At 33.9% G+C, this 72089-nt stretch overlaps 2 protein-coding genes across 17 annotated transcripts; both read right to left on the minus strand.

The window, feature by feature from the left end:
• Window positions 1-40352: 40352 nt before the first annotated feature.
• Window positions 40353-42796, minus strand: LOC103501291 (protein LURP-one-related 7). The gene is made up of 3 exons (XM_008464831.3): window positions 42332-42796; window positions 41305-41514; window positions 40353-40517 (listed from the first exon to the last, which is right to left on the minus strand). The coding sequence occupies exons 1-3, from the start codon at window positions 42545-42547 to the stop codon at window positions 40386-40388; spliced, it is 558 nt and encodes a 185-aa protein (XP_008463053.2). The 5' UTR covers window positions 42548-42796; the 3' UTR covers window positions 40353-40385.
• A 2096-nt stretch (window positions 42797-44892) lies between these two features.
• LOC103501292 (RNA-directed DNA methylation 4) lies at window positions 44893-58674 on the minus strand. Of its 16 annotated transcripts, none has more exons than XR_007819395.1 (8): window positions 58270-58674; window positions 47519-47599; window positions 46881-46981; window positions 46239-46389; window positions 46028-46149; window positions 45601-45688; window positions 45444-45511; window positions 44893-45360 (listed from the first exon to the last, which is right to left on the minus strand). XR_007819395.1 is itself a non-coding variant. In XM_051081958.1 (8 exons), exons 5-8 carry the CDS (start codon window positions 46041-46043, stop codon window positions 45260-45262), a joined length of 273 nt encoding a protein of 90 aa, XP_050937915.1. In that variant the 5' UTR covers window positions 46044-46149; window positions 46239-46389; window positions 46741-46814; window positions 46893-46981; window positions 58270-58674; the 3' UTR covers window positions 44893-45259. The 16 variants fall into 16 exon arrangements, 14 of the variants coding, with proteins under 14 accessions (XP_050937915.1, XP_050937913.1, XP_050937912.1 ...); XR_007819394.1 differs by having other exon boundaries at window positions 46741-46981; XM_051081958.1 differs by lacking the exon at window positions 47519-47599 and adding an exon at window positions 46741-46814 and having other exon boundaries at window positions 46893-46981.
• Between the last annotated feature and the right edge of the window lie 13415 nt (window positions 58675-72089).

Genomic DNA, 72089 nt, shown 5'->3' on the forward strand with positions numbered 1-72089 from the left:
TGTCTAATCTGGCATTGGAAAACACCTTATGCATTGTGAAATTGATGGAACCTGTTAAATGCTTTGAAATTACTTCGCATAGCTGCAACTTGGCAAAAGAATGTGGTAAACGTTTGAGCTGAGGAAAAGGTACAAAGATGTAATTGAGCATGCTGAATGATTCTACAAGGTTATTATGCTGTACGCAAGCGACGTACGACAAAATACGAATTACGGTAAAGAAATTGAAAAAAACGATAACCATATGCATTATGATGAATGATAAAAGAAGTGATTCTTCCTAAAATTTATGAATTGTTGATAAAATTGAGATGTTCAAAAATGCTTAATGCGTTGAATGAGTGTTTTAAACTTAAACATATATTGATTGACTTACATATTATTTATACTACTTAGTTTGACAAAATGTCTATATGGCATTAAGGCAAAATGACTATGTGGCATTTTCGTCTAATTTTTCCAATGTTTTGTTTTATTTCCCCCCTCCCCTCTCTCCCAGGTAGTAAAGGTCATTTTGTGTTGAACAAACATCCTTGATCGCCTACTATGCCCTTTTTGAATGCATCATTTTGTTAATGGTCACTATCAACTTGCATAACATAAAGTAGTTAGGCAAGGAGAGTTTAAGTGTTGTTTTAAGTTGTGTTTAGTGGTTTTGTAAAGAATGTTGTATGATGTACTAAATGTGGCTTGTAATCTGATTTATCAATGAAGTTTTCAGCAATTCATCGAAGTCCACATTCTACCTTAAATTTATGTATGGTTGAATTTAATTCCGCTTACTAGGCATTCGACACGTTGCTTCATGGAGAATATCGTGTTGAATATCTAGGCGGTCACGTCTCCACTTCATCGCATAAAGTATTTGGAGCGGCGCGTGACAAAATTGGTTTTTAGCATGGGTTGGAATTCTTAAAAATCTCCCCAATTTGATATGAAACAAAATCATGTTTTAATTTAAATTGCCAAAGTGAGATAAAATTTTTGTATGAATAACTTTTTTTTTAAGTTCAAAATAAATTGTTGAATAAGAAATTTATGACCACAAGTTGCCATGTCATTTACCAAATTAATGATGAAAAAATACAAATAATTGAAGGGGCTCTTGCAAATATGACAATTATAGTATCATAAATTAGGCCCATAGCACATCACTTTTACATTTGCAAAAATAGCAAAATTGAAGCCCAACCTGCATTTTAAGAATACGAAATTACGAAGCTACCCTTCAGTCATTACTAATACCAATATATACGGTTGATACAGCAATATATACCGTTGATATACCTGATTTGTTTTGTTGATATACTCCTCGTACACTTTTGTTTTTTACTCTCTAATACTTCACTTATACATATTATTAGTTTAAAACACTTGATATGTTGTTGATACACTCAATCAATTAAATACACTTGAAGCACTAAGAATGATACACTTTATATATCGTTGATACACTTGTTATTGTTTCCTGATACGCTCGATAGATTTAATACACTTAATCACTTGCTAAACTTCATTGATACATACTATTAGTTTGATACACTTGATATGTTGTTGATACAGTTGTTGAACTGTTGATATACTCAATCAATTAAATACACTTTGATGTACTAAGAATGATACACTTTATATATCGTTGATATACGTTATATATCGTTGATACACTTGTTATTGTTTGTTGATACACTTGATAGATTTAATACACTTAATCACTTGCTAAACTTCGTTGATACATATTATTAGTTTGAAACACTTGATATGTTGTTGATACACTTGCTCAACTATTGATATACTCAGTCAATTAAATACACTTGATGCACTAAGAATTATACACTTTATATATCATTGATACACTTGTTTGTTTGCTAATACATTTGATAGATGTAATATACTTAATCACTTGCTAAACTTCATTGATACATATTATTAGTTTGAAACACTTGATATGTTGTTGATACACTTGCGAAACTGTCGATACACTCAATTAATTAAATACACCTAATGCACTAAGCATGATACACTTTATGTATTGTCGATACAGTTGTTATGGTATGTTTACAATTTTAATAACATGTTGAACATCATTATCGCCTATAGTCAACAAATTAAAACTGAAAGTTCAATACATGGCTTAAGCTAAATTTCAGTATGAATCAAGTTCACAAAAGAATCAAATGATGATATCACTCCATCAACCAAAACACAATTTGTTTTGTAATCCACGTAGTAATGTTGCTCATTCCATTGACCACTCTGTAAAACAATTACTGCAAATTTAACCATAACTACAATGAACCGCAACAATTTTGGGAAAATAAAAAACACATAGTAAGTATATCAGTCAACTAATACATATAATATAAGTATATCATACCGCTGATATAAAAAACTGATACAAATTAAAAAAAACAGAACCGAACGTAACTAAATAAAACCAAATTGATCTACGAAATTCCTTTCGATAAAATATATTAGGAAAAAATAAAAGAACAAATAAAAAGAGATGAGGAAGAACAAATCGTAGCCCGAATTTTAATAAATAATATGAGCAATTCACATAAATAATATTAGAGCTTCAAAAAATGAAAAAAAATACATACATAGTTCTTGTTTTCCCTAAAGAAAAAATGATGAGAATAGGAGAAAAAGACGAGGAGAAGATGATAAAAAAAAAAAGTCGAGGAAGAGGGAGAAATCTAAAAGAACGAAACTGAAGAGAGAAGAGAAGGACGGTGGAAAAGAGGCAGAAGAAGACAAGGAGAAGAGAAGTAGGTGAATAGGAGAAATGGTGAAGAAGAACGATAGAGAAGAGAAGAAAACGAAAAATGAAGGAGAACAATAAAGAAAAACGAAAGAGGAAGAGAAAACAGTAGAGAAGAGCAATTTTGGAATAATGAAAAAAATAAAATAAGAAATAACAACCAAAATTAAAAAGTTGCTATATTTGCAAAATTGAAAAGGTTAGTGCTAATATTGCTAAATTAGATTTTTATTGTGCCACCTAATACAATTTCCCATAATTGAATTTGGGACTAATTAAAAGTTGGCATGTCTCCCAAATTGAAATTGAAGACATAAATTGGTTAATTCTAATGATGCCACATATTTTCATTATAACCATAGAATTAAGTTAATTATTTTGGTCCAATTAAATATTATTTACTTGGGCTAAAGTTGAATTGAGTAAAAAAAATCAGATTAATTTGGACCAAATACTAAATATAACCAAAATCCATGTGGTTAAGCTCTTAACACATGGAAGATTGAAGTTCCTTTGAAGATATAAGCTTTCTTCCAAGGCTCCAACTTCAAGAACATCACGTGCTCCACTTCCTCAAATCAAGCATAGGCATTCAACCAAGAGAGAATTAAAGGATAAAATATTATAGATTCAACCATATAGCATCAAATTAACACAAACACAACATCAACAAAAGTTCAACTCCACGAATTAAATTTCTCCAAAAATCTCATGTGAACAAATTTGTACGTCCAGTAGGACATCTCTGCCTCTTATCTCTCTCGAAACTAAAATCAACAAGCCAACTAATGGCACTAAGGAAAGTTGCATCCACAACTACTGTCACACATGACACTTACACTAGACTTGTCACCCAGAGTCACTGAAAGAGGAGCATGCAATAATAAAAACAAAATTTTGTCCTCACAAAAAAAAGTTGGGAACAACTGATGGACTCTCCTAAAGGTAGGATCATCATTAGAAAGAATAATTTGTTCAACAACTCCATACCTACTTCTGATCTATCAAAGAAGGAACCATACCTTGAAGTAGTGTTTGTCATGATGGTTGATGTAACAGTCAAGGACGCCATGGCGAAGATGGAGAGGAAAATAAACTTCCACATGAAAGTCGTCGAAGAGCGACATCATGAAGTCGCTGCCTTGAAAGATCAAATGAAAACTTGTGAAACTGTTGAGTTGAGTAAAACTCTTGTTGTAAAAGCTGACAATAAAGGAAAAGTTGTGTTGTAGAAAAACCAAACACAACAAGTCCATCTCCTTCACCTCTCTGTCAGTTCAACAACTGTAGGATATGATCACAAGCTCCATAAGAACTTAGTATGAAGGATGACCACAAATTTCTTTTATGTACTCCAAGCCATACACCAAAAGAATCAATGACTTGCGAATGCCTTTTGGGTACCAACCTCCAAAGATTCAACAATTTGATGGAAAGGAAAATCCAAAGCAATACATTGTTCACTTTGTTGAAACATGCAAGAATGCAGGATCAAGAGGAGATTAAATTGTCAAGTAGTTCATTCAAAGCATGAAAAGAAATGCTTTCGACTAGTATACCGATCTAGAGCCAAAAGTCATTAACAACTAGGAATAACAAAAAAGAGAGTTTCTAAACTACTTCTAGATGCATTGATAAGTTGTAGAAATACAAGTTATTGTGGCCTCTTTTATAGAATAACGGGGCTAAAATGTAGAAGAAATGTATCAAAACGACATAATTATCTTAAAAAAGCACAAGTATTTATAATTACACTTTACATAAGCATCCATGTCTGTTTTACCGTGTTTTAGTGTCTTAACGCAAGAATAAAAGCAAAAAGAAGAGATTAGTAAATTGTAGAGGATATCACACAAGAGCTATGCGAGAAGAGCCCATCTAGCGAGAACAGTTTCTAGGCGAGGATCTTCATCACTACGCAAAGACGATTCACTAAAAGACGAGAATGGTAATTGGAGTTGATGTGCCTTGACAAATGTTGCATTGGACACTAATAAGATCAAAAGAACAGAAGTTTCCCGTCGAATGTCGCTTATATAAAGAACTCATTCCCTACCAAGCAAAGTGTGGCCAACTGTATGAAAAGTCATATGCTTATGTCCAACCAAAGGTCTGAATGGGCCCAAAAAGGCATAAATGGGCTAAACTCTAGAGAAGGGAAGAAAGGAGTAGTCTTTCCGCTATCTGTAAAAGTAATCTTCTTCCTCTCCAGTCAACCTATGTGTGAGAGCTTGGAGTTTGAAGGAAAGGAAGTTCATTACCCCTTCCCCTAACTTATAACTACTTTCCATCATCTCTTCCTTCCATTTTTGTATTCTTTGTAATATATCTTGTTCATATTGTACAATGGCCAAACGTCTACACTCTTTAATATATTGTATGTTCATACCTTTTATATCCACCATTTTTAAACTATTCATCTATCAATGTGTTATTTGTAGTTTACTTTTGTGATAAGTTCTTGATAAGACGTTGAACTTATAATTCTTATCACGTTAGTTGAGCTATAATCATCACTTAGTCAGTGTTTATCACCAACTATCTGAGAGGGAAAGTAGCAAAGACGTAGCTAATGTAAGGAGTAGTTTGGAGACAAAATCCACCTTGGCGGGATAACTTCGACCATTTGTATCCTAAAAGGAGAACAAGTATGGGTATTAGGCGTCAAGAGACTGTCACCCTTAAAAGAGAAGTGTTATAAGCCTTATAAGTGAAACCTTCTAGATGTATCTCGGTTAATTAAGTTTAGTCATTTTCATCCCGAGAGGTGAGCAATGTTGGAATTTATGTCCTAAAACTCGTAGTTTGTAATTTAAATTACATTCTATTCAATAAAGTGGTTATCAAGGACTTATTAGTGAAAATAGAATACTATAAATTTAAATCCAATAAACTAAAGTCCTGAGGCTATCTAGTATAGACTTGAACTTTATGTAAAGATATAAACGTGGATCAAGTTCGAGTATATAACCTAAACAGTCTTTAATGTATGAATAAGGTTAGGCGCCTTATTCTGGGAACACTATGGATGTGGCCTACTTTAAAGTTAGCATAAACGATGTGATTCTAAATCGTTCATGTAGAGATATGGAAGTGTAGGCATCCTATGTAAAGAGTTTACATAAGACTAGAACCAAGAAATAAACACTTTTAAGTTATAACACCATTGACTTTATAAAATTGACTATTTTGATTTTTGATGACCCTAGTAACTTAATGTTAATCCTGAGCTAACTATGAACTTCTGTCCACACGAAATTATTCTTAGGTCAGCATTGGTGAGGGCATCTAAATGACGGTGGCCCAACAAGCCTCCCATTTCAAGGGTAACGCAGGGTGGATGGCTAGGGACATAGAGTGCAAGACTGAATTCGCCCCTACCCGTTTTAGAGTTAGTAGATAGTTTCTCCTCTTAAGGACTGGACCCAAGTCTTGAACAAGGGGCTCCACCCTCGCATTGGCCTGAGAGAGATTTGGTTTATAGGTTAGATCTTAAACCAATTGTTCAATAGTGGATCTGTGGTACTTAAGGAGCAAGATGTAATCTCGGGGGTAAAACAATATTTCGATCCAGCCAAGATTATGAACAATATGCGAAGGATTAACTTACTAATCATGGTTATATTAGATGGACAGAAAATATATCTATAGTGAGGGGAGTGAAACTATGGGATTTTAGTGGAATGACTCGTTAATTAGTTATTGAATATTGATTAGCTCGGTCTAAAAGGATTTAGCTAGTTAATTTTGAATCATTGGAATCCATGATCTATAGGTCCATTATGTTCCCCCTATTAGCTCATATGGAATTAACTTAGAACAATATATTGGAATAATTTGAATCGTTCGAATTAGGTAAAGAGAGAGAAACCGACAAGTATATGTGATATAGTTGTTGGTTATAGCTTTAAGATAGAGCTTTATGTTTAAATATGATTTAAATATTAAAAATATGAATACCGATTCATATTCGGAAGCTTAGAATTGATGGAAATTGTCAATGTTATAAAAGGTTAAAATGTTGACTTTATAGTTCGAAAAGTCAAACTTTGATCAGCTTTATATTAAAATGTGATTTAAATTTAAAAAAAATGAATGTGGATTCATGCTCGAGAGCTCAGAATTAGTGAAGATGGACAAAATGGTAAAAAGTCAAAATGTTGACTTTTGACTTGAAAAAATCAAAGTTTTACTTTGATTTTAAAGTTGAAATGACCATATTGCCCTTGGACTAAGTTAGTGGAAAAACCCAATATTTTGTTGAATAATCCCACTAACACTTAGTAGGGTACGATGCTAAATGAGATGTAAACACCTAGCACACTAAGTTCGACTAACTGTTAGTGGATTCATAGGTGTTGAATTTTTATGAACAAATTACATACATTTTTACTGTATTTTGCTTATAAATAGACCCTTTTTCAATTTAAAAAAACTTTTTGGCTATTTTTGATATTTTGACTTATTAAAAAATCTCTCTTAAAAAATATCTCAACCCTAAATTTTCACCTCTAATTTCCATATATCTCTCTTATTTCTTCACTTAACGGGTCCCACTCTGGAGAATAGCAGATCAACATTAGTAGTGGTCTTCGGTTCGAGTTTGTAAGGAGAGATCAAGGAATCAGAAGGCTTCGAGAGTAAGTTTTTCTTCAACCCTAATTTAGTTTAATTAGGGTTCTTAATGCATGTTAATCATTAAATATAGTTTAGTTGCAATTAGGATAAAATTCAATTCTGATTCTGCTTCGCATGTTTCATATTCCATTAAGCAAGTGTGACGTTTAAGACACTGAGAGGTGCTCGCCTTAATCATAAACTAGTTATTTAAAATACATTGCATTAAAGCTTTCACATGGTTTAAACGCCTAGTAATGCAGACAATTCCTTCACTTTCTATTATACAAGTTCATTTGCAATTCCATCTTGCTTCCATATCTATCACCTTTTGCAGATCCTATAGTGTACATAAGTAGTTACAATTCTGCTCATGCTTGTTTATCCATTATTCATTATTTATCCTTCTTTATTCTTTCACACCGCTTGAATGATAAAAAAATCCTAGAACTAACATTTGATATCAATTCCTTATCTTCAACTCTAGATCATCTAGATAAAACCTATTATTTCACTTATACTTGAGCAAGTAATAGGAAAACTTGTAGTCAAGGAAAACTTAACTCTTATAGGATAAAGAGATACATAGTGAGTACTTTGCATACAAGGATCATGGCCAATGACTTATTGCATAAGATTAATTACACATATAACCAACCTTGAGTCCGAGCATAATATTACTCTTCATACATCGTAAGCATGATGGAGCTTACAAACACAAAACAATAAAAACGAGAGTCAGTGATTGACTAGATCGATGACATCAACTGATGAAGAGCTCTAAGTCTTGATTGTAGGGATCGACTCACCGAACTTTTGGTTGTAGAAATGTACACCCAAGGCATGCACGAGGAGCTTCCTTACATTTTGCAGGGAATAAACCCCTGTACACTTGAAGAATTAGCGACTTGCGCCCATAACATGGAGTCAAGCATCGCTAATAGGGGAACTAAAGATTTCCTAATCTATAAAGTCAAAAGGGGAAGAAATAAATTAAAGGCACTGAAGAGATTGAAGAAAGTGCATAACAAAATCTATGATATATGGTCCATACGATCCCACATAAGTTTTCTTCCAAAGAAAATAAGACTAAAGCTAAGAAGAGAGAGGACAAAGAGAAGCATCATCGAACTCTCAAAGAAGACAAGAAAAAGTTCATCCATTTTCTGACTTTGATGTTGCATACATGCTAGAGCAGCTGCTAGAAAAACAACTAATTCAGCTGCAACAATGCAAACGACTAGAACAAGCAAGAAAAGTACATGATCTTAACTATTGTAAGTACCATTAGGTCGTTAGTCACCCTGTTTAAAAGCATTTCGTGTTAAAAGAGTTGTTCTAAATTTGGCTCGTGAAAAGAAGATCGAGCTGGATATTGATGAAATAGCTCAGACGAATCATTTTGCAATTCAAATGACTTCAAGTGTTCTAGTATCAACATAACTTTATGATCAAAGGAAAAGCTTGATTCAGTTTGAGATTATTCAACCTATAATTGTCTGATTCCAACCAAAGATCGTGACGACTAACTTCCAAAACAAAGAAGAGTCTATTGAAGATGATGGCGAAGGATGGATAGTTACGGCTCGTCGAAAAGGGAGACAACCAAATTTTATTCAAAAGAAGTCGCACTTCCATCAAAAGCATGGAAAAGGAAGCAGATCTCCTAAAAAGAAGGGAAAAAGTAACAAGAAGATGTGGAAGCCTAAGCCTATCAAAGGAAAAGACGAGAACTTCCTTCGATCTCGACTGTTGATATGATAACTTTGACAAAATTCCCCTTAAAAAACTTCCTTAATGATCATCCAGATCAAGTATTAGAAGTTACTAAATATCATGTTGTCAGCAGAGCAGAAGTCGACAACAATTATACATCATTTGAAGAAGTAGACAATTTAAATAAAATTAAGCAAAGGACTTATGTCTTTAAACGTATCAAGCTTTCAACTACTCAATCTTCAGTCTTTCAAAGGTTGACTATCGCCATGAAAACATAAAAAACAAATGTGACTGGTTTACTTCCGCTCGAACTTCAGCTTTAAAAAGGCTAAGTATCTCCTCATCAAAGAAAGATCAACCTTCAACACCTACGTTTGATTGTCTAAAGATGACAAGCGATCAACATGAAAGAGAGATGAAAACTTTGATTGAAAAATCATTTCACAAAGAAAATAACGATGATAAGATTAACAGTCGTGTCTCATCACACATAAAGAGGAAGTTATCTGTTGACATAAATATAAAAGATTCCTTAACGGCGAAGTTAAGACTTAGTATATTCACCAATTTTATAAATCAATGGGTTGAACAAATCCTTGATGAAAATATGAGTGGCTAAATATGCAAAGCTCCTACAAATGTCTTAAATCTCAAAACACCCTACAAATGTCCAGGTGTACATTCCTAACTCAAAACCAACTTCAAAATCTCTTAAAATGGTCTAAGTGGCACTTTAACTCTCAAAACAAGTTAAAACTACTCAAGTGTAACTATGAAACTAAAGTCCAACTAATTAAAATGTGCTAAAAAGTGTCTTAACCCTCAAAGACGACCTAGAAAACAAGTTTCAAATGCCTAAGTGTGATCACAAAATAGAAAACCAACAACAATTTTTCTAATTGAACATAAACCAAATAAAATTTTTCTTCCACAAATTAGAACAATATCGTAAGAGCAGAATCTTGGCAATGAATTGAGATAAACTATACTATTTCCAATGATCTCTTAAAAAACTAATATCTGAATCAAAACTCTAACATAAATATATGCTGATTTAACATAAATTACCCACAATTTTTCATCCACCCTTCGAGTAAAAAATATCATCCATGGATGCTAAAGAAAGATAACAAAGTTCCCAAGGGGAAAATAGGAAAAAAAATCTACTTCAAGCAATTGTCATTCAAGACTAATCGAAAGTTGACCTTGAATAGATGATTGTCACTAAGCATATAGATAGCAAGTTGTTCATCTCCAAAGGAGTTGACACATATAGTTTCTCCAGATGAAGTCGCCCTGACTTTGAGGAAATGGTCCTTAAAGCTTCTCCCATGCACGTCAGCAATCTAATCAATCCTTAATTAGGGGTTTCTTTTGTGAGAAACTATTTCTACAATCACAAACAACTTTTTCTTTTCAAATAAGCGTTATCACAAACAACTTGGTGCTAATATTACATAAACACATTCACCAGACGATCACCAATGTCACATCAGTTTTGAGGGAAATGCTCTTTGGCCTTGATGCCACCTTCACTAATGATTTGGTAATTTCTTATTGACTCCCAAAATAGCGAACTCGCTTTCAGACCCTATAATTCAATTTGATCACATACCATCCATCATCATCAAACTTCAGCTACCCATTTCAAAAATCTTAAAAAATAGAGAGATGGTCTTGGTTTGTACATAACTTGGTGGCAAAAGGAGGAGACATAAAAGCAGTTAAAAGGTGAGAAGAAAGATTGGGGAGAAAAGCCCCACGAGCACAACAAGCAATTCCAATTAAATAGTTTATCAACGAGAAGTTTTAGATACCATTAGAAATTATTGTTACATTAAAAAGAATGAAACTATTAAGCTAAAATTGTTGCTTTTCATCTAAGAGATTAGAAATACAAAACAAATGAACTTCAACCTTAAGTTGTTCGACGCGGATGGGAGACGAGGAGAATAAGCAGTGTGTAGAGGTTTACCTGTGTTTTTAGTTTGGTGCAATGAAGGGATGAGGGAGAACCAAGCGTGCGAAGGGGTTTTTTTAAAAAAAAGGGGAAATGTGGGTTTTTAGAAAATGTAGGTTTTTTAGAAAGTGTGGAAAAAGAAACGAAGAATATAGTTTTTGAAAAGGCAAATTTTTGCCACGTAAGTTGCGTCGGCAAATATATAAAATATCTACCCACACACGATACGTAGAAAGAAACTAAATTAATTATCAGTAGAAATCCAACTTAAAAATTTTTCTTAACACCATACAACTTTTTTCCAACTATATATTTTTGTCGAAAAAACGATGATGTGCCCACGCAATGAAATTACGTCGGCACATTACATCATTGTCCACGTTTTTTTAATGTTGTCAGAAAAAAACTCTTAGTTAAAACAAAAACTCTTGTGGTGAATTAGGATTTTATAACGATTTTTAAAGACAAGCTTAACCATGGTTAGGGTTGGGTTACGAAGGCGGTTCGTGTCATTCATTTTAATGATGACATGATTTTCTGACAAAGACAACAGTGTAATCATTGCTTTTGATTTGAAATTTGAATTTGAATTTGAAGTTTGATGTTCTCGAAACCCTAAACGTTCCATGGACTTTTCCTCTACTTGATAAGCTTCGCGAGGATAATATAATGCCTAGCACATTTTGAGTCAAGACCAACTCGCACAATGGTCTTATCGCGTAGAGCCCTACATGTATCACCTAATTCTTATGCGAAAGAATTCATAGCCTTCCTAACTTGTCAAAAATTCTACTCTAAAAAGAAAATAAAAGATATACAAAAGAAAGTTATACATAAAGTAATATAAAAAAAATTGTTGATGCATTTTGTAATAAAGATAGAGAGAGATATACGTTACAAAAGCATTTATGCGCCCAGATTCTAGGGCGAAGGTGATTGTGATATCATAGCATAGTGCTCCACATGGCTATCCTAAATGTGTCATCTCTTTCTGAACGTCTTTGATCATTTGTTGCATGACTCTCTACTACATGATCACTCATCGAAATAAGTCTCTGCTCCCAAACGTTCATCAATACAATGTTCAAATGATCCTTTTTAGTCCTTCCATTGTGTAGTTAATTAAAACAAGATGTCTTACTGAACTTATCATGTAGACCTTTAAATTCTTCGCCTTAAGATAGATCCTCCGCAAAAAGGGATTACTCAATTTTGGCTCTGTGCGTTTGAGTTACTTGACTTAATTTGCTTTTAATCGCATCAACTAAGGTCCGTCTTGTCTTTGTCGAAAGATGCATTAAATCTTTGGCGTTAGTCAATGCATCCTTAGATTACTCTTGTACCACAGACCTCTTCACGTGATCTTTGACTGAACTCGTGATTCACCAAACTTTAGTGTTTTGCCCAAAATTGAAGTCAAACTTTATCTCTAATTTTGAAAAATCAACTACCGTGCAACAGCACCAGAAACTTGCTTATTGGGATTTTAGATTCAGTTCAAGGATTCAGTGTTAGTTCTATTTATAGTCTTATTGTATGAGTTTTCGTGACTAGGATATATGAGCTAATTCATATCGCAACCTCTTTACTCGGTGAGTCATGGTCATTGCATGCGAGATGCTCAATATGCCTCTAATTCTCGCGTAGTTACTAAATCCTTGTTAAGTACAAGTTTTCCTATTGCTTGCCTAAGTGTAAATGAAACGACAGGTTTCCTGGAAAGTTTAGGGTCAAACACATGGAATTAATATCAAATCTTAGTTATAGAGCTTACTTCTTCATCCAGGCAGTTAAAATATATATTTATACAATATAAAGTAAATGTGTTTAAGTTAATCTAATATCTACACTAGAGATTCTGTAAAAGGTGATAAGAATGGTGGAGAGATGGAGAATGAACTAACATGTGTTAAGAAAGAATGAAGGAGTGTCTCCATGTTACTAAACAATTAAGCCATGCGGCAACCTTGATGCAATAGAGATTAGTTAACTAGCTTCTAATTAAGACAACCACCTCTTAGTGCCTTAAACACCACACTTGCTCACCTCTTAAGATGCAAATGGTAAAGGTTGGTTAAGCAATATCTATCTAGAAGTGTTTACTTACAAAACTTATATTACATCTCTTTTAAGGGTGGCTACCTCTCGACACCAAGTCACCACACCTGTTCTCCTTTCAGGACACAAATGATGGAGGTTTAATCGCCAATGTGAAGTTTGTTTTCAAACTCCTTCTGACGCGGCTTAGCTATATCCTTACTACCTTGCTCTCTCGAGTAGTTAGTGATAGACACCGGCCAAGCGGTGATTATAACTCAACTAGCAGGATATAGACCTTATAAGCTAGGCTTCTTATCAATAACTTATCACAAGCCTAAACTACTTATAAAACATTGACATATGAACAGTAATGGAATGATGGATTGAAAAGGTATAAACATGTAATGTATTAAAGTATCCACACCTTAGGCCACTGTACAATATGAATAACACTATACATTACAATGAAATATAAAAATAGAAAGTAAAGAGAATGAAGAATATTACAAGTTAAAGGGAGAGAAATGTTGAAATTTTCTCTAATCTCTCTCTAAGCCCTCACCTATAAGATTGACTGGAGAAGAAGGTATGATCTTTTATAAAAGGAGAAAAGGCTAGTCGTTTTCCCTGGCTCCAATCGAGCTTTCTAGAATCCTTTTATAGGCTACTTTCGGTAGAAAACTTCTATTCTTCTGATCATGTCAGCACCAATTGTAGTCTTTGTCAACTCACATAAACTACAACTACCATTCTTTTCTTCTAGTGAATCTTCCTTGCGTGCCGATGTGGTTCCTCGCCTAAAGATGTTTGGTCTCCAGACAAACTTCTTATCGCGTAGCACGCACTCATCTGCGATTCACTGACTTTTCTTTTTTTCTTTATAATCTTGTGATTGACCACTAAAAAATAGGATAAAACAGGCATGGAGACTTATGCAAGTTGTATTCTCCTATATTTATTAATTTGTGATAAAAGCTATGCGTTTTGACACATTTATCATGCATTTTGGCTCCATTATTCTAACTAAAAAAGACCATAATAACTTGTATTTCTACAATTTATCAATATGACAAGCCAATAAAATTGTAACGCCCAAAAGTTGAGATAATTTTGGAGTTAATTATCTTAGTTTTGTTTAGTTAAGTTTAATTTATTGGACGTTATTTTGAATCATTTAGTGAGAATTATTTGATTTTGTGGAAATTAGAGTTAATTAAATATTTGTTGCATGAATATTTAATTAATTAGAGGATTTGAAATTTTGGTTTTGTTAAAAATATATTTAAGTGGCGTGTTATTGGTTTGATAGAGAATTTTGGTTAATTTTATATAAGTACATAAAATAATTATTTATGGAAGTGAATAATTTTTTTATTTATGAAAGTATGATTATTTAAGGATAAGATAATTGTATTTTTGGAAGAAAAGATGTGTTGTGTTAGAGAAAAAGAAAATATTTATGTATTTATTAAATAAAATTATTTGGAAAAAAATATTTTGTGAAAAAAATTTATTAGGTGAGAAAAAGAAAAATAATTATATTGTGGTAAAATATAATTATTAGGAAAGAAAAATAATCACCATCGTGCACCAGTTAACAATCATTCAGTTTGCGATATGTGTCGCCATCGAACTCCACCACTCGTTGAAGACCGTCGCAAGCCAAGCCGGTCTTCTTCCTCTCCACACATAGCCGTAACGTCTAACGTTCTCCTTCGTTGCACTCTGATAAGCTTTACAGTTAACATAGCATCTTCAGTCTCAGTAAACCAAGTGTTGCCTCGTCTAAGCCACGTGGAGTTTCTGTCAAAATCCTAGTTGTGTGTTTTCTGTCAGTGGACTCAAGCTAAGAGCAAGCCAATCCTTCCTGCTCCAACCATGTGTGAGTTTCCTCTTGCCTTTATGAGCCGTGTGAGCCAAGTCGTTGCAACTTTTCCTTTTAAGTCATTTGAGCCAATTTTGGTGCTTTTTGGTAAGCTTTTGATTGGGTTTAGGTATGCCCATCAAATAATAAATTTTTGGTTTAACTAAATTAATTTTTGGGATGAAGTTGAATTAAGTTGGATTATTTTTTCCTTAGGTTCAACTGGCTAAATTGAAGGAATAATCTATGCATTTTTCTCATCCAGGTTGAATTGGTTTTAACCTCAACTTTGGGTAAGTTGATTTGAGAGGATTTTTTGGCTAAAAAACAACTGTTAAATTTATTAATTAAGTTATTGGTCTTTCACTTACTATTTAGGATTAGTTTATTGGAAAAATTGTGACTATCAGCTAGGAAGGAAATTTTTGGCTAATGTCGAGGTAAGAGATTCTTCTACTAGGCCTTCGAACATGAATTTAAGAGCTTGCATGTATTTACAGCTATGCATTGATGGTAGCTAAAATGTATAATATGATGTTGTAGATGATGACTGCTATGATGTTACTGATGATGCATGATATACTAATCACATGATTAAGGACGTTATGATTGATATTCATGTCATATTTATGATGTTTATGATGTTGCTACATGCTATGGACCATGGTATTTTGTTAACTTTGGCTATTAAGGTTGTACTTACATGGGTGTCCCTCGAAATCACCACCTTTCACAGATTTATGATATGTGCTTTCGACGAGGACACCAGTCTGACATAACATGATTATGAGTGGTTTAACGTGATCACTTACAGTCTGACATCATAGGTGTTTCTTCGGGTTCACAGACAAATGAGAGGACGTGATAAAGATGTTTTACGAAGGGTTCATCAACAAAGAAGAACACTACACCATGGTCAAAGGGCAAAAAGTAGACTTTGGGTTAAAGGCCAACAAAATAGGGCATGCAATTTTTAAAAACCCACAAAAGCAATATTTCGAAGACGCGTTACAGAGAGTTGCCTGACCCGAGACAAAATGGGACACAATGACAACAGGTAAGTACCAACTCTTACCACACAACCTAAACACAGAAGCCAGCATCTTATTGGTATTTGTGAAGAAGAAGACCATGCCTACTCGCCATGATAGCACCATCTCTATGGAATGAATAATGTTAGTCTACTGTATAATGGATGAGATACCAGTGAACATAGGCGAGATAATAAGCGGGCACATCATAGCATGGGTCAAGCATCTGCATGGTGGAAGACCTTTCCTGCACCTGATTAAAAAATTGTGCTTAAAGGCATGTCTAGGTTAGACAAGATTCCTCAGGTAGAGGTGAAGGATGGGGCTTGGTCCTCCTCAACCCTTCACCACATAATTGCCATCCACAAGAACAAGGCTAAGCCAAACAAGATGATAAATCAGAGGTCGAAGAATTGGATAATGAAGATGAAGAAGAGAAAGATGAAGATGATGTCCTACTAAAATGCAAATGGCAAGGTGAGAAGGAGGCCTCAGTATCAAAAAGAGTAAAATCCTCCAAAGCCAGGGATTCTAAGGAAACCTTGTCGTCAGCGTCCACAAAGAGTCCCAAGAAGAAGAAGCCTATTGATCTCCCCTTAGCCAATAAATCAAAATCCTCCAAAACCACTAGCTCTCAAACTCCCACTGAATTCAAAATGCCTCCACCACCTCCCAAAAAATCTAAATTGCCAACCCTAACCCAAGAAATCCAAAGTACCCCTTCCTTGCCCAAGCAAGAAACTAATAAAAAATGTCCATTGTTTTATATACCACAAAAGGATGCTCCACCCTACGACAAGAGAAAAATCCTTTATCCCTTGTCTTCAAGCCAACCAACCAAAATAAGAACCCTAAGGAATCCAATTAAGATATCTTCTAACATTCCCTCCTAGACCCTACCACATTTATTGATGACGCGTTTAAAGAGCAAGAAGATAGGGCTAGAAACCCAGAACTATTAGAAGTCCAATTACCTTCCTGGAGGAGATTATTTATAACCGAGTCCAAGGGGAAAAAGAAATACTCCTTGAGGAAGTTGGCGAGAATAACCTTCCCACACCACCCAAAATAAACTTTAGAAGCCTCAACGCGAAAAGATAAGTTTAAGGAGGCGGTAAGGGAAGAAGAAGAGGAAGAAGTTGATCAGGATTATACCTTCAAGTTCATGGATCACTACTTCTATAAACTAATGGAGAAAGGATATGAAGATATAATCCAGTGCCAGAGCAACTTGCAAGAAATGCATACGCAGTGTCAAAGACAATTGAGCGATTTAAAACTAAAAATGGACAACGCAAATGCAAACACTAAGGCACAAGGAAGAAATGATGGAGCTCAAAATGCATAATTAGGAGTTTCAAACACAACTTCTTGAAGTTAGAGAGCAAACGAGGCAATTAGTGAAAAAAATGAAACTTCGACTGGTTTGGTAAAGGAGCGACACAAATTCACCATAGTATTAAGATATCAACATTTGTTAGTGTGTTGCACCATTTCAGTGCCTTAGATTCCACAAAACATAGTAAGACTCCTGACGCGTTTTGATCCGGAGGTAAGACTCTGTATTTTTTTATATTTCTTATTGTAAATTTTTAAGTTTCACTTATGCAAATTATATTCCTTCTATTTATGCTATTTGCAATACAAATACATACTTTGACGCAATTACTATGTGTTTAGTTTATCTTGTCGCAAGTTTGGCTCCCCGCGTTTTAGTACTTGAATTTTTTTCTTACATCTCAATGATAACTTCAGTGAAATAAAGTTTCATTTGTTATTTAAATGTTTAACTTGTTAGGGAACCTTACTTAGGAAACATTTCTAACGTTTATTAGGCGAGCAAGCTTTACCTCAAATATCTTTTGTAAGATTTTTTTGTAATATATCTTATCATTCATTTTTTACAATGAGGACATTGATAAACTCCAAATTTGGGGGTGTGTGAGGTCTGAACTAAAGATTTTGAAACTTTTTGAAAATCCTCTAAGGCGTTTTAAAATATCATTCAAATTTTTCAAACATTCATTCTTTAATTCAATTGAAATAACAACTCTGATGTTTCCCTCTCTCACAAAAAATAAGAAGCAAAGCTTCAAAAGTAAAAAGTTAAGGGTTGAGTAATAAGAAGCGATAAGTGTATGTAAACCCCGAACCCTAAGGAACTTGGAATTTTCAAAAAGTTTGAGAGGATGGTTTTCAATGAAGTAAAGATGAGAAAGTAGGCTTGAGAAGTGACATTATTGTAAGTGTGTCATGATAGGTAGAAAAAGAGAAAGCTAAGTAGTCATAGTTTAAGAGTTAAGAAGGTTGGTTTGGAAAAGTGAGAAAAATTGACGAAGCCCATACCTTAGGCGTTTTGGGCTTGGTAGGTTGCCAAAAGAGGAGAAAATAACCATAAAGAGGTTATCTTCGCATTTAGGACATAGGCTTGGTGACAAGTTAGTGTTGTGATGTGTGGCCGAGAAGGCTAAAATAACCTCTAAAGTGTGCTCAGCGTTTTGGTTGTGGGCTAGGCGAGAAGGACGTCATTAGAGGTTGTTTAGGGCGTTTTGACTTGGCAAGAAGGCTTCCTAAGACGTTAGTTTAGCTTAGACATGCGTTTGGGAGCTTGCGGCCATGACAAAAGAGGTTAGCAAGGTGTTTTACTTGATGTTTAGCACTTTGCCGTTTTGATTAGGCGAGATGATGGACTAAGAGGTGAGATGAGATGACATTGGGTGTTTTGGATGGGCAGCCAAGGCTATACGAGAAGGACCATAGAGGTTATCTAGGCATTTTAGACAACTATGTGGCAGGCTTTTGGCAATCGGTTTAAAGTTAATCCAAGTGTCTTAAGTTAATCACATGCATTTTATGACCAATGTGGAGAATTAAGAAGAATTAAGGGTAGATTAAGCAAAGTTTAGGTGTCAAATAATTTTCATGCAAGGCTTCCTATAAATAGGCATCTTCACATAAGGAATTCTCACAACTTACTCGTGCAATTTCTCTCAAACCACTTTCAAAAGTTTAGCAATTGAGTCTAGTTCTTTGGAGAAGGCTGTTATAAAAATTGGAGGCGAGAAGCAAGGCATTTTGGTAAAGAAAAGGCAAGAAGGTCATTTTAGAAGAGAATCTGAGCAAGGTGGACTTTCAGAGGGTTGCAAAGCTCACCTTTTAGAATTTGAAGCTGAAATTTAAGAGTTAAGAAGAGATAGAGCAAATTTACAAGCCGAGGGTTTGAACTACCGTCTGTTAGTGATGAAATGAGTTTAAAGTTGACTTCTAAATACTATTTATTATCTAATATTTGAAGCATGTTTTGATGTATGAATATTTAAGTATACTGATTTATAAAGTACTTCCAAAGCATGAGTTTAAAAATATTTCACAAGCATGTATTTCCTGATCAACTTAGTTATGAGATTTATAAAGCAAGTATGTTTATGATAAGTATTTAAGTTCAAGAATGATTTACGATCCGATATATATAGCAACCCTTTGGGGGATATTGCCTGTGCACAAAGGTTCCTTTGATAATGGTATTCAGTAGATATCTAGTATCCTATCATTGAGATAAATTAATGAAATGAGGATTCTACAAATGCTTAGTTCCATCTTAAGAGATGAGGGTCTGTACGAAAGTCTAGTCTCCATCTCATTCTAGCTATAACGAGCGAGAGCATCACTGATGCCTAGATAACGTCTCGTAAATATCATATCATAGTATGGGAGCCCACCAGAGTGTTTACGTTTCCATCCCTGTAATTCATGTGGTATAGCAATTGAAAGATAGAAGAGTTTGTTAAGAAAGAGGTTTTAAAAATTTTATGATTCGATGTTATGTTTTATAATTTATTTAAGCAAAGGATAATGTTTAGAGTTAAATTGTTATGAAATCATGTTGATTAAAATCGTCACTCGCTAGGCTTTTTAGCTCACTCTCTCCAAATGTTTTCCTACTTTCCACGTAGAGGTTGTGATCCGAGAGTCTGACCGTTGTCTCTAAGTCTGTTGTGCAAAGTTGTAGATAGTTTTGCTGTTGTTGGTTAATACTTAGGTTTGCCTTCGTGTTGTACATATTTAGGGCTAGTTTCAGTTGTTTAAACTCTTGTTTGGTTTAAAAGAAAAGTTTGTAATCAACGGCATCTAGACTTGATTTCTTTTGAGTATTGTGCAATAAAATTTGTTAATGTAAGTTTGTCATCTTATTCTACTGCATAAATTTAATCAAGTTATTCAGCATTGCCAAAGGGATCAGTAGTCAAGGTCAACTATTGTTGTTCCAAAAAGGAATAATGTTGGTTGACTTTATGCCACATCTCGGACCAAGTAAGGAGGTGCCCGGGGTGGGGTGTGACATTATTTTTTAGGAGAGGAAATGAACTCATAGAGTGCCTATGATTTCTCACTCAATGCCAAGTGTGAAGTAAATAAGTAAATAAAATCATTCTTTTGCCAAATAAAAGGGTTCAAAATTCTTCGAGAACTTTAGCTATTTCTTAAAATTGAAAATGAGATTCTTGAGGGGAATAAACTAGGGTATTTTGAGTATTAAACTTGCCATATTTTGAGGTTAGAAATGTTTTCATAGCGAGAAGTTTGGAATGAGATTAGACTCTAAAGAATGAATAAAACTAACTCATATTTGAGAAGTTTAGAAATGAAAGAAGAAAGGTGAGTTTTTTAGGAGAAATTGTGCTTAGGGAAAAGCATGATGCGGAGTGATGCTTGAGGATAAGCATTATTCTAAATTTGGGGGTGTGATAACTTGTAGAAATACCAGTTATTATAACCTTTTATATAGAATAGTGAGACCAAAATGTATAAAAAATGTGTCAAAACGCGTAACTAATGTCATAAATTCATAAATATTCGAAAATACACTTTACATAAGCATATATGTCTGTTTCACCTTGTTTTTAGTGTCTTAATGTATGATTAGAAACAAAAGATGATGCTAGGGAATCGTAGAGGAACTCGCATGAAGACTAGGCGATAAGACCACATTAGGATGCGAGAAGAGGTTCACTAGAAGACAAAAATGGTAGAAGGAGTTGACGTGACTTAACAGAGGCAGCTTACGGTACTGACATGCTCAGAAGATTAGATTTTCCACCTAAATCTGCCTATATAAAAAGACTCCATACCTACCAAGGAAAAGAGATTTGAATGGACCATCAAGGGGGGCTTGAAGGCGCCAAAACCTAGATAGTGGTGGAAAGAAATAGCTTTTCCACCCTCTGTAAAAGGATTTCTTCATCTTCTCCAGTTGGCCAATGAGTGAAGGCTTGAGATTTGAGTAAAGAAGATCTCGTTCTTCATCTCTCCTAACTTGTACCGTCATATCTATTCTTTCCATTCTTTGTATTTCATTGTAATGTATCTGTTCATATTGTACAGTGGCCTAAGGCTTATATTCTTTAATATATTGCATATTTATACCTTTTAAATCCATCATCTCTTTACTATTCACCTGTTCTTTTGTTATGTATAGTTTAAGATCTATGATAAGTTCTTGATAAGAAGGTTAGCTTATAATTTTTATCCCGTTAGCTGAGCTATAGTTATCACTTGGCCAGTGTATATCAATAACTACTCGAGAGGGCAAGTAGAAAGGATATGGCTAACGTGCACAAGGAGAAGTTTGGAGACAAACTCTACCTTGACAAGATAGCTTCCATCATTTTTGTCCAGAAAGGAGAACAAGTGTGGGTATATTGCGCTGAGAGGTTATCACCCTTAAAAGAGAAGCTCTATAAGTCTTGTAATCGAAACATATTAGATATATCTTGCTTAACTCAGCTTAGTCATTTTCATCCCCAAAGGTGAGCAAGTGTGGCGTTTAAAGAGATCGAGAGGTGCTCACCTTAATCATCAGCTAGTTAACTGAGTTATATCGCATCAAAGTTCTTTGATTACTTAATCGCCTAGTAATACATAAACTTTTCTTCACCCATTCTTTTATGCAAGTTAGTTCACAATCCTATCTCACATCCATCTTAATCCCCTCTTTACATATTCTCTAGTGTAGATAAGTAGATATAGTTTAAACTTACACTTTCTCATACTGTTTAGATAATTCTTTTATACCATCTAAATGAAGAGTGAACCATAGAACTAAGCTTTGATATCAATTCCCTGTGTTCAACCCTGGATTACCTAGAAAATCTATTACTTCGCTTATATTTGGGCAAGCAATAGGAAAACTTGTACTCAAAGGGGACTTAGTAATTACATGAGAACACGAGACATAAAGAGCATACAACATGCCAGGATCATATCTCATCGCTTAGAATAAGATACACAACACATAACACTGCGCTAAGTACTGAGTCTGAATCCTTCACCTACCACAAAGAGCAACATTAGGCAGTGGATGACAAAAGGTGGACCCCATAAGTCTATCTTTAGTTTTATGTTTCGTGAGAAAAGGAATGTACCTTGTAATGCTTGAATCTTGTAAAATTGTTAAGTTAATAAAGAGAAGTAGTTATGTTATTCCGCTGTTTCATTGTTATTTCTTGAGTTTGTCACCTAGGAGTTAAAGTTTAGTTGTGTTATGCAAAAGTACTAGGCAACGGACCAAAGTCCAAGAGTTAAATTTTTCACTACAATAAGAAAAGTTTAAGTTAAGGCAAAGGCTTCGCGAAAAGACAAGTTAAGTAAGATGTTCCACTTACTAGGCATTCAGTGTGTTATCTCGCGGAGAGGTGAGCGATGAGTGTCTAGGCAGCACGCCTCCATCTGGTCGCAAGGAGTGATATTTGGGGTGGGCGGTGACAATACCAACAATGCATAGAACTTCAATTTTCTTCCTTAAACTTAATGCGTTAAAACCATGTGATAAGAGATGTGCTATAGCAGTAAATATTTGTTGAACAAGAAATATGCTTCGCTATTAATAATTTTTTGTACAATGTTTACAAGATTCCACACATCATGAACTTAACAACATAACATAAATACTTCTAAACTCTTAATACATGATGCGACACAAAAATAATTAAAGATGCAACACGACAGGGCAACATCGGCTTCGTGCAACACCTGGTGGACCTTTTTGCTACTTTTGGAGGGAAAACATAAAACATGAGAAAGATGCTTTGTGAGTGACATGCTTAAAAAAACATTTTGGGAAATATAGGAGTACATAAAATCCTTTTAGTTTAATACTAAAATCGCTACTTCTGAGCGTTATAAAACCAAAAAACTATATTAGTCTTATTCCATTTCTAAAACTTGAATATTGAACATCCTCAACACTTAGACTATTGAATTTGTTTGTACACGCACAATAAGCATCCAAGAAAATCTAAGTTCAATATAAGTTGCTTCGCAAACAAACTCAATACATTTAACTATAGCCAAGTGGACCAACTCAACACTTGGTTTGCTTCACACTCATATGTTGACATATAGTCAGCTTAGTATAAGGAACAACACTAATGGTTTGCATATAACAAAACTCATAGAACAACATTCACCACTTTCAGCATGCATTATCACTATGCAACTACCTCCATGCTTTCCTAATTCGTAATAAAAAAGTCACATGCCTCTAATGCTTTGAACATAACATAGGTAAATAAAAAACAATTAACTCATAGGAAAAGTATTTTTTCTAAAACTTTCACTTTTTAAGAGAAGTCTACTCAAAGATGAATATCATTCATGTAACCTATTGGGTAAGCCAAAATGAAGGTAGTGTGTCTTGAGAGGCTATTCTTTTGTCGAAGGAAAGGAAACTTATTTTTCAATTGACTCAAACAAGCTAAAGAAATTTTGTTTAAAAAAATAACTTAACAAATTCATGAGAACAAGAAGAAGAAATTTATATATATATACAAGATACAAGTTAGAATAAGGAAAGGTGTTTTAATCTCTAATTTTATCACCTACACTTCATCATGTTAAAGGTTGAGATCTTCTTCTACCATGAAAGCTTATCCTACTTATGGTCCAACATCCATGCTTTGAACATGTGGTGTTGCAATAGGATATACTCGAGCCTCCAAATTAAGTAAACTATTTAAGAAATCCGGTTACTCAAACTCTACATCTCATATCTAATCTCCACCTGTAAGCAAACTTTCGTGTTGAATACGAATACATTTCTATAGCATGTAAATATTGTGGTTAGCTAATTCTCTCATGAGCAAACTCTAATAGATAAGACATGAAAGAACGATGGTCCTACTAGGGTTCTATCTAGGATGTGTACAACGCTCAAACTTCAATGATTAGATAACCCTTCAAGGCGTGAGATCTGGTCTTAAGCTTCACTCCTTTCATGGGCACACTTTAATAGAGAGACCCTGAGAAGAACAGAGGCACTCTAGAATGCATGATTTGCTCAAGAATCTACAATTATTAAACATAAACAAGTGAGATCAGAGGCATAAAAAGTAGCTTCTTTTGGAAGTTAACAAAATACTAATAAGTTTGTTGAACCATTGTAGGAGGAAACTAGAGGTGTTTATCTAAAATCATGAAAAACTAGTTAAGACTTAATTGAAAATACTTGCATGTGTATGCACACATGATGAATTAGTAGATTTGGCCTTGAAATTTCTTAACCAAAGGGTGTGCTTGAGTGTTTCTGCTTATGGATCTTCATAGCACCTGAAATGTGTTATCTTAGTATCTATAATCTTATTTTGTGATGTTTATGTTGGGATAAGCACCTTACTTTGGATCGATTATCTCATTCTTGTGTAAATCTAATAGGATGCTAATCAACAAGAAACAACAATATAAATCAAGAATGAACACAAGAAATTTTAACGTAGAAGAACCCCTTTGATATGAGGAGTAAAAAACCACAGACTACAATCAAAATATTCACTATAATCTATGAAGTACAAAAAAGTTCTCCCTAGTCCTAACTAGAGGCATACACAATAGATATCTCAAGATTAACTATATTGGCAACAAACGAAAACAACAATGAAGAAGAAATTAGAAAGATCATATAATAAGTGGTAACCAACTATCCATTAGAACCTGATTGTAGATAACTTCAAACGAAATCTCCATTAATTAAATTAAAGACCCTCATGCCAAGTACACACTATCAAAATTTCAACTTTAACGAACCACAGATCGACCATTAAATGGCTAAAGAAGATACTAGATGGATGATAATTTTCTCTAATTTACTTTCTGCCATTTTTCAAATTAACTCTCACAGCAAATAACCAATGAATGCAAAGATTTAATCAAATAATAAAATCAAACGCCAACTAATATGCCTTAATGGGATTTTCACTTATAGTTAAAGAAATGTAACAAATCTCCTTCCATTTCACTTTAAGAAGGAACATGTTAGTCCCTCCTCGAAACAACAAACTTAAGCTTCTCTCTTGGAAGATTCTTCATCAACAATATCAAATCCATTATGGAGTATGTATTTTCTTAAGTTTAAACATTTAATCGTTCAAATCATCTCTCAACCAAGGATATCTCACATCTATATTCTTTGTTCCATAATGAAATGTAGCATTCTTACCAAGATGAATATCACTCTAATTATTGTTGTATATCATATTGTTGTTACTTGAAGCCAAGCTTTTGTATAAAACACTTCAGCAATAACATTTTTTTAAACGCCTTTGTTGCTTCAATATACCCTGCTTCAATTGTAGAAAGTGCAACACACTTCTGTAACCTCACTGCCAAGACACTGCAACACCTGCAAATGTCATAAAGTAACCAAAAGTAGACTTTTTGTTGTCTAAATCTCCTACCATATCTAAATCAGTGTACCCAGCAAGTACTGTTTTCCACACATAAATGTGAGCTTCAAACTGGAAGTAACTCTCAAATATCTCATGATGCACTTGACTGCATCTCAATGTTGTTTTCTTGGATTGGACATAAAACGATTAACAAGATCAACAACCTGAGTAATATAAGGTCTGGTACATACCATGACATACATTAAGCTACCAACTACTGAAGCATATATAATCTTACTCATATCTTTCTTTTCTCTTTTTGCTACTCAGTTTAAAGTGACTAGATAAAGAACTGACCGATTTTGCTTGACTTGTGTTGAAACGTTCAAGCACCTTTTCTTAAGTATTGCTCCTTTGGCTTATATAACTTCTAGGATGCTCTATCTCGAACTAGTTGAATTCCAAGAAGTTTCTTTGTTGGTCTTAAATCTTTCATGGCAAAAGATTTGCTCAACTATTTCTTTAAATTGTCAATTCTTGAAACATTCCTGCTACCAATCAAAATATCATCAACTTAAAGCAATAATATAACAAAATCATCATTTAAAAAATTTGGGACAAAAACACAATGATCGGAAGTAGTCTTTTTATAGCTTTACTCCCCCATAACTGACTCAAACTTCTTGTACCACTGCATTGATGTTTGTTTCAACCTATAAAGACTTTTCTTCAATTTACACATTAGATGTTCTTTTTCTTTATGCAAAAAAACACAAAAACAAAAACCTCTGGTCGTTCCTTATAGATTTCTTTATCTAAATCCCCCCCCCCCCATAAAGAAATTCAGTCTTAACATCCATCTGATCAACCTTTAATTTAAGACTAGTTGTCCAACCCATAACTACACGTTTGGAAGAAATCTTGACAACTGGAGCAAAAATTTTATCGAAGTCAATGCCTTTCTTTTGATTAAACCCTTTAACAACTAATCTCGCTTTGTAACGCAACTATGAGGTATGCTCTTCTTGTTTCACTCTATAAACCCATTTATTTTTTAATGTGGTTTTTCCTTTAAGCAACTTCACAAACTAGTGTGGTTTTCATGTAAAGACTCCATCTCACCTCTTATTGCATCAATCCATTCTCTTTTATGCTCATCTTCTATTGCCTCTTCATCTCATCTCTTATTGCATCAATCCATTCTCTTTTATGTTCATCTTCTATGGCCTCTTCAGAACTCATAGGTTCTCCCTCATCAGTCAATAGAAAATATTTATTAGCTGAATATCTTATTGACAAATGTCGATCTCGGACAAATCTTAGCTTCTAAGTGAAACACCTTTTAGGAACTACTGTTTCTAACAATTTATCTTGCACATTATCCTATACCTCAACCTGCTTATAACTCTCATTTTTATCAACAAACTGTTCATTCTAAATCTCATCTTCTATCTGAATAGAAGTTTGTGTTAAGAAACTAAACTAAAATCAATAATATCATCATTGTGCTTAGACTCTGGTTTATTTGTCTTTTCAATGTTTGCTATTGTTTGGTATAAAACAAAAACAACATCTCAACTTCTTATGAACTTTTCTCTGAACTGGATCACTTTGTTGGAATAAACACCTTACCCTTGGATCAATTATCTCAATCTTGTGTAAATCTAAAAGGATACTAAACAACTAGAAACAACAATATAAATCAAGTATGAACTCACGGAATTTTGACATGAAAAAAATCCTTCGATGTGGGGAGTAAAAAACCACTTATCGAAGTGAAAATTGTCACTATAATCAATAATGGGTAAAAATCCTTCGATGTGAGGAGTAAAAGACCACTTATCGAAGTGAAAATCGTCACTATAATCAATAATAGGTACAACTAAGTTTTTCCTACTCACAACTAGAGGGATATACAATAGATATCTCAAGATTAACTATCTCAACAATAAACGACACCAACAATAAAGAAGGAATTAAAAAGATCTCGTAATAAGTGGCAAAAAAGTATCCACTAGAATTGAATGTAGATAACTTCAAACGAGATCACCGTCATCCAAATTGAAGACCCTTGTGCCAAGTACGCATTGTCAAAATTTTAACTTGCCATTTTTTCAATTCACTCTCCATTTTCTTGCTTCTCACACCAACTAACCAGCAGCTCCAAAGGTTTTAATGAAAAATAAAATCTAATGTCCACTAATGGGTTTTTTCCACTTAAAAAAAAATAAACCCAACAGTTTAATCAACAATTCAATAAGTTTATATGTCCATATTTCTAGGTTCTCAAGAAGTTCATGCATTTCAGAGCACTTGAAACTATATATTAAAAGTTAATTTGGAGCAATTAGGAGCTAAAAAGAGCAATCAGACATAAAGGAAGATCAAAATGACAAAATTGCCCCATAAAGATAATGTAAAAGGCATAGCACCCTGACATTGCCTTTGAGCATCGGAGCGCATTCGAGTTTGACAAGGGCAATGAGTGTGTGCACCAAACAAAGTCGTTTCAGTGTTGTCCTACACTAAGGCTTGATTTTTGCCATTTTGGCCAAAATCCATTTGAATTCTTTCATTCTTGCTGTGTAATATCAATATATTATGGCATCATAATTCAATCTTTGATGACCGACTAAAGACTAAAACATAGATTTGATGTTTTTTGGACACTTGTATATGCACTAATTTGATACTACGTATGTTGCACGTGTTGCGTAAAGTTTAAAACTAAAACTTACTCGTCCATGTTTTAAAAAAATCACGATGATTCTTTCTTTCTTCTTTTTAATTATTGCATATATTAGCCTCCCTAAGTCTAAACTTTTAATTTAAATGATTTTTTTATTCTTTTATTTATTTTGCATTGGTTTTTATTATCCTCCTAATTTTAAATTTTAATTTAAACCAGTATTTTTTTTCTTGATAATCTTGTATATATTATTTTTTTCAATTTTTTTAATAATTTTTTAGCCAAGAAAAGATTATTGATTATCTAACTAATTTTAATTTTAAAAATTTTTAGTTTAATGAAATTTATTATTTTACTCTATCAAAACTATAAAAATTTAAATCACTTTTGATTTGCACCTATCTTTTTTGTTTTAATCTTTATTTTGACAAAGCCTGTAAAAAGTAGTAAAAATTATTGTCAACCTTAAACTGGGTGGTATACATTTACTAAATTAAAAAGTGAAAAAAAAAAACTTGCCAAAGATAAAATTAGTCGGCCACTCTTTCTATAACCCTTGGACGGGGCTCTAAATTGTTTGAACCTTGTTGTGCAAACCCCAAAAGCAAGGTTTTCTTTTCCACTCTATTCAATACTTGAGCATCAATATGTGAATCTGTTGTAGAGATAAAATTACAAAAGCATATAAAAATATATTGAGAAACTAGATATGATTTTACAAAATTAAAAATTTTAAAAATCTAAAAGGTGACATCAAAAAACAAAAATATTGACGATATATTTTTATTTCTTCTAGACCAGAAAGAGATTGAACAAGAAGTTGCTTTTGGAACTTCTGATTTTGCGTTTTAAGTTCCTTCATTTTCCCTTTAAGTTGATGTAATTGTGCTTCATTGTTTACATTTGCATTCTCCATCTTCAAGTCTAAATCACTTAACTTTCTTTGACTTTGCAAATGATTCTTTTGCAGGTTGCTTTGGCACTGGATTATATCTTCAATTTCATTTTCTAAAGGATTATATAAGAAATTATCCATGAACTTGAAGATATAATCCTCTTAAACTTCGTCTTCTCCTCCTCTTATTGCCTCCTTCCTTTGCTCTACTCGAATGGAGGCTTCTGGAGTTGACTTTGAGGGAGAGAGGAGGGGTGTCTTACCTCTACCTCAGGATTTATTTCTTGTTCTCTTTGGAGTGGGTCATGAACTTCCTCCTCTACAACTCTTTTTCTTATAAAGGATAGAATTGGGCTTCCATCCCCATCTTCTTGCTTCTCATTGAGCATTGTCATTAAACGCAAATGGGCATGCAATAAAGTCTTGAAAAACTTCTTGGTTATAGTCTTCTAGGCTCAGGATTTTATTTTGACTAGTTTGGTTGGCGACCAGAGGTAGAGGAACTTCCTCTCTTGTTGCGGGGTTAAGTTTCCTTCTTTATTATGTGTAACAAGGACAAGGTTTTCATTCAAATCTTGCTTGAAGGCAGGAAAGGTATTTTGAATTTATTGAGATGAGGTTGGCGACTTGGATTTCTCAGGAGGTCGTGGCGTTTTAGACTAAGTGGGGGTTTGATAACTGGTGGCCTATGGGGATTTGGATTTATGAGGTGGGGGGGATTCTGTGGGCTTCTTTTTCGTAGGATTCTTAGGGGATACAAGAGGCAAGGTATCCTTAGAGTCCTTGGCCTTAGAGGATTTTCCTCTCTTTGATCTTGAGGCCTCCTTCTTGCCTTATCGTTTACATTTTAGTAGGACTTCTTCTTCCTCTTTCTCATCTTCAGCTTCCTCGTCCACTTTCTCAACCTCAGATTTACCACCTTGTTTGATTTTAAGGTGTTTCAACTTTGCCTTGTTCTAGTGGATGGCAATTATACGGTGAGGGCTGCTGTAGTTCAAACCTCATCATTCTTCTCTACTTGAGGAAGTTGTTCTAACGTTGAGAATGCCTTCAAACACAATCTTTCAATTAAGTGCAGAAAGGGTCTTACTCTGAGAGGATGCTTAACCCAAGCTATTGTGTGCTTGCTTATTATCTAGCCTATGTTCACCAGACGATAGCTCCATAATGCACTAAACCAACATAATTCGCTCCATGGAGATGGTGCTGTCATGGCGAGTAGGCATTATTTTCTTTTTTACAAAAACCAACCAGATGCTAGCTTCTGTATTAAGGTTATGCAGGAAGAGCTGATACTTCCCTATCGGCGTTATGTCCCATCTTGTCCCAAGCCATGCTACTCTTTTCAGCGCATCTTCTAAATCTTGCTCTTTTGGGTCTTTGAAAATGGCATGTCATATCTCATTCACCTCCAACCCAAAGAGTTCATTGATCGCCTTTGGCCGAAAATCAACTTTCTACCCTTTGACCATGGTGAAGTGCTCTTCTTCACTAATGTACCCTTTATAGAACATCTTCACTACATCAGGTCTTATTGTGGTCACCCCTTGGAAAAATCTCTTTCACTTGAATGCTTAAATAGATGTCTCGAGGCACCCTGGCATGGCTCCTTGATATGGATAGAGCCCCTTCTCTATCAAGAATTGTTTGCTAACTTTGGAGGAGGATAGTGGTCCTTCTGAGCCACTTTCCTCATCGTCTTCCCCTTCATCATTTTGAGGCTTTCTTTTCGTTTTCTTAGCTTGTCTCTTTTCAAATTATGCCTTCAAGGTCATCTTTTTCATTGTGACCTTTCTCTTTTTCTTTGGTCTTGGGTTTTCCTCCTCCAAGGGACTTAGGTTTTCTACTTCTTTCTCAAACTCCTCGTAATGCTCTTCATGTGCCTTTTCCTTGCCCTTTTCCTTTTCCACAAACTTGGCCACCTTCTCCACCTCACTCAAAAGCTCTACTCGCCTCTTTTTCTTGGCTTCTTTCTTTTCTTTCATTAAGGCCAAAAATATAACTTAAAATGATGATGATCGCAAAAATGATGCTTGTACTAAGTGAAGACTTGCTTGAAGCTTGAGTGAAGAAACATTAGGCTAAAAATTTCGAAATGAGGATTTTTAGTGGGTTTAAATAGGCGTTCTTAATGGTGGTTAGGGTTTAGGTTACCACATAATTAACATCACATATCAATAAATGTGAAATGACAACCTGACACAGATAATTCGTTTCTCAAAGGCGGTATGATCATTACTTTTAAATTTTGAATTTTAAAAGCGATGAGATGGTTGGAATTCCCAAGAAACCCTAAATATTTCAAATGAAACACTAAGCTCAATCATCTCGCGAGAAAGCCATAATGCCTAAGCGTTTTGACGTGAATTTTCTCACAGGGTGACTTCATCGCATAAAACCCAAACTTGAGAATAATAGAAAACTAAAACAAAATCATTTACAAGTATAAAGATAAATCACAAGTATAATATACACAAGAAAGAATACAAAATTTCTAGGATGCAAATGTCAAGTACAAACATAAAAAGTATACATTACTGTTGCATCTTTGTGCTTAGGATCTTTTCGTGAGAAAGAGTTGTGTCTCATCGCGTTTTGCTCCTCATAGCTTTCCTTGTCGCATTATCCTTGATAAATTTTTGAAATAAAAGTTATTATAATTTTTTAAATAAAATAATGAAGTCTTATCACATGAAAATAGAAGAAAATAGAGAAAAATTAGGTGATTTAATTATTCTACGAAATGCATGATACAAAATAACCTTATCCCTGTTTTACTATGTTTTAGTACTCTAATCACAGGATTTTAGGCAAAAAGGAGTGAAGCTCAGCGATATCATTTTTGCGCGAGAAGACACATTCAACTTTTACGGTGAAAAGAAGTATAAGCTAGACATTTAAGGCACTAGCAAATAAAATTGGTTGGTGGGAAATTCAAAGAAAGGACAAAAAGATGTCTGTGCAGCACCATTATGTAGCTTTCAGAGGCCTTAATGGCGCGTGGCGTCTTGTCAACATCAACTCTCACCTTTAAATAGAGCCTCTCACTCTAGAACAGGATGTGGACATTTTGGTCGAAGAGCAAGTTCTTACATCATCCATCTTCTCTCTTCCCTTAAATTTTATGTGAGAGCTTAGAACAAAAGAGAGAGAGAATCATCCCCCTCATCTTCCCCCTCTTCAATAGGCAAAAATCAGTGCCAAAGAGTATGAGAAATCAGACTCTATGGCATAACATCTTCTGTTGTATTTCAGTTTGTATTTTTGTTGTATTGTTTTATAAGATGCATTTCTTCTTCCATTCTCCCATATTTCTTATTCTTTACATGTTCAATCTGTTTGGTTAGCTAACTAGTAATGAATTGTGTTTTTGATACTTAGAGAATCAGAATGGATATACTATGAGTTTTTCTAAGTTAAGCGCGAATATCTTAACTATGTACATTCGACAGAAGAACAATGATATAGATCGTAATCACCTGACAAGTGAGAACTGCATTTAGCTAAGCAAGTGGCAAGAAGATTGTAGCGATGCAATTTATCTCAAAACTCATCCTTCGCATACATTACTGAGAGGATATTGTGTGCTGCGATAGCACCGAGAGGTTGTTCGCCTTAATTAAGGATAAGTTACTAATAGCACATTGGTACTTGACTTTTTAGTATGTTGCTTCGAACTTAGCGAGGTAAACTATATTTCATTTGTCATAATGTGTCATTGTTCAAGATCATGACATACAAAATGCTCATTATGAATCTTTTCATTATGCGTTCACACATTGTCATTGCATTCAAAATGCTCCCAATATCTCTATTCATCGCATTAAAACTAAGTCATTGTCATGTACAAGTTTTTCTATTGTTTACCCAAGTATAAGCGAAACAATAGGTTTATCCAGATGATCCAGAGTCAAACACAGGGAAATGATATCAAATCTTAATTATAGGATTTACTTATTAATTAGGCAGCATAAAATAATAATGAATAATGAATAAATAAATGTAAGCATAACTAGAAATACTTATGTACTCTAGAGATTCTGTAAATGGGAATTAGATGGATGCGAAATGGATATGCGAACTAACTTGTATGAAGAAGGGGTGAAGGAATGTCTATGCATGACTAGGCGAGTAGACCATGAAATCCTTGATGTGATATGGCTCTCATAACTAGTTGATGATTAATGCGAGCCCTCTCAGAGTCTTTATACGCCACACTTGTTCTCCTTTTTGGGTAAAAATGACTCAACCTGGTTAAGTGAAATATATCTAAAAGGGTTCACTTATAAAATGTATAGAGCTTCGCGATTAAAGACAGCAACCTCTCGAGGCCTATTGCCCACACTTGCCCTCCTTTAAGGGTGCAAATGATAGAATTTATCTCGCCAAGGTGGAGTTTGCCTCCAAACCCCTTCTTGCACACATTAGTCATATTTTTGTTACTTTCCCTCTCAGGTAGTTGGTAATATACACTGGCTAAGTTATGAAAATAGCTCAACTAACGCGATAAGAGTTATAAGTAAAGCAACTTATCAAGAACTTATCACAAGACTAAACTACAAATAACACATTGGCAAATGAACAGTAAAGAGATGAATAGATTAAAGAGACATAAACATGTAATATATTAAAGAATATTGGTCTTCAGCCATTGTACAATGTTTACAAGTTAAGGGAAGTGGGAAATGGACTTCCTTTCCTTCAAACTCTAAGCTTTCACTCACAGCTTGGTCGAAGAAGAAGAAGGAATCTCTTTACAAACGACGAAAAGGCTACTCCTTTCTGCCACTCTCTAGGTTTTTTGGCCCATTCAGACACTTTGGCTGGAAATTAGCATATGACTTTTACACACATCTGGCTCTTTGGCCTCTTTAGGCCTCCTCTTACATGATGGTGATAAGGTCCTTTATATAGGCAACTTTTGAAGGGAAACTTCTATTCTTCTGATCATGTCAGCGTCGAAAGTTACCATTGTCAAGTCACATCATCTCCAGCTACCATTCTTATCTTCTAGTAAACTATCATCGCATAATGATGAGCTTCTCTTCTAGCATTTATTCTCGCCATACTGGTCCTTCTCGAGTAGCTCTTGCTCGATATCCTCTGCGATTCACTAATCTCTTCTTTTGCTTTTGTTCTTGCTTTAAGACACTAAACGCAGTAAAACAGACATGAATGCTTATGTAAAGTGTATTTCTAAATACTTATGTTTTTTCAACATAATCATGGTGTTTCGGTACACTTCTACATTTTGTCCTCGTTATTCTATAAAAAAGGCTACAATAACTTGTATTTCTATAAGTTAAAATACCCCCAAATTTAGAATAATGCTTGTCCTCAAGCATCTCTTCGTATCATACTTGTCCTCAAGCACAAATCCTCATAAAAGACTTACCTTCCTCATTTCATTTCTAGACTTCTCAAAATGCGACCAAATTTTATTCATTATTCAAGGTTTAGTCTCATTATGTACTTTTTTCTATGAAACATTTCTAAGTTCGAAATGCGGCAAGCTTAGGCTATATACTTGAACTCGATCCACATGTTTATGTCTACACATAAAGTTCAAGTCTACACAAGATAGCCTTAAAAACTTAGTTTATTGGATTCAAGATTATAGTATTCAGTTTCACTAATAAGTCCTCAATAACTAATTTATTGAATAGAATATGATTTTAAATTTACAAACTACGAGCTTTAGGATATAAATTCCAACATCAAGAACATATTGCACCTCCCTCAAAATTTTCATTATAAATTGGGCTGCTAGTCAGGTGTTAACATCAATTAGGTGTCCTATGTCCTTTCCAATGAGTAGGATATTTTCCACATAAAGTATTAAGAAAGCTACTTTACCTTTGTGATTTTCTTCTACACACAAGGCTCATCAATGTTTTAGTAAAAACTATAAGATTTTATTGTAATATTAAATTTAATGTTCCAAGATCTTGATGCTTGCTTCAACCCATAAATGAATCAATTCAACTTTTTGCTCATGACCTTAGATTTTGAATCTCTCAAGCTGAGACATAAAGATGCTCTCTTCAAAATTGTCATTCAAAAAAAGTCTTATAGTCATTTGTCATATTTCATAATCATTAAATTTGGTAATGGACAAGAGAATCCTTATAGATTTTAACATAGCAACAGGACAAAAAGTTTCCTCATGGTAAATCACTTCTCTTTGGGTATAACATTTTGCTACAAGTCTAACTTTGAAGATTGCTTGAATTCGTAAATGCAACATTCATTCGTGGATGTATCATGTTAAGCTCTAAGTGAGTGACTTAATAGGCATCTAGACAAGGATCATGCGATAAAAGGTACCTTTTCTATCTATGCGTTGTTGACTTTCTAATGATTTGCATGTAGTACTAATTTTTCTCTTGCTTGGCCAAGTGTAAGCGAAATGCGAGATTTCTTGGGTAAGCCAGAGTCAAACACAAGTAATTTCTATCAAGCTTTAGTTATAATGTCTACTTTTCATTCATGCGGTATACAATATCTATACAGTGTAAAGTAAAAGTATGTGTGTATGCATTAAATCTACTATTTACACTAGAGATTTTGTAGAAGGTGATATGGAATGGTGGGAATATAGAGAGTAAACTAGCCTGTGGTAAAGAAATGCGAAGGATGGTTTTCGCGTTATAGGCGATTAAGCTATGTGATAGTCCTCGATGCGATAAAGATCACTTAACTATCTTCTAATTAAGCTGGATACTTCTCGGTGTCTAAATGCCACACTTGCTCGCCCTCTCAAGATGCAAATGATAAAGATTTATTAGGTGATATCTATCTAGATTTCATTACTTGTATGGGTCACATTACATATCTTTTAAGGGTGACAACCTCTTGGTGGCAAGTTACCACACTTGTTCTCCTTTTGGGACACAAATGATGGAGGTTTAATCGCCATGATGGAGCTTATATCCAAAATCCTTCATCTGTGTATTTAGCTATGTCCTTGTTACTTACCCTCCCAAGCAATTGGCGACGAACGTTGGCCAAGCAATGAAGTCAAGCTCAACTAAACCTAATGAACCTTATAAATTAGATCTCTTTTCAAGAACTTATCACAAGCCTAAACTACTTATAACACTTCAACAAATGAATAGTAAAGAAATGATAAATTGATTGGGAATAAAGATGTAATGTATTGATAGCTATAGGCCTTTTGGCCATGTACCATACAAACTTTAAACATTATAATGAGAATACAAAAATGGAAAGTAAAGCCAAAGAGCCAAGCTGTAGAATGCCTAAGCATTCCTTGGCTCTTTTACAATTTAGGGGGAAGAGGATGATGGTTTCTCTCTCTAATCTTTTTCTAAACTCTTACTTACAAATTGACCAGAGAAGAGGTGAACAAAAAGAACTTCTACAAAATGGGAAAGGCTAGTCCTTTCCACCAACTCATATGGGGTTCTCTAAGGTTTGGTCCATTCAGACCAGAAAAGTTTACATGATAGGGATCGATGTAGACTTTATATAGACTACTTTATGAGGGAGGCTTTTATTTTTCTGCACATGATAGCATCAATTGCGGTCTTGTCAAGTCAGATCAACTCCAACTACCATTCCTGTCTTCTAGTGAATCTTTATTGCGTAATAATGTATCGTCCTGCTTAGGGATAGTAATTGCCAGGCAATCTTCCTATTGCAAAGCTTTTGCACACACTCCTCTCGTGGTTCACTGTGTTTCTTCTTTTCTTCATAATCCTGCAATAAAACACTAAAAATCATGTAAAATGAGATATGAAGACTTATGCAAGTTATATTCTCTTATCTGTATAAATTTGCGATGAAAGCTACACATTTTAACACATTATCCCGCATTTTGGCTCCTACATTCTACCTAAAAAGCCATAATAACTTGTACTTTTACAAGTTATCAAAGGTCTATACCTTCCTAGTTGCATTTCTCATTCTCTTATAAATCCATCAATGGGTTTCTTAGCCATAAGATTTGATCGCAGTATATTTTTTTCTTTCTCATTTTAATGTGAATTTGAGTTTTTTTATTATTATTATTTAATGTGTGCATTTAAGATTTTAGAGAAAATGTGGATTTTTTCGCCTCTTCTTTTAACATAAATTTAAATTCTAAAAACAAAATAGGAGTTACTTCCAAATATAGTAAAATAAACTAAAATATTTATAAAATATAGCAAATATCACCGTGTATCTATGATGGATCACGATAGACTAAAATAGACTATGATAATTTGCTATATTTTTTAAATATTTTTTGGTCCATCTTAATCTATCGTAATCTATCATAGATAGATTGTAACATTTTGCTATATTTGTAAAGATTTTTCAGAAGTTTTGTTGTTTAGAATAATCCCTTAATATATATTTTTTTAATTCAATTTTCTTCGTTTAGGATTTTAAAGACATGAAAACTTAAGATTTTAGAAATAAAATATATTTTTTTAATGATGTTTGCTCCATTTAATGGGAATGCTAAATAGAGATGTGGAGATAAAGGGTGTATTTGGATTGTATTTTTCAAGTGATTAAATTTTAAAAAAAAAAAGTTGTTTTAGAAAAAGAACATGTATTGGTAACCACCTAAAATAAATTTAGAAAAAAATGAATTTATAGAATAGTGTGGTTTAGGATAAACACCTAAAACCAACTTTTAAAAAAATAAATTTTGTGAGTTTAATGGTTAATCTCCCCAATTTGTATAAAACAATCCACCCAACATCTTTAAAGCCTCACCAACTGTCGTCGGCCAACTTTCTTTCACCCTTTTTTTATGGTCGTTGGTTATCAACTTTTGTTGGTCATTTTTCAGTGACCGTTGTTAGCTTATTTTTGTCAATTATTTTATGGTAACTATTACTGGTCAACTTTTATCAATCATTTTTCTATGACTGTTATTGGCCAACTGCCAACAACAATTTTTATTTTTTTTTTTTTTTTTTTTTTTTTTGTGATTGTCATTGTTTAACTTTCAATGACCACTGTCACCAACCTCTAATTTTCATTTTACAGTAATTGTCCCCAACCACCTCAAACCAACATCTACCATAATCATTGTCGAACTTTTATCAAAATCTCCACAAAAAAATTATATATACACACACACACACTCTAGTACAAATCAAACAAATTTTTACCTAAGAACACTTTTGAAAAAAAATTGCCAAACACATATTTTTCTTTCAATGAATTTTTAGAAAAATGTTTAAATAAAAATGCATTTTTTTAGAAAATAATTTTTTCTTAAGTCGTTCCAAACCGACCAAAATATATTTGATTAATTCTATTTCCAAAATGTATTTTATTAGTTCTCTTTCCTCCATTGAACATAAATGCACATACATATAATAAAAATACTTTTATTCGGTAATTTTAATGTAAAATTACATCATATAACCCTATGATCGATAAAAGGAGCAAAGGAGAAAATTGAATGTTTTCCTCTTTTAGATATCAAAATCTTTCGTGACTTTTCAAACTTCCACTTGGTTTCTATTCTTTGCTTGAATTTCTTGGATGAGCATGCTAAGTAGATTAAATTAACAACTTAATCATGTATACTTGTATATCTGTTTGCCCACATCATGCATGTTGTAGTTATTCGTAATTGTATCGATAACATGCTTAGTTTGAGTAGAAATATGTTTCAATTTTAGCTATGGTTCGACTTCTAGTTTTTCTAGAGTCACCTAATAACAATAGATAACATAATCTAAAGAATGGGAGTACCTTAAGTTAGACTTGGTCGATTTAATCTACTGTTCTAATCAATCCACGAGCTTAATTTAATTAACTTAGTAAAATGGTTGTGTGACAATACTTAGTTAATTTAGACTCCATTTAGTAACCACTTCATTTTTTGTTCTCTCTCGCGATTTATCTTACTTTCATGCACTTTAATTTCATGCATTTCATTTTCCTATCAACCAAATGCAAAATACCAAATTTTGTACTGCTTTCCTAAGGCTTATTTAGCTATTTTGGTAGACAGAGATGGAATTGTTAGAGCTGATATTCCTTTTCGAAAAGCAAAATCGAAGTATAGTGTTGAAGAGGTTGGTGTAACTATTGAGTTCTATGGCGGTGAACTCAATGGAGTCAGTTATAGTAATCCTGCTACCGTAAAAAATATGCTCGACGTGCTCAATTGGAAGAAATTTTTTATTAGATCGTGCTACTTTAAAATTCGATGGGGGTTTTTCATAGAGAGATTTTATCTCAAATTCTCTATGGTTCGACCCAAACTTTCCACTTGTACTACTAAGTAGTATAGGTAATTATGTCGGTCTATAAATTTCAATTGCTTGTTGGAACCTTTAACAAGTTCTTTCCACCAAATCTAACATGTGTATTCTAACTACTAAGGTTTTGAGTAAATTACTGGCCTGTTTAGCATTATCCTAAAATCTTGTTTTGTCTATTTTCAGGACTATCAAAGTTCTAAGTTTGGGTCGGTGAAAAGCATTCAAGAAGTGCTAGGCTTACAATTTTTTTAAGTTTATAGCATAGATTTGTTCATGGATGCTTTATTTATTTAATTTGTAAAAACAGAGCAATTGGACTAAAATCGACTAATTGAAGCAGAAAATGATGAAATACCTCTAAGGATGGTAAAAGCTTGACCTAATACAAGAGAATGGGTGAAATAAGACTAAACAAGGTGTGGACGGTTTGCCATATCAGAAATCATGACCAAAAATTAGGTTGGCATCACGATGCCACGAAAATATATGCACCAATGAAACTTGTTTTTAGACTACGTTGTGGAGTGCCACAGCAAAGATTATAAACTTTGTCTCCATTTAGTTTGGAGTATGAGTGGTTAAACTTAAACCAACAAATTTGTCATGTTTTCTTGATAAAATAAGATATCTAAAAATAATGGTACTTGGTCAAACTAGAAACTCGATCTGGAAGACGATACTCAAACTTATTTACAAGTTTGCATAAAGTAAAAACTACAACACAGAATTGCTAATAAAGATAAAATACTTTTTATTGAAAGCCATTTTTATCTAATTATCAAATGAAAATTGTAGATAGTGATCCTAATTACCCTTTCTTCTTCCATTAATTATCCCATTTTATTATTTTGCTTGACTAGATCCATCAAACAACAGGCGGAATAATAACTTCGTAATATTTATTCAGATTTGTTACATTCGTCCATCAAAGAATATTACAATCAAAGCTACAATCAATGCTGGATCAACAGAACTAGGAAATATGGTCAGTCGAAATCTTCCCCTTCTGACCCAAATTTGATGAAGTTTGTGCATTAGGCTTGTCTGCATCAAAAAGGAAACAATCATTACTCACTCTTTACTTACAAATGCGAAGAGTTCTATGTAGCTTATGCACAAGAAATGATTCTGTCTTTTCAAACAGTCAATTTGTTGCAGAAATTCTTTGTACAATTGAAATTGCAAAGACACTAACATGGGCTCGGAGGAAGGATACATGGTTTATAAACAGATTTCCTCATCTATAATTATTAGGCTTTCATTGTGCCTGAGTTGCAGATTATTTTAAGCCAATAAGGTAGTTAGTATCCTTGTTGAATTGCTCAAGCTAGCCCTTTTGTCCTCTGCACAATTATAACTCTTTTGGTTGATCCAAGCTAAGAGCAAATATAAGGATACAACAATAAGAAGACACATCATATTTTAAAAATCTACAATACAAACACGGCAGTTACATGTTTTTTAGAATGTATATCATACGAAAAGAAAATTCAAAGTAGATGAGTTGAAGCATTTATATGCTTAAGAACTTTGTTTGATGTATTAAAATTTGAAATTTATAATTGTTATCATATACAGTGTCTTTTTAGTTTACTCAACCAGTATTTTACGTATGTCTAACATATTCATTGTACTAACACGTTTCGGATACATGTCCAATCAGAGTATGTGCTTACATTAAAATTAAGAAGACTATAGCAAGCATCACAGTTAGTATTGTCATGATCATATTCCACTCAGCAAATAGGGATTAGGTATAGCATGCTTAATGGTTGAAAGGAACAGAAAGCTTCATAAGAACATTCTTCCATATGTTATTGTTATGCTGTACCTGGGCCACTATAGTATTGCCGCTATATACAGTACAGGATCTTTGAAACGGCCAGCCTTTCATCTCGAAGCTCGTATTTGGGTCGTCTAAATTTCCACCGACTAGGAAGACTGAAAACTCAGTTCTTCTAAGTTTGTTGAGTGTTCTTTGCACTTTGAAGAGCAAATTCTCCTCACCAACATCTCCTTTGAATCCTTCCCAAGATTCTTTCTGAGACCAATACAAATTTGTTCACACTGTTTCAGAAAAACAACAAAAAGGAAGTCTAGCACAATAATCAGAAGTGCATCTCATAATTTATAAGGTACCCAGCTTCCTAACAACCTTATCAGAAAACTAATTTGCAAGAATTTCAGGAATAAAATTCACACGTTGTTTGTTTTAAAAGCCTGAAAAGGTTAGAGAGAGTCATTCATAAAGCTATTAACCAAATGCAAGGTAATTTCAACTTTGAAATGTCTTGAATGCTCAAAAAGACTAAAAACGGATCTCACTATCCATTCAAGGTTTAGACGGGTATCAAATCAATCATGTCATCCCATTGGCACATCGATATATGTATTATCCATTTTTCCTTCCAATAATAAAATTGCTCTCTTCCTCTATCCAAGAATGTAGTAAACACAATAGTGAACTACGAAAATCTTTGTGTTCTTAATGTTAACATTTTTTGCTTGTCAATTTCATTTCTGTCATATAATACTTGACAAGACCCAACAATAACAATCGCAAAATCACAAACAACTAGAAAGCACATAAGGGACAAAAGCGATGGAAGAAGAGGTCTATAAACAAAGTGAATAACCTAAAGTTCAAACGAACAGGAAATACCAAAATTATTAGGTCATACAAACTGGAATTCTGCAATTATTTTATACGATGGAAGAAAAATCAATAGAACAACTCTCAGGTTTTCAAGAATTGGAGGCCAGAAACTTCAACTTGTTCCTCACGTGATTAGGAACTTAGAAGCAGAATACTAAACAAAGGTATTGTAGTGGAAGTTGAAACAAACATAGATACTCACATTAACGCGAAAAATGGAAATGAGAGGATCAGCGGCATCGGCGTGAGGCAGTAGAATCTTGTCAACTGACGAAGATTTGAAAGCATGACGATTGATTTTGTAGATGATATCGCCGGAGGAATTAGTGAGGTAGTGGGGATGTTCTTTGGAGAGGAAAAGATCAATGGGAATCGGAAGAGCTGCAGAGCAAATGGTGGGATCTGAAGAATTAGCCATAAACCATACAGTCGGGATGTTCTTTGGGACACAAATGATATGAGCTTTCAATTTAGTCCTATGTTATTAGCAGAAGTAAGGGTACATTTTTCTATAACTTATAGCTAGGGATGATGACCAAATTTATCGTACCTCACCATCACCATGCCATTGAGTTTTCCCATATAAATAGTGCAATAAAAATTAGATGATGATAGGATCAATCTCATTATTACATTAAAGAACCCCGTGAACATCTCTAATGTGATGTATGGTTCTCGCGATTGCGTTAGTGTTACAAATTTCATTCCTAATTTTATAGATTGTAAAAGATAGTTAGATTTGACATGAATAACATCTTTAGATTTCATAATTTTGTAAGGGCCTGTTTGGAATGACCTTACGAAAAAAATATTTTCTAAAAAATGTATTTTCTTTTAAACATTTTTTTCTAAAAACTCCTAAAAAAACAGATGTCTGTTTGGCAACTATTTTTCAAAAGTGTTCTTAGGTACGAATTTGTTTGATTTGTAATAGAGTATATATATATATATATAGAATTTGTCCATAGAGATTTTGATAAAAGTTCGAGGATGTTGGTTTGAGGTGATCGGCTTACTGTAAAATGATAATCAGATGTTGGTGAAGTGGTCATTGGAAGTCAAACAATGGCAATCACAAAAAAAAAATAGTTGTTGGCAATTGACCGATAACAGTTACCATAAAACAATCGACAAAAATAAGCAAAAAACGGTCACAGAAAAATGACCAAAAAAAGTTAATAGCCAACGGCCACGAAAAAAGGGTGAAAGAAAGTTGACCGACGACAGTTAGTGAGGATAGTTGAATGTGTTGACCGGAATTTTTCATACAAATTAGAGAGATTAACCATTAAACACACGAGATTTATTTTTCTAAAAATTGGTTTCAACTCTTTGTCCTAAAATACATTATTCTATAAATTCATTTTTTTCAAAATTTAGTTTAGGTGGTTGCCAAACACATGATTTTTTTTCCAAAGCAACTAATTTTTTTAATTTAATCACTTGAAAATGCAATCCAAACACACCCTAAAGATGGATCATGATCATAAAAGTGTTGAAAAAGAAGTCATTCATGCAAGAACCTCATTAGTCCATCTATCTTATTGAGGAACAAAATTCTAATAGTAAATTATGAGATTGAATTTTAAATTTTCTTCGAACCAAATGGTCAAATTTGTAACTTAACAAAAGGGATTGAAGGAAAAGATTATTGAATTCCGAAATATAGTTCATTTTCTTATTAAATTGTAAACTCAGTTAATGTTGTTTGGAGGACGTTACAATATAGTCTCCATGATTCATAGTTTATATTTAGTCCCTTTGATAAGATTCTTCCCTTAGTTTCTATAAAATTGACTATTTAAAATGATTTTATCAAAATAATGCAACTATAATTTTCTTAAAATATTTTTGGAGTAAAATATTTTTGGAATAAGGAGATTCGAGAACTGAGGTGTCAATTAAGTTATGTTTAGTTTTAAAACTATTAATGAACTTTTTATTAAAATCATAATGACTAACTTTTAATTTGTCGAAAATATAGATTCAAAATTGTAATTTAACTTGATTTCTTAGTCAACAAGCTAAAAGGATATTGAAAAATTTAAAGCTAAAAGGATCAAAATTGTAATGCACTAAAGCTAAAAGAATTTCAGATTCTCAAATGTCCATAGAGCAAACATTTATATGGCAACTAAGCTTAGAACCCTTTTAAACTTTATTTTAAGAACATATTCTTTTAAATGTTAGCTTATTATTAAATTAAATATGAAATGTAGACGACACAAAATGGAATATTATTACTTACAACTTTAAAGTGAGATTGGAATAACCAAGCACATAGAATAATTATAAACTTTTGAAAATACTCTTACAAAATTTACAAATATTTAGCTATACATTCCATAACACTTTAAAAATCTAGCAGAACTTGTTAATTTAAAAATAAAATAAAATAAATAATAATAATTAAAAAAAAAAGAGTAAAAAGAGTAATTCTATTCTTACAAAAGTGATTTCAAATTAAGTCCTTAATCTTAAAAATAAATATTAAAAATAAATAAAATCCCAAACTCAACTTTACTATTTAATTGGAAATGAATTTTAATCTAAAAACTATTATTTTATATCAGAAAAATAAAATGCAAGGACTTGATTACAAAGAAAACTTTAAAAGTTAACTAAAATGTGAGAAGTTCATAGCATTTTTTAGAATCTCATATAGCAAATTTAGTTAAACATTTCAAGTATTTAATTGTAAAAATGAGTCATTTTGAAAAAAAAAATTAAGTGTTTGAGAACTCAAAATTTACTTTTGAAAAATTTTGAGGTTCAATCTAAACCCTTCATGTAAAAAAAGAAAATAAAAGTCGCTTTTTTCCCTAATCAAGCCAAAAAGACCCTAAATCTTCCACATTATATACATCCCTAATCATAGCAAGCATTCCTCCCATAATAAGCAAATCGCTAAAAACCCTAATTAAAAAAGATATATATTCCCTAAGGATGAAAAGCTTGTTCTATCTCTAGTGAAAAATTCAACGATAGGACCATCTCCTATCTTCACCTTCATCATGACCACCATTACTATCATAATCAAAGCTATCACCACCATCATCTTCATCAAAATCATCATTTATGTCATCCTCATATAATTCAACTTTTTCCTCCTCCGATAACTCATCCTCTTCTACATCATTACTTTCTGAGGACTGCTTCTCATCATCTCATTTGAAGATTCACTCTCCAACTCTTCCTCATCCGGGTAATCGAAGCACGGATTGTTTTCAGCTGAAACCAAAAAAGACAATCATAAAAGAAATCAGATATAATTTAGATTTTTAAACTAGAAGGAAAAGGTTTTTGGTTTTTACCATTTGAATCATCAGTTTCATAATCGGAGTCACTAGGCCTATCATGATCCAATTCATCAACTTGTTTCCTGAAAAAAAAATATATGAAATGATTAAAAAAAACATAAAGTGTAAACCATAGCAGAAAGGGAAACCAGAAAAAGGGAGAAAGACGCACAAAGGAAATGGATAAGAGGCATCGTCTTCAGCAATCTCCATATCATTCTTCACAGTATAGTAGTCACATACATAATCATCTACAGGCACTGAAGAAGTGAAGACAGACATAAAAATAAGAAATTACATTTTTTTTCTTTTTTATAAAAAAAACCATTTCATATATAAATGAAATAACAAAAGATCACAACAGAAACTAAAATAAAACCCCAAATACAGAGATGAAACTAAAAAGTGAGGTAAGGAAGAAAACTTAGGCAAAGCAAGAACTGGACACTATAGCTGGAAAAACAAATAACGGATGAATAATAATTATCCTCTTCATCCAACTTTCTACTGTTGAATTATATAGGATCATAGTTGCATCATTTATAACTAAAGTTGTACGCCAAATAATTCAAGTGACTGCTAGAAATATTGGAACTTACAATTTTGTTTCATCATGTTTGCATCTATATCTTATTCAATTTCGGCAGCCGCACTTGGAATAAACTCCCTTAGTAACGGCAGGTAACTTGATAACATACTCTGATCCTCCAGAGATATTTGTCTGCACTAATAACAAAATAAAATTTGGCCACATAAATGAGGATTTTGTAAAGTATCGAGACCGAATAACATCAATATAATAGAACTCACTCCTGCTTTGGGGCTTCACTCGATATTTCATTTGTATCAAGACGAATAATATCATAGATATGATATACATCATGTAAATGGTCATCTTTTTCATCTTTAACCCCTTTCCTACTTCTCCATATGCTCAAATCTAGCGTTTTTTTGCCGCAAGCTGATAAAAGGAGAAAGCAGTAGCACAAGGAAACCATGATACCTCACCAAAATAAATTAAAAGTTCCATATATGAAAACAAGTTAATCATACTATAGAATGCCATCTATAAGTGCAAGTGGGTTCATAATCTTATTTGACCAAAAATCTTCAGATCAAACAATGCTAATATTCATCTTTTTAAGAGCATTAAAGGAATGTCTTCATATATCACATAACTCTTGTTCTTGTCTAGCTTTAACCAACAACTGATCTTGTCTCGACTGCATAATACTAGTTAAGGCGAGAGAAAATACCAAATAAGTATCGCACAAACTAAGAACCAAACAAACAAATAGATAGGACACCCTACAATCTCTCTCTTAAAATTTCTTCTGCCTCCTCATTCTTTAGGTTATTTGCAATGGTGGAAGCAGCATCAGGTGCCTAAGGGAAAATGGTTACTGATGTAGAAGAGAGTTAAAATATTGAAGAAGAAGATTAATAACTGACTAGAGTGCTGACCACAAAAGACTGCACAATTGCAACAGTGGCATCAGAGCTTCTTAATGTCTCCACATGCTGTACAAATATCTTCTTGGTCTTTAATTCCTCTGGTGCAAGAAAAAGATATACAATCAGGGATAGGGAGTTAAATAGATTTATATTTAAATCATACTCCATTGGCCACATAGCTGTGAAATACAGTAAAATCATTACCGAGGTTGATACCCCAACCAAATAGAGATGTTTAATCAATTGGCAAGAACCGTAAAGATAATAAATCCACTTCTCCCCTCCCTCACAGAAAAAGAAGAAACAATAACAATAAATCCACTTCTCCCCTCCCTCACAGAAAAACAATAACAATAACATAGTTTTCCTACAAAGAGTCCATGCAATAACAAATTTACATTCCCCCAGAAGAAAAAAAAAAAAACTACGTATAATCTGCAACTGAATATTCGTGAAGAACCATACATTGTTGCATAAACATATTGTTTATTAAAGGATAAGTGGTACTTACAGTGTAAGAGGTAATTACAAAGTTAAAACAAGCATTTGACCCAAGTGAAATTACAAACACAGAAAGGATCACTTGTGGTGTAAAGAAAAAAAGAACACAGGTACAGGTTTAGAAATTATCAGACCTTTATGGAGTGTTTCTGAAATTGATAAATTCTCAAAGTCCAAGAGTGGTCGCTTCGATGGCCTCCCATTGATTTCCAGCCCTAGAGCATACAATTTTTGGGGGTAGAATATATAAACAATGCAAAAATATATAAATATATCAGGGGCGAGGGAACAAAGGAATTGGCTATAACTATGTGCCCACCACATAGCAATAGGCTGAAAATCATCACAAAGGTCACTCTGCAAACATGGACAATTCAGACTTCATTTGATGGCTCATAAATAATTAAACATCGAAGGAGATGGCTAGTAAGAAGACAATAGAAGAATGTGATTTCCAAGAGTTAGAAGCTAAACAATGAAATCATAAAGCTAAATTAGCAAAAGAAATGCTTCGAGGAAGGGAATGAAAGAGTGTCTAAACAGAACTCACACAATGCATCAAGTCGAGATTGGGAAGCTTTGCGCTTAACCCTAACTAAAAGAGGGACCACAGTGAGAGAAGTCAATGAGTATAAATAGAAGAATAAAAAGAGAGGGAAAGTTGGTTAGAGTTGAGTATGGAAATTCTGTTGTGTCTTAAGATAGGATTGAGGGAGGGTTTCTGTACTTTTCAATTCGATTGTGTGAATTCTTGTAATTCCATTTTGCTATTAGCAATAAAGAGACGTATTCATATCGATTGTTAAACCTCTTTTGGAAATCAAGTTCCAATGTATTGGTATCAAAGCATGAACCTGAGAAAACGAAGGAAGATGACGAAGAAGAAAGAAGAAAGGTTCGAGGCAATAGATCAAGAAATCTCTGGCATCCGAGCAGAACTTCAGAAACTACCAGCGGTCGAGGAGAAGTTATCTTCACTGGCAATGGTAAAGAATATTGAGCAATTAAGTATTCAAAGCGAGAAACAACAGCAGCAACACCAATTATTGATGAAGTACATCGAAGGCATTGTCAAAGAGAAATTTGTGATAACACTTGATACCGAAGGTTCATCAAGTAGAACAAAGACGAGTGAGAATAAGGTGGTAGAAGGTGAAGCAATGATACTCGAACTCACTGAAGAGTCGAAAACTAGTAAGAAGAAAGAAGAGGAAAAGACGAGTGACTGAAGCAAATTTAAGAAGGTCGAAATGTCAGTCTTCAATGGAAGTGATCTGGATTCTTGGCTATTTCAAGTATTGAAAGCAATAACACAAAACCAAGCTTACATGGAAACCCGAGAACCGGGAGAAAAATCACGTTGTTTTTAGTTTTATTATTTTCTGATAATCATACATATGCTCCCACTGTCAAGTCTTTCTTTAATGAAATACCGATCAATCAAAACATGTTTAGTTCTATCATGTTGAACTGGGTTGTTAGCAATACTAATAGCGGCTTTCTTATCACAAAAGAGCTTCAATGGAGTCTCGCATCCCTAATAAAGATCAGACAAGACTTTCTGGAGCCAAATTTCCTCACATATTCTCAAACTTGTAGCTCTATATTCGGCCTCAGCACTGCTCCTGGCCACAACACTTTGCTTCTTACTCCTTTAAGTTACAAGATTGCCCCAAATAAATGAACAATAACCAAAAGTAGACTTTCTGTCAACAATAGATCTTGCCCAGTCCGAGTCAGTATATGCCTCAATGGTCTTTCTGTCTGTCTTTCTAAACATCAACCATTTACCAAGTGTCGTTTTTAAGTATCTCAAAATTCTTTTGACAGCTTCCATGTGTTCCTCATAGGGAGCCTGACTGTACCCTAGGACTTGAAAAATGTAGTGAATCTGTCAAACTATGCTCTGGGTGACTGTTTCAGACCATATAAGGATTTTTGGAGTTTACAAGCCTATGAACCAAACTGGACTTCAAAGTCAAGCGAGGCTCATGTAGACCTCCTCTACTAGATCTCTATTCAAAAAAGCATTTTTAATATCCAACTGATATAGAGATCAATCTTTGTTTATAGCAACGAAAAGGACTGACAGTATTCAACTTAGCAACAAGAGAAAAAGTTACTGAATAATCAACACCATAGGTCTGAGTAAACTCTTTTACAACTAACCTTGTCTTGTGTCTGTCAAGTGTTCCAACTGCTTTGTATTTGAGAGTGAACACCCATTTGCATCCCAGAGGCTTGTGTCCCATGGGTAGAGTACAAATCTCCCAAGTGTTATTCTTTTCAAGAGCTTTCATCTCTCCCATGATAGCATTCTTCCATTCAAGACATTCTAAAGCAATGTGAATATCTTTCGATATTATGGTAGAGTCAAGGCTGGCAGTAAAGGCTCTAAACTGTGGTGAGAGATTCTCGCGTGACACATAATTAGATATGGAGTGCTTTGTATAGGACCTAGTACCTTTTCTCTATGCAATAGGAAGATCAAGAGAAGGATCATACTTGTCAATATTCCCTGTATGACCCTATTCAGCTTCATTGTTACTGGTTTCTATTCTGACTTCAGTCTCATCACCACTGTCCTTTTCTTCCACATTTTAAAGAACAGCAACATCAGACTTGTCATTCTCACTCATTGTATTATTAACAAGGTTCAGTAGGGTTTTCCATACCTTGATCTCGAGGACATTCGAAGTCTTGGATTGGAGCCGACGGCTAACTAGTAAGGGACCCGACTTCCTTTCTGAGATTTCTCCTATAATACGTTTTCCAAGGAACTTGGTCTGTGGGTAGGATTATAGGATGAGGATCAATGTTAGACACGATACTAGGAATAGGTTCGATAAGTTTAAAGGTGTTGTTAGACTCTTCACTCACACTCTCCCCTGAAGATGACTAACGGGAAAATAAGGTCAATTCTCATAGAAAGTAACATCCATAGCGACAAAAAATTTCCTGGATGGCAGGTGAAAACATTTATAACTGCGCTAATGAAGGGGATACCCAACAAACACACAAGCCTGAGCCCGAGGGGTAAATTTGGTATGATTAAGGCCAAAATTGTGGACATAAGCGATACACCCAAACACACGAAGAGAAACCTCAGAAACAAGACGAGTAGACGGGTAGGACTCCTTAAGACATTCTAAGGGAGTCTGAAGGTGGAGGATACAAGAAGGTATTCTATCGATTAAATGAGCTGCTGTAAGAATAGCATCTCCCCAATGGTATGAAGGAAGGGATGTGGAAAGCATAAGGGAATGGGCAACTTCCAGAAGGTGACAGTTTTTTCGCTCAGCCACTCCATTTTGTTGAGGAGTGGCCCACGAGTTTTGGTGAACAATCCCTTGGAAGCTAGAAATTCACTAAGGTTATGTTTTTGGAATTCCCAACCATTATCTCTCCGAAGAATAGCAATTTTTTTATGGAAGTGTGTTTCAATGGTGTGATAGAAGTTTTGGAAAATAGAGGAAACTTCAGATTTATCGGTGATAAGGTAGACCCAGGTAAGACGGGTATGATCATCAATGAAATTACAAACCACCGTTTCCCAGATGAGGTTGTGACATTGGAGGGACCCCAAACGTCATTATGGATAAGAGTAAACAGTTGTGTTAGTTTATATGGTTGTGAAGGAAAAGAAACCCGATGTTGTTTTGCCCGAATGCACACATCACAAGATAACAAGGAGACATCTATTTTAGAAAAGAGATGGGGAAACAAATATTTCATATAAGTAAAGTTCAAGTGACCCAGCCAAAAAATGTCACAAATATTTCAGAAGTGCTAAAATAGGAAGATAGTAAACTAGTCCTAGAGATACTACTAGTGGAGGTATTATCATCAAGGATGTAAAGTCCTCTACTATGTCGAGTAGTGGCAATCGTCCTTCCTGAATTCAAGTCCTGAAAGCTAACAGATTCAGGTAAGAAAATAGCTTTACAGTGCAGCTCATGGGTGATCTTACTGATAGATAACAAATTGTAAGAAAGCTTAGGCACATGCAAAACATTCTGGAGAAAGAAACCGTCAAAGAGAACTATTTGTCCTTTCCAAGCAATCGAAGCTAAAGGCCATTGGCTATCTGAATTTTCTGATTATCGGCACAGGGGGTATAAGAGACAAAATGCTCCAAAAACCTTGAGTGATTTGTGGCCCCCGAGTCCAAGATCCAGAGATTCTTCCCATCAACACTAATAAGGCCAAGGGACTGAGACATACCTGACTGAGCAATGGCGCTTAGAGTAGGAGAGCTGGTCCGACTAGCAATAGGGCTAGTTGACTGAGAGGTGCTAGCAGTCTCCCTAACATCGGTACGCCCTGAGTTCTGTTGCTCGTTGGAGAAACGTTTGTTACCTCTTAGGGGCCAACCGTGGAGTTTCCAACACTGATTCTTGGTATGCCATTGCATTTTGCCATACTCACAAACGAGAATTGGTTTGTCATTATTCTTTTCATTGTCATGAGTCAAGGATCAAGCACTAAAGGCAGCAAAGTTAGTTATATAATTTGAAGGCACATTAGGAAGCAAAATTACCGAGTTCTTGGAATACATCGGTAGATCGGTCGATTTAGACTATGCCGAGGATGCACCAACTTCAAAAACAGCTCTCCTATAGGTTTGGTTAATCCCAAGACCACAAACATATGAATGTCCATAACCGGAGGGTGCCGATGACTTGCCCGCTTCAATCCCCAATCTATTATGGAGTTGGTCAGCCCCGTTCCTATAGAAGAAAGGTTGCTGTAAAGGGTCGACGGACAGATTTGCATTGTTGTACAAATTTGAAAGTTCTGTAGGTTGCTGTCTGGTGCCGATGGGTGGCGAGTGCAGCGGCGGATGGCCGAAAGGGTGAGATGGTTGGACGGTTGGCGAGGGTTGGCCCATTGGATAGATCGACGGCGTCTGAATTCTTTGGAGTAGTTTTTCCATGGTGATGTCAACGACGGTGGTGACAACAGCAACTTCTATTTTGGTCTAGTTTTTTCCTAAACTTTTTTCTAAGGTTTCGTTGTTGCTTCGCTCTGATACCATATTGAAAGCAATAAACATGAAACCAAGCTTACATGGAAACTCGAGAACCGGGAGAAAAACCACGATGTTTTTAGTTTTATTATTTTCTGATAATCATACAATAGGTACAAGAGGGGAATGCATAGAAAAGTACAGAGATAAAAAAGGAAAGAATATTTAGGGTAAATCTCCCCAATGGGCTAAGCCCACAATTCTAACATCAAGCGAATCGGTATTTCCAAATCCATAAACTCATCGATTCTAAGAAAATAACTATTGTGGTGATTGGCTTGGATGGACCAGTACTTGATTGGTACCATCGCAAGCTGAGAGCGATAAATTCAAAGGTTGAGCAGATTTGAAGTCATAAATATTGGAACGTTTCCGATCAATCCGAGAAGGCTCAATCTACGGCAGATTTTTCTCGATCAGGCAAAATTCGATAGTAGAGGAATATCAAAGCTCTTTGACAGGTTAGTAGCACCATTATCGGATTTACCTAATAGAGTTCTAGAAGAAACGCTTGTGAATGGATTAATTCCATGGATCAAAACGGAAGTTGAATTTTGGGAACCTATTAGGTTAAAGCACAAATGATGATATTAGCCCAAAGAGTTGAGAATAGGGAGATCATACGAAGGGAAGTGAACTTAACAGGATATTCTGGAGGTAAATACCCGATCTACCCTTCGAATACTATTAAACCTAATTCACCTGTGAATACAAATGAAAATAAGTCTGGAACAATATTTTCCATGAGAACTATTACATTGAGAGGAGTTACGACTGGGAAAAATAAGAAAGAAGGACTAGCGAAGATGCTTTCTAATGCTGAATTTCAAGCTAAAAGAGAGAAGGCTTTATGCTTCCGATGTGATGAAAAGTACCATTAAGGACACAAATGCAAAGGAAGAGAACAGAGGGAACTGAGAATGTTGTGACGGAAGATAATCAAGAAGAAGAAATTATAGAAGAAGATGAATATGGGTTGAAGGAGTTGAATGTGATTGAAATCAAAGAAGAAGTCAAAGCAACAGTAGATTTATCCATAAACTCTGTAGTTGGATTATCAAATCCAAGAACTATGAAGGTCAAAGTGAAAATCAAAGGAGAGGAAGTAGTTGTTTTGATCGATTGGGGATCCACACATAATTTCATATCTAAAAAGGTGGTGGCAGCCCTGAAACTACCTAGAAAAGAAATCTCCAATTATGGAGTAATTCTGGGATCCAGAACAACCATTAAAGGGAAGGGAGTATGTGAGGCTGTGGAACTTGTGTTGAATGAATGGAGAGTAGTAGAAAACTTTATACCACCTGAATTAGGAGGAGTTGATGTCATCTTAGGGATTCAGTGGCACTATTCATTAAGAGTCACCGAGATGGATTGGAGGAACCTTACGATGACCTTTTTCCATGAGAATAACAAAGTGGTCACTAAGGGAGATCCAAGCTTGACGAAAACTCGGGTTAGTCTGAAGAGTATGATAAAGACATGGACAGATTATGACTAAGGGTATTTGATTGAGTGTAGAGCCTTGGAAGGAGGAATCTCATTTGCAAATTTATATGGAGTAGATGAGGTAACAACTATTCGAGAGTCTATTCTAGCTGTGTTATCAAAGTTTGAGGATGTTTTCGAATGGCCTGAAAAATTACCACAGAGGAGGGAGATTGAGCATCATATACATCTTAAAAAGGGGACTGATTCGGTGAACGTAAGGCTTTACAGATAAGCTTATCAGCAGAAGGAGAGATGGAAAAACTGGCAGATGCATGCTATCCTCAGGAGTAATTCGTTCGAGCACAAGCCCTTACTCAAGCCCGATCTTATTAGTGGAGAAGAAAGAGGGCAACTAGAGATTATGTGTCGACTACAGAGCACTAAATAACGTGAGCATTCCAGATAAGTTTCCTATACATGTGATTGAAGAATTATTTGATGAATTAAATGAGGCAACTTTATTTTCTAAGATAGACTTGAAGGCAGGGTACCATCAAATTAGAATGTGTAATGAAGATATAGAAAAGACTACATTTGGGAGTAACTCCTTTCCAAGTTGTATATGGCCGATCACCACTCCCGTTAATCTACTATGGAGATAGAGAAACTCCAAATTCAACCCTTGATGAACAATTGAAGGAATGGGATATCACACTGGGGGCACTGAAGGATCATTTTAAAATTGTGCAAGAAAAAATGAAAAGTATGATGATTATAAAAAAAGACATGTTGAGTTTCAATAGGGAAAATGGTCTTCTTGAAGATTCGTCCGTATAGACAGGTGTCATTGAGGAAAAGGAGAAATGAGAAGTTATCTCCAAAGTTCTTTGGTCCATACTGAATTACTGAAAGGATTGACACGTGGCATACAAATTGGAGTTACCAGCCTCAACTAGAATCCATCCTATCTTTCAAGTATCTCAACTTAAAAAGGTGCTGGGAGAACACACTGATGTGCAGGAGATAGTACCATATATGTCTGAAAATCATGAATGAGTTGCAGTACCAGAGGAAATATTGGGTTACAAGAAGAATGATGCAGGAGCATAGGAAGTTTTGATAAGCTGGAAAGGATTACCAAGGTACGATGCGACCTAGGAGGTTTATGATGATTTCCAACAATCATTTCCTGACTTTCACCTTGAGGACAAGGTGGATTTGGAGCGGGAATGTAATGTTAGACCATCGATAGTTTTACAATATAGTAGGAAATGGAAGAGGGGAGTAGCACGTATAAAAGAGGGACCACAGTTAGAGAAGTCAATGAGTATAAATAGAAGAATAAAAAGAAAGGGAAAGTTAGTTAGAGTTGAGTATGAAAATTCTGTTGTATCTTTGAGAGAGAAGATAGCACGATTGAGGGAGGGTTTATGTACTTTTCAAATCGATCTTTTTAATCAACTCAATTGTTTGAATTCTTGTAATTCCATTTTGCTATTAGCAATCAAGAGAAGTATTCATATTGATTGTTAAACTTGCGCGTTGGAAATCGAGTTCCAACATCATGATGTTGGAATATACAAGATCCCACATATTTGCAAAACATTAAAAAGAGGCATGGATCTTAGCAATTTCATTTATGTTTCTCTAGGATTGTTAAATATGATGAGGCAGTTTATTAATTAAAAGGAATTAGTTAGACCAACTAAGACTCACTTTACTAAGCTTGCATAACATTATCAAGTTTAAATCGCTTGAAAAACAATTAAGATGTTTACGCTTGAAAAACAATTAAGATGTTTACTTTGGACGAATGGAAAAACAGCAAATGGAGCAAAGAAACAACAAGGAAAGCGAGTTGCTCAAACAATTTTGTTCAAATTTTTTTGGAATACCATCGTGTTTTCTCTTAAAAGTATCCGACCCTTTAATGCGAGTACTTAGGTTGGTAGAGGGTGAGAAGAACCCTTCTATGGAAAACATTTATGAGGCTACGAATAGAGCTAAGGAGACCATCGCAAAACCCTTTGATGGTAAGGAAGAAAAGTACAAAAATATTTTACAATAATTGATCGACGATGGGAGCTTCAGTTGCATCGTCCTTTACAAGCTTGGGAATATTATCTAAACCCAAAATTCTATGACTCAAATCCAAATATTGAGGTTGATGAAATTATCAATGGGTTGTCTACATGGTTGATACATGTATAAAAATGATGGTTGCTTCCTTGGACATTCAAGATAAGATACTTAGAGGTCTAACCAAATACAATAAAGCTGAAGGACTATTTGGACAACCTTTAGCAATTAGATAGAAGGACAAAATATCTCCAAGTAAACTTTAATTTTAAGTCTTGGATTAAACATTGAATAGCATTCAAATTGAAAGCTACTAATATACTTTGATCAATAGTGGAATAGTGGGAAGATTTTGGACCATCAACTCCCAACTTGCAAACGTTCGCTGTGAGAATTTTAGGTCTCACTTGTAGTGCCTCAAGATATGAACGTAATGGAGTGTTTTTTAACGAGTTAGATATCTTCTATTATTTGTAGTGCCTTTAGATGTGAATGTAATTGAACTTAACAATAAAACTTTTATTATGTACTTGCAGCTTCATAAGCAAGAAAAGGAATAGATTTGCAAAGAGTAGACTGAATGATATAGTCTTCATAAAATATAATAGAGCACTAAACTGTCAATATAACATTTGAGACATTGTCAACCCCATCTCTTTAAAAGAAATCAATGATAGTAATGAGTGGCTGAATGGAAGAATGGATGACGAATTAGAGGAAATGAGAATTAAGTTCATTAAGAAATATGTCTTAGACTGAAAGAGCACGACGCCGCCCAAAGACCAGATATGTACATAGTATGTGTGTATATATACATATATATTATTTTTATATATATTGCACCTCATAAGAAGAAGAAAAACCTCGTGCCTTTTTATGCATCGTAAGCCTAGGCTCCAGAGGGCCATTGGGCTTTAGTGTACCTTAGGCACTTTATCGCCGATTGGACTAACAAATTTTTATCTGAGCCTTTAACTGAAAACCTTCAACTTCTGTAGAAGAGCATCTACTTGGACCAACTCTACTGCATTTAGAACAAGCTATAAAGTCCCCCCGCCCCCCTACCAAAAAAAGTTCCGCAAGAAAGAGACAGAGGAAAAAAGATGCTTCAGAAATTCCTCACTGTCATTACATAAAACGCACCAATCAGAGAGAAAGCATAATTTCAAAGGATTCTCCAGATTCTACACCAGGGGTTTAGCCTTTCAAAAGAGAAGATCCACAAGAAAACCTCGACTTTCTTAAGACAAAAAATAAATAATGTCAAATCTTTGCCTCTCCAAAGATATTCGTTTCACAATGAGCTTGGGAGAGAGATTTAACCGAAAAGGTGCCATTATTTTCTAGCAACTACACAAACAAATCATCCTTATTATTTTATCTACAAAGTTAAAGCTTGTTCAAAGGAGCAACCCAATCATCAAATTCACCACTAGTGAAATTTCTTTGGAAACTTAAAAACCCATGCACAAAGGGAATCAGACCAGCATTGGCAAACCAAAGAATCCTTGGCAATCACAAGTCTAACAAGCCTAAGAAATTCCAAATAAAGAGGCAAGTCAACCAACCATTTGTCCTTACAGAATCGGGTTTTATCTCTTCACCCACTCTATCTACCATTCCTCTAAAATGAGGATGCAATTGCCACTAACACAGAAATTCTAAAAAGAATACATTTAACATTCAAGGAATTTAATGAAATTGTTTCTTACCAAAATATATATATTATCTCAAAAAATTCAATATTCCCGCTCACAACTCAATTTCCCCTTCCCCTATGGTTTCTTTTCCATCAAATAACCCCCACAGACTCATGATGGAGTCTAATAACACAATAAAGGACATTTGCTATGGTAATGAATGCAACCCACCAAATCAAAATTAAATAAGAAAATGAACACCTCAGCATGCTCAACATTCTCAAGGTTACCCAAAGCTATATAATTCAAATAAGCATACATCACTGATCACATGACATAAACAAATAAAAAGCTTGCATGATTAGCAAATAACAAACGTACCTAACAGATAGAATTCTACTCACAAAAATGTTACAATGCGCATCTAAGCTAGTCGATAGTGAATCGATCCTAAACATTTAAGAGAAAAATTTTTAATTTTACTTAATGAAATTGAAATTATCAATGTCCAGCTTTAACTTACCCAAATTTGAGATAAAAACAACTAACGAAAAAGTCCACAGTCAAACCAAAAGTCACCAATTAGCTTCAACATGGAAAGCCCAAATTAATTCTGAAACAGCTTTATCTTTAAAGCCTTTAATTGAACTTTAATGGGTATTAAAAAAACCAACATCAAAACCCAACCATCTCCCCCAAAACTCACCAAAAACTGGCGACTGAAGGCGGCGTAGTGGCTGGGTGGAAGAGCGGCGACCGGACGGACGGAGGCTAGGTGCGGCGCGGCTCATCGATGGGACGTGGCCCAAAAACAGAACGGCGAGGAGGAAGCTTCGGCTGGGCTTCTTCGTGCGGCTTGGACCAACAGAAACGAACGACTCGCGTGACAAGGAAGCGAACGACCCGCTTCTCAGCTTGCAGTTCAAAGGGCTAGTGCGCGGGATGGTTCGCGGCTGCGGCTTAGCTCCGACAAACGATCGGCGAATGCCCGGCGAACTGAGACGGCAATGCACGGTGGATAGAATGGCAACGCCCAGTCGAGCCCGCGTGAAACGGTCGTTCGCGAGGAAGTAGGTGGAGAAATTTCTTCTATTTTTTTTACTTCCACGCTTCATTTGGAAACTCTATTTTTTAAAAATATAAACGCCAAATTATTTACTAAAATATTTTTGAAAACGAAAAAAAGCCTACAGTCTAAAATCCAAAATATCGGTCACGTAAGCTCGATTAATGTTCTAGTAAATAATTATTATACGCGATAAGATACAATTGATACACGATCTTATAGATTACCAAAGATATAAACGATCAAATAATAAATATTAAACGATGACGAAGACTTTAGATATAAATGATCATGTAGATTATCTTCAACGATTGTCAGGTATGTGCGTCCAATCATGTATGTAAGTATAAACGATCGAAAAGGATCATCATACACGATTGTGTGAACAAAGATACACAATTAATACACTATCTTTTAGATTACCATATATATAAACAATGAGATAATAAACACTAAACGATGACGAAAAACTTTAGATGTAGATGATAACGTAGAGTAGCTTCAACGATCACCGCATATGTGTGTCTAATCCTATATGTAAGTATAAACAATCGTTTAGAGAAACTGACTCCAATCACTCATAATTACAAAAATATCATCGAAATCAACGCGTTATTAAAAGGAGAAGGCATTTGCTCAGACTTTTCATCTTCTTTACAATCATTTGTCCTCTTCACTTCATTTTTGTCGTGCATCTTCTTCGTTAATCGTTTATTTTCTCATAACTTCTTCAACAGAACTTCAGAAATTCTTTTTCGTTTTGTTCTTCACCTTCTGTTCTCAATCTTCAAAAATTTGTTTCCGGCATTCTGGTCGTTGATCAATATTTTGTTTCCTCAACCAAATCTATCTTCATCTGTTTCAATCTATCCCTATCTATCATGATCTGTCTCGCATACAAAGAGGTCTGAATTTATATTCGTTATATTTAATTGAATAATCATTACTATTCTCTATACCATAACACTAACTTTTTTTTTTATAAATAGATGGTGAGCAAGAAGCAAGCAAGATCAAGTAGCAAATCAATAAAATCTAAAGTAAAGGCATAAGAAAGAAAAAGAAATGAATGTAACAAACTAGAATGTGAATATTTGTCTTTATAGTATTCTATCTTTGTCTATATTTGTGTATCTTTGTCTGAATAGCACTATGTATTTGTGAATATGTTAAAACTAGCCATTGTTTGTAACATACTGTTTATTATATCTTTTAGGTGAAACATCATCCAAATGACATAATTATGGAAGATGAACAAAAAAAATCTTAGAATTACTATATACTATAGTTTAAAAACATTGAATCAGATCAAATCGAAAATAGACCAAACAATTCTTTCTTGAGTTTTGATGAACAATCCTTTTGGTCAATTCCTTAACATTAAAATGACCAAAATACCAACACAATTTCTAAATTTCCTAATAAGGAAGCAATGTCATACCAAAAAAAATCCAATGACCTTGCTTTCAACTTCAATGGACGTATAGCAGAATTTAGACTAAAAGAATTTTGTTTGGTGACTAGATTAAAAGGCCATCAATTCCCAGAGTTAAATCTAGGAGAAAGAAAAGAAAATGGTCAAAAAAATATATTTTTCCCTCGTGACGACTTTATAACAAGAAGAGAATATAGAAACAACTTTTAAAGCATTATGCAACGAGGAAGATGAAGGGATAAGAGCCCTTGTACAGCAGAAGATTTAATAGAACCATTATCCAATTTTAATTGAAACCTAATACTAATACATTGGCAAAAGAAATTACAAAACTAATTTCTATGGCTATGACTAAGCATGTTTTATTGAAAAAAAAAACAAATAAGGGGAAGAATACTTATGATCATGGACGACTCTGGATCTACAAAACTCCAAATTGGGGCACCACCACTTAGAAACCTTCGTATTATCTGGGTTGAGATTTGGTTTGTGGAAACCAATTTGAAGAGAATTTTTCACACAAAAAAATTTGTTTTTAGAGAGAAAACGCATAAGTAAAAGTTACAGCATCCTTCTGTATCTCTTCTGCCTTACGTATAACTTCAAGTTGGAGAGAATCAGGGAACGTGAAAAAACCACCCATGTTTTATATTAATTTTATTTTATTAAATTAATATTAATTAATTAATTAAATCATATTTATTTAATATTTCATTTAAATCATATTTAAATGAATATCTCTCACATAACTTATAGTTTTAATTCAATTAAATCAAATTTAATTAAATAAAATTAAACTAAACTATTAATTAATTCTCTAATTAATTAATTGCTAAATTAAATATCTTATATTTAATTTAATCCAAATTTGAATCGTATTCAAATATAAATTTCTCTCATAACCTATAGTTTTAATGTGTATCATATATGCATTAAATTTTAACATATAGTTTAAATATGAATCTCATGCACATTAATTTAATATTTAAACTCATTTAAATATTTTATTCTCTCATAAATTAATTTTGAATCTATCCAAAATTAAATTTATATAATAAAGTTTAATTAAAATATAAACTTTATATTATAATGTATCACCATACATTATATTAATTCCTAAAGTAGATTTGAACATTTCAAACTACAACCAATATAAATAAATCTCATTACGCTTTACAAGCTAGGAAGGGGACCTAATAGACTTAGAGATCAGAAACTACAACAATATTAGGTCCCTTTTGCGAGCTAAAAAGGGGACCTAATAGAAACAATAGGAACTACAGATTTAGAAACATTCAAAACACAACTATTACCACAGGTCTAATTCTTTTGCAAACAATGAATACATATTATCTAGGATAGACAAAAATAGAGGTATATCTCTGTCTATATGTTATAGTCAAAGATAGTTTTGTATATGATGTACTCTCAACATTCTTACTTTACATACTTGTAGATAGATGATGAAGAAGATAAGAACAACGAAATCATAAATTTAGAAACACAAAAAACACAAGTGTTGACACATGTTTTAATTTCTTTAGTATACAACTAGTTTCACCATCATTTTTTTATGTTACACGATCTTTTATTTATGTTACATGATCAGCCATTTTGGTTACACGATAGTTCATTTACATTACACGATTGTTCATTTAGATTACACACACTTTAATTTCTTTGGTATACAACTGGTATCCTTTATTTATTTTACACAATCGTTTATTTAAGTTACACAATCGTCCATTTATGTTACATGATCGTTTATATATTTTACAGTATCGTGTATAGATTTTTAAACAATCTTTATATTGCACTATCGTCTATATTTTTTTGCACAACCATTTTGACAGCACATTTTCTCGTTACATTAGATAGATAAAGTTCAAGATTGAGAAAAAGAAGAAGAAGCTGAAGATGAACAAGAAGATAACCAAACATTAGATGAAAGTGATGAAAAAGAAAGTAGGAGGAGGGAAAACAAAACAAAACAAAGACAGGAGCAATTGGTAAATATTGTAATATTTCATTATCTTTGACAATTTAAAAAGAATAAATAACTTCAACAATTTCTTACAGCAAATCGTTGAAGAAAAGAAAATAGAAAAACAGGATGAGAAAGTTGAAGGTGAACAAAATCAAGAAGATATAACAAAAGGAAAACAAAAGTTGAATCAAGATGTTGATGTTGATGTTAATGAAACTAAAGAAGAGATTAACACTGATAGCAGTAAAGTAGATGCAACGGAAGAAGTGGAAACAAAGGAAATATTAAGGAAAAGCAAAAGAAAAAAATGGTGGTGACCAAAAGAAGCCAAAGGTTTCAAACATGTTATGGAGACAACCAATCTCAAAATAAGAAGAACGAAAGAAGAATGTCAACTCAAGAATACATTGATTCCGCTTCATCCTTTGACCTAAAATTTTTTCAATATTTTAGAAACGATTTATAGTGTTTGTAAAGGTTTAAATCTGTAAATTTTAGCTTTTGAAGATTTCTTGGTTTTATACTTATGTAATTTGTATTTCTTTTGTAACGACCCAACTCTTTGTACTAAGCTGGGTCATTATTATTAAAAGAAATAAAAGCTTTCTTACCAAAATGGGACATAACACTAAACTTGTATTGAAATCCTCAAATACTCATTTATAAATCATAAATAAAAGTATGTAGAAATAAATCTAGAAAATAAAATCCTAGTTCAGGTCCTATCTAATTTTTAAAGAAAAATAATCAAAGAATACTAAAATTAAAACGGTAAAGTAAAATCGGAAGCAAAAAAAGTTTTCCTATGACAAGTCGCAGTCACTTCTTGTCATTCGTCCGCTTTCATTTACCTATACTTCTACCTCTGCCTAAAAAATTAAACATAGGAAAAATGATTATAAACATATACTCAGTAAGGGACCTACTACTAGTCCTGGTAGGATTATGTTAACTTCCCATTAGGGTCCTGTACAGAAGTATCCCTAAACTGACACGCTCTCGAACACACGTAACCTAATGATCCCGTAGGAACACATCTGGCCTTTGGTGAACCGAAAGGAACACCTAAGACAAAACTTGTCTTTCCTGAACCCAAAGAAACACTTAGGACAAAACTGGTCTTAGTGAACCCAAAGGAACACTTAAGACAATCAGGCTATAAGTGACCTCGTCCGACCACTCATAAACATAACATATTATGACAAACTGGTGATTCTGTCGAACCACACAATCATAAAAAGGTGGTGATCCCGAGAGACACCCATATGGGTGTGCCCCTAATAGATAAAGTTAACATAACACCAATCCATATCATGTAGCACATTATAAACATGGCATAATCATAACGTCCTTAATCAAGTGATTATATTTCATGCATCATTATTATGTAAATCAGTCATCAACAATCATAATATTAGTCATCATCATAAGTCATCATTGTATTATGCATCTTAATTACATTAATGCATAATGGAGAAATTACATGCAAGGTCCTAACTTCAGTTTCAAAGTTTAGTAGGAGAATCTCTTACCTCGAAAAGTTGGTTTGAGGAAGGCAGATAACATTTACATGTAATAACGTTTACAATAAATGTATAAGAACTTTTCAACATTTCTCTATTTTATACTTGTTAAACATTTACATTTAATTGTTTTGGATTAACTACGAGATCGTTTAACTTGTATAACATTATCGCTTAAATGTTGTAAAATGATCGTTTAACATAATTAACATTATCGATTAAATGTTGTAAAACGATTGTTTAAAATAAGTAATATTATCGCTTAGATGTTGTAAATGATCGTTTAAAATAACTAACATTATCGTTTGGATGTTATTAAATGATCATTTAGATCAAATTATTAGATCGTTCACCTTAATGAACAATGATTGTTTACAGTTTAGGGTCTAATGTTTAACGTTTAGATGTATTCAAAGATCCTTTTGACTTAAATAAACAATTGTTTAGATTAATCAGTATAATCGTTTTGATAGTAATAGGAAATCTTAATTGTTTACTTACCTAACGATTATTTAGAGTATATCGTTTACTGTGAATAATGCGATCATTTAAATGTTTTAAAATATCGTTTTGACTTAATTACACATGATCCTTTATATATATATATTAAACAATAAGTGTAAACGCTCAATTATACATATCGTTTACAAAAACGTGCTAATATGTTAATGAATGTGATTCGACACTTTAAAAAAGTCCATTTTCCTCTTCAACCTCAAAAGGTATATTTTTGTTGTTAGAATTTATGTCCTAAAACTTGTAGTTTGTAGTTAAATTATATTCTATTCAATAAAGTGGTTATTGAAGACTTATTAGTGAAATTAAAATTCTATAAACTTGAATCCAATAAACTGAGGTCCTGTGGCTATCTAGTGTACATTTAAACTTTATGTACAGACATAAATGTGGATCAAGTTCGAGTATATAACCCAAACGATCTATAATGTATGAATAAAGTTGGATGCCTTATTTTAGAGACACTATGGATGCGGTCTGCTTTGTAGTTAGCACATACAATGTAATTCTGGATCGTTCATGTAGAGACATAGAAGTGGGGTCATTATATGTAAAGAGTTTACATAAGACTAAAACCATAAAATAGTCACTTTTAAGTAATAACATTGTGGACTATATAAAACTGACTATTTCGATTATTGATGACCTAAGTAACTTACTCTTAATCTAGAGCTAACTATGAACTTCTGTTCAAACGGTATTGTCCTTAGATTTGCATAGGTGAGGGCAGCTCATTAGCACTACCCCAACAAGCCTCCCATTTCAGGAGTAAGACCGGGTGGATGGCTAGAGACATAGGGTGTATGACAGAATTCACTCCTACCTGCTTTAGAGTTAGTAGATAGGTTGTTCTCTTAAGAACTAAATCCAATTCTTGAACAAGGGGTCTCGTCCTCTCATTGGCCCTTAGAGGGATTCAATTTATAGGTTGAACCTTTAACATATTGCTCAATAGTGGATCAGCGGGACTTAAAGAACAAGATGTAGTCTCGAGGGTAAAATAGTATTTTGACCCAGCCAAGATTATGAACAACTTGTGAATGATTAACTTACTAATCATGGTTATATCAGATGGACACAAATATATCTATAGTGAGGGGAGTGCAACTACGGAAAATGACCTGTTAGTTAACAGACGTTGATTAGCTTGGTCTAAAAGAGTTTAGCCAGTTAATCTCGGATCGTTGGAGCCCATGATCTAGGTCCATTTGTAATGCCCCAAAATTTTTAAATTTTTTGGAGCTAATTATCTTAGTTTTGGTTTAATCAGGTTTAATTTATTGGATGCTATTTTTTCATTTGATGGAAATTTTTGGTATTAGGAAAATTGAAATTTAATTAAATAATTTTTTGTAGTTATTTAATTAAATTGAAGGACTGGAAGTAATTTGTTGATTTGGTAGTTATATGGATATATGGGCATGTAAATTTACTTATGAGAAAAGAGAAAAAAGTTATATTGGTTGAGATATAATTATTTAAGGAAAGATATTGTATTATTGAAAGAAGATAGGGATATATTAATTGATGAATAGTAATATTTTTTAGAAAAGGATATTTGTGGAGAGTGAAAATTTTAAATAATAATTATATTATGGAAAAATATAATTATTATTTAGTAAAAGATAATTATGATGAGAAAGAGAGAGTTTGATTGGATGGGGGATTTAAATGCAGGTAGAGAAGATTTGAATTTATTTGGAAAAGAATTTAAAAGGAAAATAAAAAAAAGGGATATTATTAGTAATAATAATATTATATTAATAATATTATATTAATAATATTATTATTAATTTTATTTAAACCATTGTGTTGTATGCCATCGTCATCCTTTCTCCTTTAGAAAAGAACTCTGAACGCCATAGCCTCCTACACCATTCTTCACCGTCGGTAGCCACGCGTAGGCTATTCGCTTCGTCTCTGTTTGTCTCACTCGAAGCCCATCGGTCCATCTACATCCTCCATTTGTTTTATGCAAGGTCGAACGCTCCCAAGTGTGATGAAGCACAATGCTACCCTCCGTTCATCGCCGACGACATCTCCCTCTCTGTCCATAGCGTTCGTCGGCCTCTTCTCCGTCGTATGTCAGTTCCTTTGTTGTCTAGCCAAAATCTCCATCGTTAAAGTGTAGCCCGAGGCATTTTTCAATTAATTCGAGCCACATGCACTGACGTCGAGCCATCATGTCAGTCGAGTCGAGTCTGTAATGCTTCAAATTAAGGAAATTTATTCTTAATTATCTTAAAAAATTACCTTAAGTTTAATTTTGACTAATGTTGAAATTATTTTGGGTGTTATTTAATTTAATTGTTGAGATTGTTGAATTATAGAAATTAAAAATTTTAGATATTTTGGGAGAATATCTAATTGATTAAATTTGTTTGTTTTTAAGTAGTTTGTATTGGGGGATTTGTATTTAAGAGATTTTTTTGAATAATTATATATAGGAGTATATAATTATTTGGATTTAAGGTTAAAATAATTGTATTATGAAAATAATATAATTATTTGATATTGGTTTTATTTATTTTGGAAGAATAAAGTGATGTGCTTGATTAAGGAGAGAGAAGTATTGATTTTATTTTGGAAAAAATTAAAAATAAGATTTGGTGGGTTTTTAATGAAGATATAGAGTATGAGATTTTTTGGAAAAAGAATAAGGAAAAAGGGAAAAGAAGATAATAATGATTTTATTATTATTATTTATTTCTTTAAATAGACCTCGGGTTTCGTGAGGGTACTATTCATCATCTTCTTCCTCAAGCAACCCTAAACAAACCCTAATTTTAAACTCCAATCAACCCGCCGCCGCCACCAACCTTCTTCGTTCAACAGCCACCACAAACCACCGTGTTCCGTCGCATCAGTTAGTTTGTCCAACCATCGAAGCCCGTCGCGTCAGACTCGTCAACGCAGTTAGATGCCGCCGGTCACGCCTCTCCTTTATCATTCGTCGGTAAGTATCCGAGTTGTTTTCGGCCACTAACCCAAGCTGAATCATCATTCAACTCGTCCTTGCATCTTTGTAAGCCATTCGTCAGCCGTCGAACCAATCCCCGTTGATCCGTCAGTCGCAAGTCACGTATGTGAAGTTCGAGCGTCCCCAACCATCAAGCCGCGTGCACAAGCTCTAACCCACACATCCTTCACCTGAGCCATACCCGAGCCGTACGCACACCATAGCTGAGCCGAGTTCGTTCGAACTGCCCTTTCTTCTGCAGTCGAGCCGCCCTACCTTCTAAGCTGAGTTGCCTAGCCGAATTCCCCTCTAGCCATGCCATCTTAAGCCGCAAGCTTATCTTTCGTTCTTTTTCCCCCTATTTTGGTAAGTTTTGGTAAGTTTGATTGGGTTTTTGGCATACCCAACAAATATTAATTTTGGACTCTGATTAATAATTTTTGAATTTATTTAGTTAGATTTTAACTGGGAGTTTGAGCTGTGGAATTTTTCCAAGTAAGGGTAAATCAGATTCGACTTCAACTTTGGGTAAGTTGAACTAATTGGATTTTAATCCTCAGGAAACTATTAATTAAGTTATTAAACTTAGTTATTTACTCTTATTGTTTAGGATTTTTCCTTGAGAAGTTTGACCTTGCTGTCAGGATTAAATTTGGTTTAAGCTAATCTCCAGGTAAGAGATTCTCCTACTAGACTTTCGAATTAAAGTATGAGCTTGTATGTAACTTTTCCATTATGCATCCATTATGCATTAAAGTAGCTAATATGCATAATGTGTTTATGATTTATGATGATTGGTAGTCATGACTAGTCTATGCTTATGATGACAGTTAGTTCTGACTGAGTTATGTTGATGATGACTGTTGATGTTGATGATATGCATGAATTATTAATTTCATGATTAAGAATGTTATGGTTAATATTCATGCCATGATTATAATGTTATATTATGCTACATGCTATGGATGAGTCGTACTGTTAGCTTTATTTATTAGAGTCGTATCCACATGGATGTCCTTCAGGATCACTACCTTTTTATGACTGTGTAGTCCGACGGGATCACTAGTCCAGTATGAGATGATATGTTACAAGTGACTTGACGGGGTCACTCACAACCCAATTGTCTTAGTGTTTCTTTTGAGATTCACTAAAGACTAGTTTGTTCTAGGTGTTCCTTGTGTGCAAAGAAGACCAGTCTTAGGTGTTCCTTTGAGTTCACCAAAGACTGGAGATATTCCTACAGGATCACAGATTGTGCGTGTTCGAGAACGTGCCAGTTTAAGGATACTACTTTATAGGACTTTAATAGGAAGTTAACAGTCATCTAGCGGGACTAGTAGTAGGTCCCTTACCGAGTATATTTTTTATATTCACTCTTTTATGTTTAATTTCTCAGGCAAAGGTAGAGGTATAAGCAGAGGAAAGCTGGCGAATGACAAGAAGTGACCATGGCGTGCTATAGGGGAACACTTTTGCTTCCGCCTTATGTTATTAGATTCGGATTTCAGTATTTATGCACTTTTATTTATTTTACTCTTTTAAAACTAAATAGGGCCTGAGCTAGGAACTTCTTTTAGATTTATTTCTACTTACTTCAGTTTATTTATGATTTTAATGAATATTTGAGATTTTAATTATGAAAATTTGATATTTTCTATTTTAATTTAAGAAATTTTATTTTCCTTTGAGTAGTAATGATCTCAGCTTATTATAAAAAGTTAGGTCGTTATAGAATCCCTCTTTCCTTTACCAAGTCAAACGTAGCTTGAGCCGATCTCCTTGAAGCGAGCCAAGTCGTCTCCTTGTGTGTGAGCCAAGCCACGTGCCTCATCTTTTAGCCGTCTGAGTCGTATCTCCTTTCTCTCATAAGCCAAGCTTCATTTTTGGTATTATTTGAGCCATTTAGGGTAAGTTGTTGGTGAGTTTGGATTGGATCTTTTGGTATGCCAAATATTTAATCTTAGGTTAAGTAAATTTAATTTTGGATTTGAGATTAATAACTTTGGATTTAAGATTAGTTTTGTGTCTCTTTGAAGGTGTATTTTGGTAAATTGTGGATTGATTAATTTGTGGGATTTTTCTAAGGTTGAACTGGTTTCAACCTTAACTGTTGGTAAGTTGACTTGGGAAATTTTAGCAGTTGACCATTATATTATTGATTAAGGCTACTAAAATCTCCTTTATTACTTAAGATTGAGTTAATTGGAAGACTCTCAACCGTGAACTAGAAAATAACTATTTTAACTAATCTCAAGGTAAGTGATTCTACTACTGGACCTTCAAACTGAATTAAGAGAGAGTACATGTATTTACGATTATGCATTGATGGTAGCTAAAATGCATAATGCGATGTTATTGATGATAATTAGTATTATGTTGATGATGATGGCTGATGTTATGTTGATGACGACGACTGATATGTTTATGATGATTATGATACATGATATATTAATCACAAGTTTAAGGATGTTACGATTAATATTCATGTCATATTATGATGTTTATGATGATGTTACATTCTTTTGGATTGTGGTGTGTCTGTTAAATATCTTACCCCAATGTATTGTGATCCTATCTATGAGGCCACTCTCACAACTAGAGGTGTTCCTACAGGACACTCGCATGATTTAGGGTTGTACCTATGGATCATATGCACGGTTAAGGAACAGTTATATTGTGTATACGGGGTCACTTGCACGACTAGGGGTGTTCCGACAAGATCACTCACACAATTAGGGGTGTACCTACATATTACATATATGTTTATAGAGTGTGTACCTGCGATCACTCACACAACTAAGGGTGTTCCCATGAAATCACTCGTATGATTTAGTGGTATTCATACAGTCTCACTCACTCAGATGTACACTATTAGACACACGACGTTATGATTATGTTTCAACGGAAAGTTAATAGATCACCTAGCGGGACCAGGAGTGGGTCTCTTACTAGGTATATTTATGTATTCACTCTTTTCTATTTTTAATATTTCAGGCTAAGATAGGAACTTGAAAAGGGATTTGTGGCATGCCATATGGGGCACACAATTAGATTTCGCATATATTTATATGTTTTTCAGTATTTTAAATTTTAAAATTATTTTTGTTAGTTTTGATGATCTTATATTTGGTGAAGATCTTGATTTTATAAGAATTTTAGTCGTCTGTCTCTTCAAGAAAATGTAATTTGTTATTCGTCTTGTTATCTCATACGGATTTAACTTAGAATAATATGTAGGAATAATTTGAATTATCCAAATTAGATAAAGAGAGAGAAACGGACAAACATATTTGATATAGTTATTGGTTATAAGTTTGAGATATAGCTTTTATGTTTAAATGTGATTTAAATATTAAAAATATGAATATAGATTCATATTCAAAAGCTTGAAATTGATGGAAATGGTCAAAGTTGTAAAAAGTCAAAATGTTAACTTTTGATTTGAAAAATCAAACTTTGACCGATTTTATATTCAAGCGTGATTTGAATTTTAAAAAAGTAAATGTGGATTCATGCTTGGGAGGTTGAAATTAGTCAAGACAGACAAAATGGTAAAAAAGTCAAAATGTTGACTTTTGATTTGAAAAAGTCAAAGTTTGACTTTGACATAAATGGCCAAATGACCATATTGCCATTGGACTAGTTAGTGGAAAAATTCAACATTTTGTTGAATAATTACACTAACATTTAGTGGGATAGGTGGCTACATGAGACGTAGACACCTAACCCACTAAGTTCCATTAATGGTTAGTGGAATGTTAAGTGTTGAAATTTGGCATTGCATGTAATTAAGTTATTTAAATCCATTTTTTTCAAAATTTTAAAAACTTTTTTTGAAATTTTGGTAAATTTATTTTTACAAAATAGCCAAATTATTTTCTCCTCTCCCAAATCTCAACCTAATTCCCTCCAATTTTCTAACTCCTCTACATTTTGGGTCCTACAACCTAGTTCTATGGCCAGAGAATAGCAGGTCAATTCTAGTGGTGGTCCCGGTTCGAGTTCGTGAGGATATTTCAAGATTTTGGAAAGCTACAAAAGTATGATTTCTATAAACCCTAATTTCATTTAATTAGGGTAGGTTTATGCATGTTAATTTCTAAAATAGTTTATATGCAATTAGAGTAGATTTTCGATCTTTTTAGGTTGCATATGTCTCGATTTCTATCATCTGTAACTCTGCTTTTTTGTTGCTGAACTATGTTATGACTATTGTACTATCATGTTATGCTTTGTCTTGTTTATATTTTAAATCCGTACTTTTCATTTTGTTAAACGTTTCCACTTCTATCTTCAAGAAGAAAGTTTTGTTCGTGCAACTCTGACTTTTTCTTGATTAGTTTTGTTATGAATTTTTCTTCTATATATTTCGAAACTTGTACTCTTGTTAAGCTTTTACTCTCAAACATTTTCGATTTCGTTATTTTATTCTCAAGATTGTTAAACATTTCCATTTATCATTACTTGTCGATTAATTCTATTACGAATGAGTTTTTATTTGGATTAAACGATATGTTACGTCAAGTAAACGATATGTTCGTGTAGATTTTTCTGTACGATAGTATATATATTTTACACGATCGTGGACATAGTTTAAACAATGTTTAGCACTTTACATAATACTTTTTGGGTTTAGGGTTTAGTGTTTTCTAAACGATTGTGTACATAACTTAAATATACTATGATCATTCTTTTTAGGATAACTGTACGTGGGGACAAATATTTTTCTGCCACTGTCTCATGCTAAGTCCACAAGATAGACACTCTTATTAAGGATAAACTGACCATGGAACAGTTGCAGATATTCCATAGAACAACTTTTGGTCCATTACTGAATGTGAACATTGTCTTCAATGACCAGTTGATCAATCATTTCTTGCTTAGACAGATACCTGAATAAGCCAACGCAAATGAAATTTGTTTTTCTATTTTGGGACAAAATGTCCACTTCACCCAAAACGAATTCCACATCATAATCGGTTTGTGGCCAACCGGTGTAACATTGGATAAAGATTATGATAATTAACGGCTATAAGGCCT

Source organism: Cucumis melo, chromosome 3, assembly GCF_025177605.1.
Source record: "Cucumis melo cultivar AY chromosome 3, USDA_Cmelo_AY_1.0, whole genome shotgun sequence".
Lineage (NCBI taxonomy): Eukaryota > Viridiplantae > Streptophyta > Magnoliopsida > Cucurbitales > Cucurbitaceae > Cucumis > Cucumis melo.

Excerpts from the sequence above, each read along its gene's own strand:
- LOC103501291 (XM_008464831.3), bottom strand. The coding sequence starts at position 42,547 with ATGGCTAATTCTTCAGATCCCACCATTTGCTCTGCAGCTCTTCCGATT. Across the intron at positions 41,515-42,331 it reads TTTCCATTTTTCGCGTTAAT|AAAGAATCTTGGGAAGGATT; the intron begins GTGAGTATCTAT and ends TATTGGTCTCAG. Across the intron at positions 40,518-41,304 it reads GCAATACTATAGTGGCCCAG|ACAAGCCTAATGCACAAACT; the intron begins GTACAGCATAAC and ends TTTTTGATGCAG.
- LOC103501292 (XM_051081950.1), bottom strand. The coding sequence starts at position 58,354 with ATGAGCCGCGCCGCACCTAGCCTCCGTCCGTCCGGTCGCCGCTCTTCC. Across the intron at positions 47,600-58,269 it reads CCTTCAGTCGCCAGTTTTTG|GGCTGGAAATCAATGGGAGG; the intron begins GTGAGTTTTGGG and ends TGTATGCTCTAG. Across the intron at positions 46,150-46,238 it reads AGTGAAGCCCCAAAGCAGGA|ACAAATATCTCTGGAGGATC; the intron begins GTGAGTTCTATT and ends TTATTAGTGCAG.